Genomic DNA, 72,089 nt, shown 5'->3' with positions numbered 1-72,089 from the left:
CACATACTGCTTATTACGCTAGCACCTTGGATTTAGTTGGGTATAATTTTGAAGTGCTGATTATGTCAGGTTATGGGCATCACCTAATAGAACTGCACACTTAATTAAATGCTAAAATGATACTTTTGGATAAGCATATGTTTTAAATGCAGTTTCGTCTGTTTAACTGGCAGATCAATCTCTACCTAACAAATGTGTATTTTCCCCTATGCATTAGATTTGCAATATACTTTTACTGGAAGATATTAGGTAGAGAATATGATTAAAGAACAAATGAAAGAACCATATATTACCTTTCAGGAGCAAAGCCTGTAAAAATGACCATAATTTCATGTCATATTTGTTACTCATATTTGCAGATGTGTATCATCTTTGTTATATTAAAGACTAAAAATTACTTTAAATTTCCAGACTGAAATTTTCATCATATAAATCACATCTCATCTATTTCACTCTATTTTTGCTCCATGACCAGGCAAACAGCTTGAAAGAATATTATAGATATTAATTTGTGGTTTGATCAATCTTGATAGACTTTAGTCCATCTAAAGCCAACTCAAAATCTTTTGTTCAAATTCTTTACTTCTTTATTCTCCCACATTATGTGCAGCTTTTATTTCAATCAGGAAATAGTCAAATCCATATGTAGTCTAAAAGCAGTAGAAAAAGTGAGTAAAATGGCCCACAGGCCATCTGTGGTAGGGATGGAGGGTGGGTTTGAGAGAGCATCCAACATGGCGCTTGGAGAGAAGGGCAGAGCATTGTTTTAGCAGCACTGAGGACAGAGCCAAGCAGAAGGAGGCTATCTGAGTATGGGACAGGGAGAGCACTGCTTAGTAGGCCGAGCCTGCCTGCCTGTCCCTACAAAGCAGGCAGAGATCCTAAGACTGTTCATGTGGCCAGCCTGGCCCAAGGGAAGCCGAAACCAAGTCTAATTATATTAGAAAGTCTAAAAGTTCACAGTGCTGTACACAGTCCCTGTGAAGGACCAGCCCCCAAGGCATGATAATCACTGTCACACTGCCTTGGTGACAATGCAGATTTTGTTTTCCCTACTTCAGACCATAGGTAATGGTAGTACAATATGCTGAAGACTGGTCTGGTAGGGCCTCAAGATGACCACTAGGGTACACATGGTGTCCATGTAGCCTGTCAATGTTCGTGCCTTCTCATTGGACTCCACGTCCCACATGTGGATGAGGCTCTTCTAGGTGTCACAGACAATATAGTGGGTCATCACATGGAAAGAGTAAACACTGCCTCCAGATGTCTGTAGGATGTGGATGCAGTCAAGGTCTAGATGTCCCAGATCTTTATTGGTAGGAGCCACTGTGGATTCAGGTAGCTCTGGGTGGCCACCAGATCCTGCACAGAGTGGTTAATGTTCATGAGCTCCTTCTTCAACTTCAGCTTGGTGACCAAGATGTTCCAGAACCTTGATGGCCTTCAGAAAGCCAGTGAAGAGCATGCTGTATAAGGAAACCTGCATGCACACTGGGATGTAATGAGCTCAGACTGCATTCACCTACAGATTCTGAATGCCCACAAGAAGATGGTGCAGTCTGCTAAGCCAATGTAGAGCTTGCACCCCTGGAATCAGTACCAGCACAAAGTCATCATTACCTTCCATTCTCTTCTGGAACTTGTAGATGGTTCCTTTGTCCTACATATTGATGGGCTTGTCAAAGGAGCAGCTGAAAAGCAGGTGACCCATGGAACAGAAGCAGAGACACCAGATTGGGCCCTGGTGGCCAAGGAAGGTTCCTTGGTACTTGAACATCAGATGGTGGCCATAGGGTCTTAAGATGCTCATGTTCAGCCATGCATTGGTGTGGGGTTAGTTTGCCATTCAACATGAATGTGTACCTCTGAACCTCTATGAGGTCTTTGCTAAGCTGTTCTGATTCTCATCCAGGATATCAAACTAGAGCTCAAGACTCTTCACCACCTGGTCATTCTTCCCCCAGAGCTTGCTTAGCATGGAGCACAGCAAAGGGATCTCCACATACCTTCTGGGCCAGCACTTCATGCATCTAGTGGAAGCCAGTAGTCCATTTGCTGCTGTAACTCCTTCAGGTCCTGGAAGTGGCAAGTCTCAAATACATCTCACATGTGTCCTGGTTCCCAATGAATGTGCACTTATGCTTGGAGTGGGAACACTTGATGTGCTCACTCCTTGAATTGGGTCACCAGGTTCATCTTGAGTAGGAGCAGGCACTTAGAATTGTTGGGGCACTGTTGGGACACTGAAAACACCTAGTTACAGCTGCCCTTAAGGTGCCCTTCCAGGTGCTGAGCTTATTGGTGAAGGGGTGTCCCAAAGGGAGTCCACCTTTAAGACGGACTGTGCCTGCAGTGGATGAAGAGCTCATCAATCTGCTTGTTGTTCACCACCATCATCAGCTTCATATTGCCCATGGGACACTTCTCTGACTGCAAGGGACACCTTTGACAGAATGTGTACCCACATGGTGACCACAGTGTCATTGAACACTGCAGCAGAGCTTCACCAAGGGCAGCAAGAATGTCGAGTGCAGGGATACGTTGGACTCAGTGCAGAGAACTGACTGAGATGTCAGAATCTAAACATCAGGGGTGCTGATGGGGGTGTGCTCTCCTCCTCATCCTTTGGGGTATAGGGGAAGGTACTGTTTGTATGTGGCCCTGGTCCCATTGGCTTTTGTGATAGTTCTGACAGCTGAAAAGGTGGCCCAAAGGTCATTTCCATCCCGACCCTGGTGGCAATGTCTAGGGTAGGAAGGCTGAGGGCCCCACCACCACCACCTCCCTAGAGAAGCTGTTTCAGCAAGCTCTGTTGCTTGAGCTCATGCTCTAGGGACATATCTAAGGTCCTCAGGCATTGTCCTCCATCTGAAACTACCCCAGGACACCAGCCACACCCTATCCCTACATCCTGCCCCCTCAGCCACTGTTGATGAAAGGGCTTAAGTTAACTTCCAAATATACTTAAAGTCTTCTAACCAGTGTTTTCCTCCAAATTCTTATTACTGGTAGACTCCCAGTTCCCTTTGATAATTGCCTGTTACAGTCAGAGTCCAAAAAACTCTCTTGCTATTTGATTCTTGTTGCTAGAATTGCCCAATCTATGAGCATGAACTAATTGTTTCTTCTCTCTGTTCCAATAGCTTCAGGACTAACAATGCAGTCAGATATCTGTAATGAAAATCTATAAATCCATTGTATCCAGATAGTCCCTTCCTTTGTGGTCCAGAAAAAAATATGAGATTTGAGGGTGAAGGTGTTGATAAGAGTAGAGAAGGAAATCTTCAGGATAGTAATGGTTTAACAATCCTTGTTCTCTGATGTATAACAGCTAGCTTGCAGTTTGAGACATGATGGTTAACGAAGTGCAAATTTTCAATTCCAATTACCTTTCTAAGTTACTCAAGTGAATTGACTTTTGAAGATCACTGTCCCACTGAAGACTGGTTAAAGAAAAAAGTAATTTTCAGAATTCCTAGCAAAATTCTATAGCAAAGAAATTACTTGAAACATTCAAAAATAGATTTTGATCTACAAAAGTAAAACCACAGTTTCTATGATGTATCCCATCATACATGCTTTTTGGTGCATTTTGTTTACTTAAAGGACCATTGTGGAACTTTGAAGTTTTTGCCTTTACCATGAAAAATACCAGCAGAGACAGAGTTTGCTTGTTCTACGTTCAGATTCCAAGTTCCGTAGAAACTCATGGCTTCTGCAGTAGACATATAACCATTCCATTCAGATTCACTATGTCCAGGGGAACCAGGATCATGTAATATAATCATGTTTGCTGTAGTTTTGACCTTGTGAATGGCAGCACTTTTCAGTGAAGGGAGTCATTGAGAAATGTCTTGACAAGCCAAAAATACCTAATAAACATAACTATGCACTTTTCATAAAAGAGCATTAACATTATTATTTTCATTGTCAGCATATTGGAGTATCTTTGATTGATAAGTTTAAGGATATTTTATGATTAAAGAATACACAGTATGACTTCTGACAGCTCTGTTGACAAGTCAGAACATCAACTATGTTGATGGTTCATGTCAGTAAGGGACTTCAGGGAGTAGGACCTGAGTTCAGAAACAAAGAGGCTGGTGGTCCCAAGGACTAAAAAACAGAAGTGGTCAATTGTTTTGTGTGTACCCTTCCAATCAGAGTAATTCCTTCCAAGAAGATTGAATCTGTTGCTTATATTCATAACTGCTCTGCTTTTGAATGAAAATAACTTTTTTTCAATAATGCCTTATTACATATACGTCAATAGAGTACTCCTCTCTTGAAGATAATCAAATTTCACAGTTATTCTCATTGCATTCCAGGCATATCTTTGATTTATACATAATCCAACTAATCATGGAAGTACAAAGCAAGGAAACGTAATTTGCTGCAACTATTCTTTTTAATGATTTTATTATTTTTTTAATTCATCAGTTTCTCTGACAATTTAAAGATAATTCTATAATAATGAGTCTTCATATATTTTATTAAGGGTCCTGTAGTTTAGTATTCCTTTTAATTTTTTTTTTTAATCTAGATACATTATCCAAACTAGGAAAACAGAAATGACAGGTCCTTAGCAGGTCATATTTCAGTAAGTCAAGTTTTTTTTCAGACTTATTTTAGAATCTCTTTAGGAATAACAAATTACTTGTTAATAGTGACAAAAATATATAAATAGCTAATTATTTGGTCATTTCAACTTCTTTTTTTTTTAATGTATTTCTATCCCCTGTCACTAGAAAACTATTTGCCAAGAATTAATCTAAGGCATCAACATCAAGAAATGTTTAATAAATGTTGCCTTTGGTTTTGAAACGCAGACTATTAAAGGTATTCAGAGTCTACTATAGATAAATAGACCTATTTATCTATCTGACTGTATTCACAATCCTAATTATATGTAATTTATATATTCTTGAGGAAATTTTATATAGTCATTTAAAACTGAAATCATCACAAAATATTTTGATTTTGAAAAGCATCAAAGTAATTAAGTGCTAAGAATTATTGAGTGAATGTGAAAAATCCCATTTTGAAATACACATTTTAATGTACTAATGATGAATTGAAGTTGAAATCCTGAGTAGTTCCATCACCACTAAGTAAGAGATTTCTGGTAGTTTACAAGGGGCATAGTGGTCTCTCTCAAATCATGAAGATGATAATAATGGTTGATTACAATATTGATCCATTAAATATTTTTGAGGGTCCACTGTAAAGGTTGGGAACTACCTAGATGTAAAGATAGAGTGGAACTATTACAGGAGAATTATTCGTCTTTAAAACACATATCTAATAAGATTTACCGTATTTCATAGGATTTTAAATAGAAGAATCCATAAATGTGAGTTTTCCCCTTCAATTTAATGTAGTATTAATTTTAAATGTTTCATGCTATTTAATCAAATTAAGCATGTGCATTTTTTGCCCTCCACAAAAATATAGGCAAAGTAATGCAAAAGAGTATTGCTAATTTATTAATAACTTACTAATATTTAACCTTTATTATAAGAATTGCAGAAGATTAAAAATATGAAATGTGAAGCTCTAGTGTTAGACTCAGGCTACAAAATGACTAAACTCATATTTAAAACAGCATTAAACATTATTATAACAATTTTAAATTCTTTACAATTTCTTGTCATGAACTCAAATTGTGAAGAGCCATATAAAACAGTCTCTTTTTCAACAGTTAAATACACTGAATAGGAGGTAAAATATTATGATAATCTAAAACTATAAACAATTTAAGTAAAACTATTTACTTAAATAGCTACATATCCCTTTCCAAAAAACTATTAACTTCCTCAGTAAATATAATTAAAAATAACACAATCTTTATTTCCCATTCCCATTAAAAGTTCTCTATTTGCAAGTAATGCATAGACTATTAAGGTAAGTGTTGGCTAAAGTGTAAAAAAAATTTTTTTAATTAGTAATTGAGTGATTATTTTCATTTGGTATGTGTGAAATCTCAGTCCTTTGGATTTAAAACATTTGTCTATATTAGATCTATTCTGACATTAATACTTAGTTATGAACCAGAGAAATATTCAATTTTATAAGAAAATTATATTGCCTTTATATATATTTTAATGAAAAACATTACCTAGATATTCTATATATAAATATATATTTTGATATTAATGAAAATTTATATTTAAATATACTGACCTTATCCTTACAAGTATTTCTGTATATTTATTTAAATAGAAATTTTAGTTATCAGGGTGTTATCTTGCATAGATTCATAATACGTTCATCCAAAATAGAAATTACAGATAAGTTGATTGAACCTTGGCATTTAACAGATGAAGAAACTGACATGCAGAAAGGTTATGAGAAGTTTACAGATAGAAGCCAGATGTTTCAACTTGCTGTCAAATACATCTCCCATTACACATATTGCAACTTCATGAATCATCAATTTTCATCAAAATGAAATGTCAGAATGGCCCAATATTAAAAATACTTGACCGTTGTATTATATTTGATTGATGACTTAGGTGACACCTGGACATTTTGCAATATCTCTAGGTCATTACTATAAATATTAATATCTGTGTGTGTGTTCATAACTCTATAAATAAATGGTTATTTGGGATTCTGCTTTTGAATGCCAGTACAGAAATAGTACTTCATCAAAACAATCACAATATTTTTGTTTGTTCCCCCTTGTTTTACAATTTACCATGTATTACAGTACTTAAAATAGAACCCATGTTTATTCTTATACCTTTACCTTACTTTTGCATGTTTTTTAGGCCTCTCGAAGTAGCATTTTTCAGTTGCTTTCAAAGTTGTCAAAAAAGTGACTTTCATAGGCCTACTTAGCTTGAAAGATTCATCTACATATCAGTCCATAGTCCCCATCCTCTTATACAAATCACAGGACTGAAATAATAATTCTTGAGTCTATTGTGTAATATATATTCCTGATACAGAATGCCTTTGTTTTGAACAATGGTGATGGCAATACCTTTGTCAAGAGGTTAGTATGAGGATCACACAAAGATCCTCACAATAATGTACTCTTGAAAAGAGTAAAGTATTACTTGTCTTGAGAAGGTAACAGTATTTAATGTCACTGTGTCACTGATGTAATAGCAATAAACCAGAGTAGCATGAAGAAAGTGGTAAGATTCTGTTGGTCCAAAGAGTGGCGAGCAGTGAAGTTCTCAAACAGATCTCAAACATAATTTCATTTTCACTTTGGTCACAACACATACAGTTTTCTCATTTAGTAATTCAAACTTGCATCCCAAAATAAAATCTTCCACACTAGAAAACAGTTACCACCTGATGAATAGTAAGTTTGACAACTTCAGCATAAGGGAAAGTCATTCCTGGTGACTGTCAGCACTGTTTAAGGAATTCATTTGCTGGGCATCCATTAAATTTTCAGTGATGGAATATTTTGCATCTTACCACCTTCAGCATCCTGCATATCACCAAAGAAGGACTGTTCCCCATGAAAATCATAATTAAAGCAGATGTGTGTTCACATTTTGAATTTATGCATCAACACATTCTTATATATAAGAAAATATGAAAGAATACTTTAATTTTGAAAAAAATATTGCCCTTGTCCTTAAAAGAAATAACTTTTACTGAAACAAAATTATTGTACTTTAAATAGGGAGTCAGTTATTTTTCCTTAATTTCTATTTCCTTTATAAAGACTCACCAACACCTGCAAGGTGCTGGACACTTAAGGAAAGCTCAAAAAGCTTTCTTTTATGATTATTATTATAAATTATTGTGTTTTTGAAAGGAAATAAAAGTCATAGAAGACTATGAGCACCAATTTAAAGGGACTGCTAAAAGCCTCAACACTAAAATACTTAGTATGAAATTTAAATATTTATATGCCACAAGTTTCTTTTGAATAATAATTATTACAACCTTGAGTGCAGTGCTAATGTATCTCAAAGTGTTTTTATTGCCAGAACATACTGCAGGGAATGTGTGAGAAAAAAAAAGTTAGGCATCATCTCTAGAATCCCTAGGTAAATAATAAAGATAAATTGGTTTCTTTTCTAATTCCAAACACTCCACAAATAATAAATTATAAAAACAAATGTATATCAATTAAATATGTGTGTGTTTGTTTCATATTTGATATGTTATAGTAGAACTACATGTGCATATTTGTGTGTACACGTATTATGTGTGTGCTCATGTGAATTTGACAGTTTGTTACTATCCACAGATGAGGTGCTGTGATGATTAGGATTGCATTAATCTATAGATCGAATGGGAAAACTGACATCTTGACAATGTTGTGTTCCTATCCATGATATGGTACATCTCTCCATTTATTTAGTTCTCTGATTTCATTCATCAGAATTTTGTAGTTTTGCTCACACAGATTCTAATATGTATTTTGTTAGATTTACACCTAACTATTTAATTTGCGGGATGGTAATGTAAATGAGATTGTGTTTTTAATTTCAAATTACACTTGTTCATTACTTGTATAATAGGAAAGTGATTGACTTTTATATATTAACCTTTACCTTTACTAGCTTGCTTATTAGTTCCAGAAGTTTATTTATTGATATTTTTGGATTTTCTAAAAAATGATAACATCATCCATGTTATTTCTCTATATGTACACCTTTTCTTTCCACTTTGTTCTTGTTCTATTAGCTAGAACTTCAAATTCAGTGTTGAAAAGGAGTGCTGAGAGGAGAATTTCCTGCCGTTTACCCGATCTTAGTGGGAAAATTGAGTCTATCACCATTCAGTTTGATGTTACCTGTAGGATTTTTGTAGATATTCATTATCAAGCTGAAGAAGTGCCCCTTATTCCTAGTTCACAAAGAGTTTATCATCAGTGGATGTTGAGTTTTGTCAAATGCTTTTTCTATATCTACTGACACGATCATGTGATTTTTTAATTTTATAACCTGTTAATGTGATGAATTACATTAATCAACTTTCAAATGTTGAGCTAGTCTTTCATGCCTGTGATAAATCCCATTTGGTCATGGTGTATAATTCTTTTTAAATATTGTGGGATTCTGATTACTAATATTTTGTTGAGGATTTTGTATCTATATTTAGGGAAGATATTAGACTGTAGTTTTCTTTTCTTGTAATGCATTTTCTTGTTTTGGTATCAGGTAATGCTGGAAGTTAGGATATATTCACTCTGCTTTTATCCTCTGAAAAAGAATGTAAGGAATTGGAAAAATATTCCTTTAAGTGATATAATACTTTCTTTAAGTAGTATAATTCACCAGTGAACCCATCTGTACCTGGTGCCTTCTATTTTGGAAGGGTCTTAGTTATGGACTGTCTTTTGAAGGAGGTTTGTATAGTGAACAATTTTGAAAGACAGTCAGTAACTCCCTCCAAGGCAGAACACTAATTTCTTTGCTGTCCAGGATAATATATATATTATCTCCATCTGGGACAGTGTTTGGCAGGATGGCTAGCAGTTTCTTTGAATACTTAAAATTACTTAAATGTAGGGTTTCCTTAGCTGTGATGCAAACCACCTTCACGTGCAACATCCACCAGGGCTACCCTGCGTCACTCGGTGGGCCCTGGGGGGCAGTGCAACCATAGCACTCATACTGCTTCTGTGCTGAAAGCAATAAAATGCTATCCCTGACCATGGGATTCTTTGTATTCTCCCAGCATCCATAAAACAAGTTACTCAAGTGGAATGTTTTCCCATGCTTCTTGTAATATTAAGCTTCTTTAGAGCCTCTTCAGACCATGAGGTAATAACTAAGCAGTGAAATAATGTAAAATATCACATCCTTCCCATTTCTTCACAAGGAACCACCCCAGCAATATGCACATATATTAGCTAACAAAGATGAGTGAACAGAAATCCCAGAGATTATGCTAACACCACATCCACAGAAACAGATTTAATATAAGGTAATATAAAATGAATATCGCATCTTCAGGTATCTTTAGAACTTCTGTGTTCCAAGTCAGATTCTGTTGCTTAATGAGCTCTTCCCATATGGATGAGATCCATCACAGATTTTATTAATAATGATATATAACTGGACTTCAGATTTATTAATAATGTATATTATAATGCAGAAATACTCAGCATGGGGTGAAAGCTTCACATACTGAACTCTAGACACATTTTATCCTCATTACTGGCAGGGTATGAAACAGTAGACTCTCTACCACATGAAATTTAGATATTGCTTTTGCTATATTTTTACAAGTCTGTTGGCCAAGCTGGTAATCATACAGTATGTAAATTGTGGCAGTAGATTCTACCTATATTTCTCACTTCCTTATATTCCCCATTTTATTTTGAGGCATTTTTTTTTTCTTTTGAGAGTTGGGACAACCATGGATTTTTAAAATACAAACAAGTCTTACATTAGAATGGGTGTGTATGTGTGTGTATTTAAACAGTTAGTGGCTTTTCATTAAAATCAGATAAAACATGGGTAAAAGGAGACTATTTTAACTTGTGTCTGTTCTTGGTCAAAAGGTTAAGATCACACAGATGATTTTGAATTAAGACTTAATCATTCTGTTTTCCTAACATTTTTGAAACTACAAGGATCTTAGAGGAAAACTGAATCAAAACATGCACTCCTTGAAGAGTTCAGCTCTGAGTTTCACTCCCAAAGTAACCCCAGACAATATATTTATATTTACTGTATATAATGGGAAGAAATTGAGTTAAAACAAATCAAAGGTGATGGCTGGCAGTAGCATTCTATGATGAATCCAAGACCTTCATTACCAATTATAACATTATTTTCATGAAGAATCATGATGAATTTACAGCTGTTTTTAGAATGAATGCAATATTTTTAGAATACTGGCAATGTTTTTAGAATACTGGCAATATTACTTGCAATATTAAATTTAATATAGTTGGTAATATTTATGTATGGCTGGTGCATGACAGATTTAGAAATTAGAGATGAGACTTGAATGACCATACATATGCCTTGAGGACAAACAAGGAAAATAACATCTTAGACAGTATTTACATAGGCAGAAGGGTATGAAAGTCTCTCATGTCTGGGAACAGCAAATTGTTTGTAGAGTTACTCAAGCATAAAGTTTGAATTAGGAAAGAGCTGAGAAGGATTTTAACATGGGCAGAGGCCATGCCATGAATATTCAGTGAAAAAGAGTTTAATTGTTATTGTGTCAGCAGTTTGTAGTCACTGAAGATTTTGAGATTACAGACATAATTCTATTTCCCACTTTTAGTCCTTGCGACCAAAAGGTAATGTAGGACACAAAAGGCAGTAAGAGATGCAGGAAGGAGGAACAATACTCTAGAGTGGGGAATGGTTGCAGCTGAGTATACCCTGAAGATGAGCACAGATTACAATCTCCCCCATTAGTCAGCCTCTTAGACTCTTGCTATAACAGGAACTTGGACACCATCTCCTCACGTGGTCAGTCCAGGATGCTATTCTCTGCTAATTCTACATACCTCGTGTACAGAGACAACATACTACCTATTTTTCTCTTATTGTTTATGCTTTATAGGAATTATATTTTCAGATCAAACGTGGAAGAGCTCATATAAATGGATTGTTTAATGTGGTTTTGAGACTTCTAAAGAGACAAAAATGCTAACCAGGAATATTCTACCCAGAAATGAGGCTTCTCTTGTACCCTTTATTAGTAACCCTGAAACAGCCTATAAGCCATTGGCCACAAAACTGTGGTAGATAACATCTAAGACTGAGGCTTTCATTTCATATCAGAATATAGCTAATGACAATCCTTTGAATACCACATTAATATTTTTAAAAATATGTACCTCTTGATGTTGATATAGTGCCCATATGTAAGCATTCCTTGAAAGTTCTGTTTTACTCTTCATAACTCAGATACAGAGCATGTAGTACATAGAATCTCAACTACTTCAGGGAAAGGAATTAGTAAAACATCAATTGCTAATCTTGCATACTGTTTCTATTTGCATGTTGATTTGAAAACTTGAAGAGCATGTTAAATTATACTACATAAATCAGTGTTTCCCAAACATACCTCGTTTTAGGACACTAGAACAAAAGTACAGAATTCTAACTTGAAGCCAATGAATCAGTAACTCCTGGGGAGCAGTCTCAAAGCTGAAGTGTAATATGAATCCACATAGATATTAAGGACAGAAGTTTTTGGAAATAAATTGCAATATCTCATTCATTACTTGCCAACTGTACAGTGTGATATTGCAGCACTTTAAAGAAATTAATGAATAACAATATTTCCTTATATTCTTCACTTGTGATTTAAAAGAGGATAAATAATGGAAATAAGAATGGCCATAAAAGAAAAGAGAATGATAATGTCTGTGGTTTAAATGAGTCAAAGATGAACTGCTAAATGGCAAATTGAACAATTACCTGTCTTCAGATTCCTGAGTAAATAACTAGGACATTTTTTCCTAAAAGAAAGTATTAATTATTATAGGTTATGGAGGCAGTAATAAGTATCACTGAATTAAGAAGCCATCACTAAAGGTATCTTTTATTTCCCCTACTCAGTTGACATAATTCACTAAAAACTAACAACCAGTTGTTTAGTACCCTCAATAATTTTATCAAGGTCATGTATTTCCAAGGTGTTTTATGTTATGGTTTGCAGGACAGAATCAGAAGTCCTTCTGAACTTGAGATAGATTATGTGTATTGAACTTGTTTGATCACTTAGATCTGTCACTGTGTCTTAGGGAACACAGACTATTTTGGCAAGATTTCTTCTTTGAAATTCTGGCTGAATGTGGCCTACCAGCATGTTTCATGCAATTTGTGATGAACAATTGATTGCGTATTTGTAAATAGAAAGATGCTGATAAACTTAAGAGATTCATGCTTTCATGCTTGCCAGGTGATCTTTTGTTCATGCTGTACTTTTACTTCTTGATCATATAAATGGTGACTGAGTTCCTGTCTCTAGGGGTTTAAATAATAATGTTCAGGTTGTTGGTTGACTTGTAAGTAAATTTGTTCAACTCTTGAAACCATATTCTATTTTGTTAATTTGCAGAATAAATTAGTTGTTTTTGTATGGTTTTAAATTAAGAGTTGTCTTAGCAAGCATTGTAAAAACAGAAATATGACCGATCTTTCATTTAAATTGCATTTTGGTATGAGGAAGGGAAGGAAAAGCAAAACCTGCATTGGGAACATAGTGGCATGATAACAGGTTTATAAGGGGGAAGATTCCTCATTGCTGGAGAGAATTGGAAATTTTAATAATTTGATAATTGGTAGAAGTGTGGCAGTAGAGTGTTTCACATCTATCATCTATCCAGCAAATAGATGATAAATCAGAACAGATGGAGAACCAGGATCTGTGAAAAGTATCTGGAGTAGTTTGTAGGTGATAATTACTAAAAGTAATATTTAGAGAAAGAGAAGCCAAGACTTTAAATTGATAGTGACATTCATTATGAGCCATCAAAGTCCCTTTCTTTGAAAATTTGCTCTACAGATTATGAATTTTAGCTCTTTATAAAGAGCAAGTAAAATTGCTCTTCCATGTTTTGACTATTAGCAGTTAATTCATTTAATAAAAAACATCACTATTGCAACCCTGCTTGAATTAAGCCACCTTTATCACCAATCAGGTACCAGTCCCCAGAGGTGGAGGGAAGCATTTAAGAATTTTAAAGACTGATTAGTGGTATCTCTGAAACACAGGCATTACAAGAGATGCAAATATTATTATGCCTTTCCACTACTCTCAAGGTTATTTATATTTCTGTGTCAATGTGTTGTCCATTGATGTTGTAATTATCACCTTTTAGCTTAATAAAATTCTGACATTGTTTACAGCTAAATCCTATCTTTTTCTTCTTTTCTTCAAAATCAGGCACTCAGTTTGATCAGTTCCCTGGATATTAAGAAGAGTTAAGTTTAGCAAAAGTAAATCTCAGAAATACTTCCTAAGCATTCTGGGTCAGTCCCTACTTCATTATAGATATTCAAAATTATGAGGTAAGTAAGAGAAAAATTTTTAAGTGCTTTATTTTCTTTTTTTTTGGTGTGCAGGGGTGTTTCTGTAAAGTGGCAATGGTGGGGGAGAAGGCTAACTTCATTAGGGAATATGTAGACAACTGTCCTGTTCCACTATCTGTATGAGAAAGAGATCAAGTGCCCGTCTTTATTTCATTTAGAGGGAGGAGTGTGTAGCGGCTCACTATATTCCGCCACCAGCTATTATCCCTCTTCTGTGATGATTTGAAGTCTCTTATCCTTGCTGGATATGTGTATTTAACTCTGGGTTTTGTTTTTATTATCTTCACTTAAATTTTAAAGTTATTTGTTTACATATATAATGAAAAAGTTAAGAAAAATAATGGGCTTATTAGGAGTCATGGTCAACAGTAAGTATGTATTGGATCACAGTTGACAGGTGAGTATCCTTTGCTACTGAGGTTAGCTCAACAATGCCCTTCACCTGGCCCTCAAAGACCCCCCAGACAATGCTGCCTATTTTTTAGGTATAAGTGGAAGTTACCGTCACTTTCAGGAATTTGTGGCCCTGCCTAATGTGCTATTCTCTTGTCTCAGAGCTGAGGGTGTTTACTTTGTTTCTAATTTACTTGGTGATTGACACAATCTTGAGGAAGCCTAATAACTTGATTGTCCTTCATTATGACCAAATTCTGTAATACATGGGCCATGTCTTTTCACCTTTTCATTTTGAGTAATTGTGATTCTCTGCTGCAAGCAAGGTTTCCCTCCTTTATCCTTAGATTCTTATCCTCATATTTCCCAACCTGAATCTGTTATAGTTTCTACCCTTTAGTGCCTTTATTCCTTGAAAGCTTTAGAAAGTCAAAAAGGGATAAAAAACAGAACAACAAAACCACAATAACTGCTATCTCATTTTAGAAGTTGTGTTCTTTTAGGCTAATTATTTCTATGTACAGAATTGCAATGAAATATATACTATTATATTTCTCTTCTTTATACCATATAGCCATAGATTTTAATTCCTTCAATCTTTCTAATACTTTATTTTAATACTTGCACATAGTATTTCAACTCTTGCACATCCCTTCATTATTGGCTGTTTCCCCTCTTCAAATATTATACAAACTCTGCAATGAAAAGTCTCATGCATGTAACTTTTTATTTTGCTGAATAATTTCCTTAAGGGAAATTTTCAATTGTGTATCAATGTTTGTGGCATTTTTTATAATTTTTGATAGGCATTAAAATCCTATCCCGGCGGAGCCAACATGGCGGCATGAGTAGGACAGTGGGAATCTCCTCCCAAAAACATATATACTTTTGAAAATACAACAAACACAACTAGCCCTAAAAGAGAGACGAGAAGATGCAGGACAGTGGCCAGACTGCAGCTACACCAGCGAGAACCCAGCGACTGGTGAAAGGGGTGAGATACAAGCCCCGGCCCCGCGGGACCCGAGCGCCCCTCCCCTCAGCTCCCGGCGGGAGAAGAAAAGGCAGAGCGGGAGGGAGACGGAGCCCAGGACTGCCGAACACCCAGCCCCAGCCATCCGGGCCAGAGCGCAGACACAGTGCGTGGGCGGAGGGCCCTGGATACTGGGGGAACAGGGCAGTAAGACCTCTGAGCGGGTGCCGAAGCTGATGCCCCTGTGACAAAGAAAAGCGGGGGCTTTTTTAAAGTCTTAAAGGGACAGGGACTTAACAGCTTGACGGAAACAACCCAGGTCACAGTACAGCAGCTGGAAATTACAGGGAAAACCGGGTGCACTAACCCCCTGGACAACAGCTCTGAGACCCCTCACGGAGGCAAACAGTCAAGCAGCCCCCCCATCCATCACCCCACCGGGCGCTGCGAAAGCAGAGAAGCAGCCTGAGACAAATTCCGCCCACAGAAAGGGAAATTTCTCCCTTCCGGCCAGGCAAGACACAAAGACCCACTCTACACGCAATTACCCAACACAAGCCACTAGGGGTCGCAGTTGTCCCAGTAAAGAAAGGCCAGTAGCAAGTGAAAATTTTGGCCCTCCCAGATGACAGTCAATAGCACCTGTCAACATGAAAAGGCAAAAAAATATGATCCAGACAAGACTAACCCAGACAGCTTCGGCATCTGCTACATCTTCCCCTGAGAAAGAACCTGGGGAGATAGATTTAGCCAGTCTTCCTGAAAAAGAATTCAAAACAAAAGTCATAACCATGCTGATGGACGTGCAGAGAAATATGCAAGAACTAAGGAAGGAGAATACAGAAATAAAACAAGCTCTGGAAGGACTTCAAAACAGAATGGACGAGATGCAAGAGACCATTAATGGACTAGAAAACAGAACAGGAATGCAGAGAAGCTGATGCAGAGAGAGATAAAAGGATCTCCAGGAATGAAAGAATTTTAAGAGAGATGAGTGACCAATCGAAAGGAACAATATATGAATTATAGGTATACCAGAAAAAGCAGAGATAGAAAAAGGGATAGAAAATGTTTTTGAAGAAATATTTGCCAAAAACTTCCCCAAACTAGGGGAAGAAATGGCCTCTCAGACCACAGAGGTACACAGAACTCCCATGACAAGGGATCCAAGGAGGGCAACACCAAGACACATAATAATTAAAATGGCAAAGATCAAAGACAAGGAAAAAGTATTAAAGGCATCCAGAGAGAAAAAAAAGGTTACCTACAAAGGAAAACCCATCAGGATATCATCAGACTTCTCAACAGAAACCCTACAGGCCAGAAGAGAATGGCATGATATACTTAATGCAATGAAACAGAAGGGCCTCGAACCAAGACTACTGTATCCAGCACGAATATCATTTAAATATGAAGGAGGGATTAAACAATTCCCAGACAAGCAGAAGTTGAGGGAATTTGCCTCCCACAAACCACCTCTACAGGGCATCCTACAGGGACTGCTATAGATGGGAGCACTCCTAAAAAGAGCACAGAACAAAACACCCAACATATGAAGAAGGGAGGAGGAGAAATAAGAAGGGAGAGAAATAAAGAATCATCAGACCGTGTTTATAATAGCTCAACAAGCAAGTTAAGTTAGACAGAAAGATAGTAAAGAAGCTAACCCAAAACCTTCGGTAACCACAAACTTAAAGCCTGCAATGGCAATAAATTCATACCTTTCAATAATCACCCTAAATGTAAATGGACTGAATGCACCAATCAAAAGACACAGAGTAATAGAATGGATAAAAAAGCAAGATCCATCCATATGCTGCTTACAAGAGACTCACCTCAAACCCAAATAAACGCACAGACTTAAAGTCAAGTGATGGAAAAAGATATTTCAAGCAAACAACAGAGAGAAGAAAGCAGGTGTTACAATTCTGGTATCAGACAAAACAGACTTCAAAATAAAGAAAGTAACAAAAGACAAAGAAGGACATTACATAATGATAAAGGGCTCAGTCCATCAAGAGGATATAACCATTATAAATATATATGCACCCAACACAGGAGCACCAACATATCTGAAACAAATTTTAAGAGAACTAAAGGAGGAAGTAGAATGCAATGCATTCATTCTAGGAGACTTCAACACACCACTCACTCCAAAGGACAGATCCATCAGACAGAAAATAAGTAAGGACACAGAGGCACTGAACAACACACTAGAACAGATGGACCTAATAGACATCTACAGAACTCTACATCCAAAAGCAACAGGATACACATTATTCCCAAGTGCACATGGAACATTCTCCAGAATAGACCACATACTAGGCCACAGAAAGAGACTCAGTAAATTCCAAAAGATTGAAATCCTACCAACCAACTTTTCAGACCACAAAGGCATTAAACTAGAAATTAAAAAACTGTTCAAAGAAAGCAAAAAGGCTCACAAACAGATGGAGGCTAAACAACACGCTCCTAAATAATCAATGGATCAATGACGAAATCAAAATGGAGATCCAGCAATATACGGAAACAAACGACAACAACAACACTAAGCCCCAACTTCTGTGGGACACAGCAAAAGCAGTCTTAAGAGGAAAGTATATAGCAATCCAAGCATATTTAAAAAAGGAAGAGCAATCCCAAATGAACGGTCTAATGTCACAACTATCGAAATTGGAAAAAGAAGAACAAATGAGGCCTAAGGTCAGCAGAAGGAGGGACATAATAAAGATCAGAGAAGAAATAAATAAAATTGAGAAGAATAAAACAATAGCAAAAATCAACGAAACCAAGAGCTGGTTCTTCGAGAAAATAAACAAAATAGATAAGCCTCTAGCCAGACTTATTAAGAGGAAAAGAGAGTCAACACAAATCAACAGTATCAGAAACGAGAAAGGAAAAATCACGACGGACCCCGCAGAAATACAAAGAATTATTAGAGACTACTATGAAAACCTATATGCTAATAAGCTGGGAAACCTAGGAGAAATGGACAACTTCCTAGAAAAATACAACCTTCCAAGACTGACCCAAAAAGAAACAGAAAATCAAAACAGACCAATTATCAGCAACGAAATTGAAGCGGTAATCAAAAAACTACCAAAGAACAAAACCCCCGGGCCAGATGGATTTACCTCAGAATTTTATCAGACATACAGGGAAGACATAATACCCATTCTCCTTAAAGTTTTCCCAAAAATAGAAGAGGAGGGGATACTCCCAAACTCATTCTATGAAACTAACATCACCCTAATACCAAAACCAGGCAAAGACACCACCAAAAAAGAAAACTACAGACCAATATCCCTGATGAACGTAGACGCAAAAATACTCAACAAAATTTTAGCAAACCGAATTCAAAAATACATCAAAGGATCATACACCATGACCAAGTGGGATTCATCCCAGGGATGCAAGGATGGCACAACATTCGGAAGTCCATCAACATCATCCACCACATCAACAAAAAGAAAGACAAAAACCACATGATCATCTCCATAGATGCTGAAAAAGCATTTGACAAAATTCAACATCCATTCATGATAAAAACTCGCAGCAACATGGGAATAGAGGGCAAGTACCTCAACATAATAAAGGCCATCTATGAAAAACCCACAGCCAACATTATACTGAAGAGCGAGAAGCTGAAAGCATTTCCGCTGAGATCGGGAAGTAGACAGGGATGCCCACTCTCCCCACTGTTATTTAACATAGTACTGGAGGTCCTAGCCATGACAATCAGACAAAACAAAAAAATACAAGGAATCCAGATTGGTAAAGAAGAAGTTAAACTGTCACTATTTGCAGATGACATGATACTGTTCATAAAAAACCCTAAAGACTCCACCCCAAAACTACTAGAACTGATATCGGAATACAGCAAAGTTGCAGGATACAAAATCAACACACAGAAATCTGTGGCTTTCCTATACACTAACAATGAACCAACAGAAAGAGAAATCAGGAAAACAACTCCATTCACAATTGCATCAAAAAAAATAAAATACCTAGGAAGAAACCTAACCAAGGAAGTGAAAGACTTATACTCTGAAAACTATAAGTCACTCTTAAGAGAAATTAAAGGGGACACTAACAGATGGAAACTCATCCCATGCTCGTGACTAAGAAGAATTAATATCGTCAAAATGGCCATCCTGCCCAAAGCAATATACAGATTTGATGCAATCCCTATGAAACTACCAGCAACATTCTTCAATGAACTGGAACAAATAATTCAATAATTCATATGGAAATACCAAAGACCCCGAATAGCCAAAGCAATCCTGAGAAAGAAGAATAAAGTAGGGGGGATCTCACTCCCCAACTTCAAGCTCTACTATAAAGCCATAGTAATCAAGACAATTTGGTACTGGCACAAGAGCAGAGCCACAGACCAATGGAACAGACTAGAGAATCCAGACATTAACCCAGACATATATGGTCAATTAATATTTGATAAAGGAGCCATGGACATACAATGGCGAAATGACAGTCTCTTCAACAGATGGTGCTAGCAAAACTGGACAACTACATGTAGGAGAATGAAACTGGACCATTGCCTAACCCCATATACAAAAGTAAACTCAAAATGGATCAAAGACCTGAATGTAAGTCACGAAACCATTAAACTCTTGGAAGAAAACATAGGCAAAAACCTCTTAGACATAAACATGAGTGACCTCTTCTTGAACATATCTCCCCGGGCAAGGAAAACAACAGCAAAAATGAACAAGTGGGACTATATTAAGCTGAAAAGCTTCTGTACAGCAAAAGACACCATCAATAGAACAAAAAGGAACCCTACAGTATGGGAGAATATCTTTGAAAATGACACATCCGATAAAGGCTTGACGTCCAGAATATATAAAGAGCTCACACACCTCAACAAACAAAAAACAAGTAACCCAATTAAAAAATGGGCAGAGGAACTGAACAGACGGTTCTCCAAAAAAGAAATACAGATGGCCAACAGACACATGAAAAGATGCTCCACATTGCTAATTATCAGAGAAATGCAAATTAAAACTACAATGAGGTATCAGCTCACACCAGTAAGGATGGCTACCATCCAAAAGACAAACAACAACAAATGTTGGCGAGGCTATGGAGAAAGGGGAACCCTCCTGCACTGCTGGTGGGAATGTAAATTAGTTCAACCATTGTGGAAAGCAGTATGGAGGTACATCAAAATGCTCAAAACAGACCTACCATTTGACCCAGGAATTGCACTCCTAGGAATCTACCCTAAGAATGCAGCAATCAAGTATGAGAAAGACCAATGTACCCCTATGTTTATCGCAGCACTATTTACAATTGCCAAGAATTGGAAACAACCTAAATTTCCATCGATAGATGAATGGATAAAGAAGAAGTGGTACATATACACAATGGAATACTACTCAGCCATAAGAAAAGGGCAAATCCAACCATTTGCAGCAACATGGATGGAGCTGGAGGGTATTATGCTCAGTGAAACAAGCCAAGCAGATAAAGAGAAATACCAAATGATTTCACTCATCTGTGGAATATAAGAACAAAGGAAAAACTGAAGGAACAAAACAGCAACAGAATCACAGAACTCAAGAATGGACTAACAGGTACCAAAGGGAAAGGGACCAGGGAGGATGGGTGGGTAGGGAGGGATAAGGGGGGGGAGAAAAAGAGGGGTATTAAGGTTAGCATACATAGCGGGGTGGGAGAAAGGGGAGGGCTGTACAACACAGAGAAGTAGTGATTCTACAACAGTTTGCTACGCTGATGGACAGTGACTGTAAAGGTGTATATAGGGGGGACCTGGTATAGGGGAGAGCCTAGTAAACAAAGTATTCGTCATGTAAGTGTAGATTAAGGATAAAAAAAAAAAAAAAAGCAGTTCCTGTGTGGTGACCTTCAATGAGTTCTACACAATGATATAAAGGGCATATAAAAGTGTAGGCAAAGGGTCTGTTTGTGTTTATACAGAGGATCAAAGCCTAATTGGGCTACCCCGAGAATGAACTAAGATACGATATGAAAAAGAACTTCCAACATCAGCACTCTCAGGAAGACTCATGACAAAAGATGATCAGCAATAAAAACCCCAACAAAGATCCACGTGCTGCTACAGCTGTAGATGCACTCATCCCACCAATTCCTGGACTTGTCATTGGAATGAAGATGGAGATATCTAAGCTGGCCTGTGCATACAGTAAAACAACAAATTTGACTGGATCTATACTTTTGGAACTCAACCAAGAATTAGGAGAAGTCCAAATTGTAGCACTCCAGAATCTTACAACCACAGACTATTTACTGTTAAAAGAACATATGGGATGTGAACAGTCCCCAGGAATGGGTTGTTTTAATTTATCTGAATTCTCTCAGACTGTTCAAGTTCAGTTGGACAATATCCACCATATCATAGGTAAGTTTCCACAAATGCCCAAGGTGCCTAACTGGTTTTCTTGGTTTCACTGGAGATGGCTGGTAATTACAGGTATGCTTTGGTTACGTAACTGTACTCCTATTATGTTAATGTGTGCGCACAATTTAATTAGTAGTTTAAAACCTATCCATGCTGAAGTTACTCTACTAGAAGATATGTCAAAGAAATAATCAATCTTCCCAGGTTTTCTTCCGCCTGCTACTTCTATAGCTTTTCTTCTTCCTACCTAATTACCACCCTTAAATAGAATTCGTGCCTCATATCAAATTTACTGAGTATCATAATTCTTCCAAGTGGTAAAGACACCTCAAGACAAATGCTGGGCATAGAAGCCACAGGGCATAAATATGCAAAGAAGTAAAAAGCTAACCATTTCAAACAATAAGGCTTCTCTCTCACTTACCAACTTAACATTTCCCTGTATGGCCCCAGAAGATGACTGTTTAGCCAGAGACAGGTAAGATTCCTCAAGGGAGGAACAACCTAAGACAGGCACAGTCACAGGGGGCCACCAGGTGAGAAAATGGGGATCAGCAGAGGTGAGGCTTAGAACACCCCCCCTCATGTTCTGAGAGAAATCTTCTGCATACGTGGATGTTTTATTGCCCTTGTCTAGCTCGGATGAACACATAGTCTACAGGCACACACCTGATCATCTACATTTGCTCTCTTACAACACTAAACTATGTTTTCTACCTTTATGTTGTATCTACCTACCACTTCAGCATTTTATTAAAAATAATAATAATAAAGAGAGAAATGTGGTATCCACATATAAATCAAGTATAAAAATCAAATGAGTATTCATATTTGAACTGACTGTTTATAATTCATAATGCATGAACAAAACCAAAAGGTTCTGTGATGACTGCCCTTGTACTGTTCACCATGTAACTTATTCACTATGTAAGAATTTGTACTCCGTGTAAGAACTTGTTCGTTATGCATCAGAAGATTGGAGACTGACGAAAATTAGGCTTGGGGTGGATTAATGATTGTGCATTGAGTATTGACCCCCCTATACAGAATTTTATTGTTGTGAACAACCATTTGATCAATAAATATGAGAGATGCCCTCAAAAAAAAATATATATATATATACATAGATATATATATATAAACACACTTCCAATTTTAAAATAAATAAGTAACCGGGATGTAATGTATAGCATAAGGAATATAGTCAAAATATTGTAACAACTTGATATGGTGATAGCTGGTACCTAGAATTATCATGTATATAAATGTTGAGTCACTGTGTTGTACACCTGAAACTAATGTAATACTGTGTGTCAACTACCCTTCAATAAAAAATAATTATCGAGGAAAAAAAAAATCCTATCCCTTGTATTTAATAATGCATAAACACATTAAAAATATATAAAATATATAGTAAAAACAGTAAGTTTATTATAAAAAACAGCATTGCCATCTCTAGTCTCATTTCCAAGAAGTAATAACTTTTAAACATTGTGTTTTTAAGATACGGTAGTTTTTTCTGTTTAGATAAATACTGGTTTATAATGTCAATTTATACTAATTTTTAATTTGCTACTTACTATTTTATATAGATAATTAATTGCTTGTTATCAAAGATAATTTTTATTGATAAAAATCTCACTTATCATTCCAATATTAAGTTATTTATCTAATCTTATTAAGCTTTTAGTAATTAAATGAATATCATTTTATTTCATTTACTTTCAGCTATGCTTCACAGACTCTCACTATATAGAATAAATGTATGAAATGTGTGAATGAATGAATGAAATATACCCTACCCCTCTCTCTATCGTTTTTCTTTCTTTGTTCCCTTATTCAAATTCTGTCAAATTTAACCATCATTTTACATTATCAAACTGTCAATATCTTAAGTTTAGCTTAGTAATATTAATTGTAATATTAGTTATGTTCAAGTTTTCTCTATGTTTATTTTAATCATTGAAAAATAATTAGCAAATATCTACTAAAATATGTATGTGTGTCTTTTTGCTGTAAAGGCACATAATGTATTAGGATTACATGTTTTCTTCATGAATGAATATGACTCAATCCCTGTGTTATTCTAAAAGTTTCTCTTATGCTTCCTCTTGTTTCATGAAAAGCACATCTTGAAAAGCACAATATAGTATATTTGTTTATACAGAACATATATATACACACATACATATATATGCACATGAATATATTATTTGTAGATTGCTTACTTGATTGTATTCTAGAATGTGTGTTTGCACACTTTACTGTTGAGAGTAAAATCATACTACTGTTGTCCTAAGTACTTCCAGTTTTACTTATTCTATCTAATAATTTAGTTCATCCCACTTTTTAAATAATGCCTTTGTCAACACCATCTTTTGGCAGAGATTTTTCAGAGCCATCATCTGAAATCTAAGGCTACTTGTCAATGCAAAATAGTCTTTTGGGAGCATATAAAGAGCTTCTAATTTCTTCTTACTGGAGGATAGTAAAATATAAGGAGTAGGACCAAGACTTAATTGTAAGGGTAACAGGACTACTTAGAATGTCAAATTTTCAATCCTTACAAATCTGCTACTCCAAGATTACAGATTTGGAAGGATTGAGAAGCAGAGACTTGGTGAACAGACGCTCTTTTTTTCTTTTAAAAATTTTTTTAAAGACCTTTAAATTGAAGTATAGTTGACAAATATATTAGTTTCACGTATACAACATGGTAATTCAACATTATATATATGATGGACCTAGAGGGTATTACTCTAAGTGACAGAGAAAGACAAATACCACATGGTTTCACTTATATGTGGAATCTAAAAAGCAAAATAAATGAACAAACCGAAACAGACTCATAAATATAGTTAGAAAACTGCTGGTTGCCACAAGGGAGGAGAATGGAGGATTGGAAAAAGAAGTGAAGGGGATAAAAAGTACAGACTTTCAATTAACATCATAAAAAATAAGTCACAGGATTTTAAAATCCTGTACAGTATAAGGAATATTCAATAAAATTTAATAACTTTTCAATAAAATTTAATAACTTTGTATGGTGACAGATGGTAATTACACTTATTGTGGTGAGCATTTTGTAATGTATATAAATGTTGAATGATAGGCACTCTTGAGTCATATACAGAAAAATATTGAATTTGCAAATTTTCCTCAGTCTCTTAGGGCCTCACATGTACTTTATGCTTCCCTTTTAAAGTTCTGCGCTCTCTTTATTGAAAATGATTCAAAGACCTTTCAAGATAACATTGACTCCACGCAGTATCTACATTCACCTCTTTTTCTTCCACCAGATGTACCAACAGGGAACACGATAAACTCACAGCTGAGCTGGTCACTGGCCACTTTAATTTCATGTCATTCAACTAATAGCCAAGAAAACATAAGTTACTGTACTCATGGGACTGATTGCTTCTAATTATCAAGGAGAAATTTGGTTGCTACTACCGAATTGGGCCAGGAGGCATATGTCTAAGATTCAGGTGGGATCTTTAATAGTCCCATATACGTTATTACAACTTAAGGAAAAACTACAAAGCTCCAAGACAGACATGACTTCTAATAGCACAGATTCTTCAGGAATAAAATTTAGTATCACCATTAGCAAAGATCCATAACTAATTGAGATGCTTGGTGAAAGCAAGATAAATATAGATAGCAGTGGAGAAAAGCAATTGTATATACCAGTTGTGACTATGCAGGCAGTTGCTGAAAATAGTATTTAACATGATTTCTTCCTTGTTTTGATATGAATATGTATTTAAATATGTGAGTATGCATTCATGTACCTGTTTGTATGCTTGCTCCTCATTCTTTCTTTTTTTTCCTTCTTACATTTTTCTTCTATTCACCATAAGACATTAATAGTGGTCAAACAAACATCTCAGTTTTTAAGTAACATGAACCCAATGGGAGTCTATCTAAGGTAGAAAAACAATGACCATAACCCAATAATAGGTATCAAGTGATATTGCATACCCAATTTGGGAGGAGAAAAGTAGGATGGTTTTGATTATATGAGGGATTGTTGCATCATTTTTAGGTACAAGAATGATTTTTTGAACACCTTTTTATCTCGGTGAAAAGCATCTGAAAGATGTGTGTATGGAGACTGAAGGACAATATTTGGATTATGCTGGATTGTACCATATGAACTTTGTTAAATGGCAGACCACCTTTCAAAGAAGCCAATAGAATGGTCCAGATTAGCATTATCCCAAAGAGTACAAAAAATTTGGAAAGCAGTGAAAGAGCAGCCATTAGTCTTCACAGATCATCACTGTTACATATGGTTAAAGGCAAATGCCAGCTTGATCAATGATTGCAAGCATTTCTTTGCTCTTCTCCACACTTCCTCCCACTCTTCTTTTAATGAAGATAAATACCAGCCCGGACCCACAAACAGATGTTTGGCTGTATATCCAAAGTGGTTGTAATCTCACAAAAGCCACAATTTCCCATACCCCTCTCCACCCATCCTCTTTCAGAGTGCCACTGTGGCAACTGGATGTGTTCTTGTAAACTTGCAAAGGATTAAGAGATGGAAGAAGATTTGAAGTGGAAACAAGTGCTAGAAAACTGAATATTTACTAAAATATGCTGGGCTTCCTTAAAGGTGATGTAACAATCTTGGATTTCTTAGGACAGTCTCTGTTAACATCTGACCTGAATGTCAGATGGCAAATGTGAAATCTGCAGGGCAGGCCAGGATGAGAATATCATTCTCAGCAAGAATTGATATTGCAGTCTGGCACACTAGGCCTTGTGGAAGTGAAATTACTTCTGAGAATCTTGGTCTTTTCTCTTATAGCAGTCAACTGATCCGATGAGGCCCACGTACATTATGGGTGGTAACCTGGTTTTCTCAAAGTCTGCTGATATAAGGTTGATCATATCTAAAAAATACTTTGACAGCAACATCTATGTTAATATTTCACTAAACAGCTAGGTGCTATGGCCTAGCTAAGATAACACATATGGTTAAAGGCAAATGCCAACTTGATCAATGATTGCAAGTATCACATTAAGTAAAAGTCAGTGATGGAATGTTTTAGAAGTTATACTTACTCCATGTATGAACTGTAGTATGTAAATCTGACCTTATCAGCAATAATAAGTAGAATACAAGCTAACAATTTTTAGCATAAGCATTTTTATAGGTTATATTTTATCTTCACATACACTCAACAAAGTAGTTACTATGTTTGTGCTCATTTACAAGAAAAGAAATGTAAATCAGAGAGTTTGTGCAACTTGCTCAAGTTAACTTACCTAGTAAGTAGTGGAGCTGGACTTCAGCCCTGCATTGTCCATTCATGGATGTTGAACACATGATGTAGCTAGTCCAAATAGTAATAAGCAGAATGTTAACTTCAGTAGGATAGTCTATCTATCCTAATATATTTAAAATATTATTTCAGCATATAATTAATATAAAATGATTAATGAGATAGTTACTGTTTCTTTTCATGCTACATCTTCAAACCCCAAGGTAGACTCAACATGAAAAAAGCAGCAAAAGATCTCATTAATCATTTTATATTGATTATATTCTGTTTCTTTTTACTGTTTTTTAAAAGTGGTTAATAGGAAATTTTAAATTAATTATGTGTCTTTTTGTTATATTTCTATTCTTAGCACTTAGCCTTCCTGAGAAGGGATTTCCTTCTGACACCGATGTCTTCTCATTTGTAAGGTGTGGCTCATTAATCACTCCAATACAATTAGCATGTAATCGTTTATTAGATTAACCTATTATCACCTAACATAAGTCAAAGGCTATTATGTTTGCACCTGAGAGTGGAGTAAAGGTGTTCTTTACACTATCTAAATATAAACAGAAATTGAGACACATACTTGTTTTGGTTGTATCTGGTAAAGCTGCTACCTGGTACAAAGACTTCATTTGATTCATCATGACATGTTCACTCATCAGGTAATTAATTGCTTCTGAACTTTCATTTTCTTCATGTTTATAAATAGAGATATATTACTAAAATTGTTGGTGGATAATACCTACCTGCAAAAGTAAATACTGATTAATTATGTACATGGATCATCGGTTGCTTTGAAAATTAAGTAGTTTTAAACAAATCACAGATCCAGAAACTTTTATTTTAATAAAAACAATTGCTAACCCAGAAGGTTGGGCATTTTGAATTATGAATTTTCCAAGGGAAATATGAGCACCAGAGATATCATATAATCTCTGAATATTTTAATGTATTCAACTCAGCTCCTAAAATTCTAAATCGGATTTTTGGCACTTTAAGAAAACTATAAATTTCATGTTAAGTTTCTGATAATACCTATTTGATAAGTAATGTGTGCAGCCTACTGAGCTTAAAAAAGAAAAACTAATAATTAAGAATAAGCAGTGAAGCTGTAAGATTTTACTAGGTAAAACACCAAATTATTTGTGCACCTAACTGAAACAACAGACTCTATAAGGAGAACTAAATGGGAAAGTTATGAGTTTCTATACAGTAAATCATAGACTTCATTTTAGGATTTTGTTAAACTATATTTTTATTCACATTTTCAAAGAATAACTGACCACAAATTAATTAACAGTGGTCTTTCTGAAATACAATCTATTTTCTTTTTTACTTGAATCTTAAATAGATTAATATATGCTTACAATAGTATATTAAATATATTTTCCTTAACTTCACACATACTTAACTTTTGAACAAAATTTAAACTCTTTAGTTCCAGTAGTCCCCCCTTTTCCATGATTTTTGTCTTCTGCAGTTTCAGTTACCCATGGTTAACCATGGTTTGGAAGCAGATGATCCTCTTAACATATCATCAAAAGGTCAGCAGTAGCCTAACTATGTCACAATGCCTGCTTCATTCACCCTCATCTCATCATGTAGGCATTTTATCATCTCATATCATCACAAGAAGAAGGGTGAATACAGTAGAATAAGGTATTTTGAGAAATAAAGACCACATTCACATAACTTTTATGACAGTATATTGTTATAATTTTTCTATTTTATTATTATTGCTAATCTCTTACTGTTCCTAATTATAAATTACACCTTATCACAGATACAATATATAGTACATATAGGGTTCAGTACAATGCAGTTTCAGATCCACTGGGGTGTCTTAGCATGTATCCCCCACAGATAAGGAGGGACTGCTGTATAACATTTTTCCAAACTTAATTGTCTTTTATATATTTAGTTTATTCTTCAAGTAGCTTCTCCTATGGTAAGTCCAGTAAAGTATGGCACTTAGGCCAAATCAGGCCTATTTTTTTTAAATAATGATTTATTAGAACACTGTCACACCTTTTTTAAAACATATTGTCTAGGCTGCTTTAATGTTACAACATCAGTATTGAATAGTTCTGAAAGATATTTTCTGGCCTGTAAAGCCTGAAACATTTCCTATCTGATTATTATCAGAAAATGCTTAAAGATTTGTGTCCTAAAGGAAGATTTTTCTTGTCCACCTAAGGCTACTATTTATTTTCCCTTTATTCTTGCCATTGCTACCCATGCATTTCTTTATCAAAGAAGACATCATACTCTCTCCAAACTCTCTTTGGTATTTTTTGGTGAACCTTAGCTTAAAACCTGACACATAATGCCTGTTTGGAAAATGAAAAGTTGTTGTATGAATAGTTTCAATTTATAGAACAGGAAGAACCATTACAAAGGTATATATGTACATGTTCTCCCTGTCAAAGGAGTTTATTGCTCAATTACTACCTAATTGACTTCATTAATCCCATTATTTTGTATTATTTAATATATCTTATTTTAAACAGAAAAAATAAATAACTTATTCCATTATTTAGGCTGTATTGGTCAGTTATATGGACCAAGCAGTTATATGGCCCAAGTTTTTCCCCTATAAATTGAACAGTTTATTGAATAGATAACATTAACTGCTTTCTATCTTTATACTGACCTTCAGTGTATGTAGTCTACTCTGATTTCCTCCTGAATGACTTTCTAAAATATTAATGACAGCTATTATATACTAATCTATAAATTATATGATTGTATATTGAGTACATATAACGCATTGGTATTTTGGTAGGTGTTTTACATGTGTCACCCCATTAAATCCATACATCAGTATGAACTGAAATTGATTCTGGGAGGGGTTGCACAGATCCAAACTTATGGAGCCTTTATTTAAATCAAAATTGTCTGACTTCCCATCTTCTGCACCTAAACACTACTTACATTGTTCCTGAATCACAGCTATTTTGGAGTATCTAGCAAGATCACCAGAAAATTTAACAAACAAATCTATTAAGATAATTGTCTAAATGGGTTGAATCAATCAATCAACTCTTAGTTATTTAAAGGTTGCTTATTTGGCTCTTTATTCTCTCCCTTTCTCCCTGGCTCCCTGCCTTTGGCCATTTTATTGCTCTTTAGCACTTTCATTAGAGATTTGGCAGAAAGGAGAAAAAAGATGAAAACTAAATGAGGCTATTTAATTTCCCAATAGGCTTAGCAGTTTTTAAATATTTCTTCAGGGGAGTAAGATGCAGTTCGGGTTATCTCACCTATTCATCCACAAGGTCATCTATTATATGTAGTATTATCCTCTTTTGCCCATCAGAAAATAGGCATGTGTAAAGTCAAATGAACTTGAAAACACAAAATCTGCCTTTTCAAAGTGTTTACAAGTTTCAATAATACACTAGGTTTCCTGATTATCCAATTAATTTTGATTAGCATATTTAATGTTATTCTGTTTTTATTTCACCTATGTTTATTAAACAGTTTTATTAAGAAGTATTTCACATACCATAATATCCACCACTTATTTCAGGTGATTTTTAGTAACTGTTCTGAATGGTGCAACTATTAACATAAAACAATTTTAAAACAATGTTATTCCTCCATTATGGTCCCATATGCCACTTATTATAAATCTCCAATCCCACTCCAAGCCCTAGGCACCCACCAATCTGCTTTGTCTCTATAATTTCCTTTCCTGACTTGTGATATAAAAGGAATCATACAATACGCTGTCTCTCACATGGCTTCTTTAACATAATGTTGACATCCATCCAGGCTGTACTATGTATCAGCAGTTTGTTCCTTTTCAGTGCTAGATTGTATGCCATTTTGTTAATATACTACATTGTGGACATCTGCTCACCAGTTGATGAATATTTGGATTGTTTATAATTTTTGGCTATTAAGAATAATCCTGCTGTAAACATTCACATGCATTTCTTTTTGGTGAGATATGTTTTCATTTTTTTGTATACATGTTACAAGTGGAATTATGTGACATATATTAGTTTTATTTTTATCTGAGAAACTACCAAGCTGTTTTCTAAAGTAGCCTATTAATTTATGTTTACACACTAACATAATTTAAAATATTTATCTGCTTGAGTTAAGTGTTATTTTAAATATATTTTTTGCAATGTTTCCTGAGAAAATTAAATATAATATTTTGCTAATTGAGAAAATTTCAAATCCAATTTTATAGAAATAAGAGATGCGGTTTTCAAATATTGTGTATTATATATAGAGAACTTGATCAGAAAATGTCTGCTACTTGATAAGACTGTAATAATTAACTCTATTGGAAAAGAATATAAGACTAAAAATAGAACATTTAGATATGCATTCAACATACACCTGAAATATCTTTAAGCGGTTCTCTGTATTCTAAAGGTGGGCCTTCAGAAAAAGTAAGTAATCCTCCGAGTGGAATATATAAATATTCAGACAGAAATCTAAAAAGGTTTTGATGTGCTAATGGCAAAGTAACTTGTATCTGACTTAACATATATAAAAATGATCAACTTTATAAAAGTTACAAGTTCTGCTAGGAGAAATATTTTTTGAAGACATTGAATAGCACCCCCAAAACATCCAGCAACTGGAGGATGTATAACATTTGAAAGAAGCCCTTGGTAAGACTCATGTTTACATGAGGACACTCTCTTGACTACTCTGAAAGAAGCAGCTATAATCTTTTTATAACAAATGTACTGTAAATACAAATACAGGCTGAAAGTTAGAAAATGACTTAACATGATAACTCTAAATACAAGAAAACTGATGTGACTATTAAAAATAGATAATGCAGATCTTAGGATATAGATTATTAACAGAAAAACAAGTTATTATAAAAGGAAATTTTTATCAAGAGCACAATAAACATACATTTTATACATAAAATAATAGTTTCAAAGCATAAAAAAATTGGCAGAACTAAACTAATTTTAAATATTCACAAAAGAAATCCATAATCATAGGTGGGGAAATGGATATCCCTCTCTCAGAGAATGATAAACAACAACAATTTAAAAAGTAGAAACAAAAACACAAAAGTCAGTGAAGATATAAAATACTTGAACAATTCTATCAATCAACTTGATCTCACTGATATTTCTAGAACAGTATATCAAATATCTGTAGAATACATGTTATTCACAAGAGCATATAGAATATCAATAAAAAGATAATATACTGGGCCACAAACTAAAACTTAACATTTAAAAATAAAGGAATTATGCTGAATATATTCTTTTGACAACAGTTAATGAATTAAGTTGGAAGATAATCAAAATTAATTAATTCAGAAATACTCCTAAGTAATGAAAAGTTATGAAACATACCTTTAAATAAATCATGCATTTAAACAAAAATTGCAAGGGAAATTAGGAAGCATACCCATAGAACAATAACAAACCATGATATATAATAATCATGAAAACATTATTAGAGGGCAACTTACAGTTTTAGTTGCTTATATGCCTTTTTAAATACAGCATCAAGATGAGATCCATGAAATAAATGCAAGCTGGGCTTCATTAAAACATAAGATTTCTGTGAAAGACATTGTCAAGAGAATGAAAAGACAAAAGTATAAATTGGGAGAAAGTATTTACAAAGGACACCTCTAGGAAAGGACTGTTATCCAAAAATACACAAAGAACACTTAATCCTCTAACAAAGGAATTTAAATGGGGTAATTTAAAAATGGGGTAAGGACCTTAATTGAAACCTCACCAAAGAAGATATACAGATGGCAAATTAAGCATATGAAAAGATGATCTACATCATATAGCATCAGATAAATGCAAATTAAAATAACAGTGAGATACCATTACACACCAACTAGAATGGCTAAAATTGGACCATTGACAACACTAAATGCTTTTGAAAATATGGAGCAACAGGAACTGTCATTCATTGATGGTGGAAATGCAAAATGCTACACTTTGGAAGACGGTTTGTTGATTTTTTTTTACAAAACTTAAAATACTCTTTATCAAACAATCCAGCAATTGCATTCCTTTGTATTTTCCCAAAGGAGTTGAAAACATGTCTACAGATACACCTGCACACAGATGTTTATAGCAGCCAACTTATAACTTCCAAAACTCAGGAACAACCAAGATGTGCTTCAGTAGGTGAATTTGTAAATACACTGTGGTATTTCCAGACAATGTAATGTTACTCAGTGCTAAAATGAAATGAGCTACCAAGCCATGAAGACACGCAAAACTTTAAATGAATATTGCTAAGTGATAGAAGCCAGTATAAAAAGGCTACATCCTCTATTATTTCAACTATATGACATTTTGGAAAAGACATAGAGGCAATAAAAGATCATTGGTTGCCAGAGGTGTCAGCAAGAGAGATGAATTGACAGAGCACAGAGGATTCTTAGGACAGTGAAAATGCTCTGCATCATCTTATAATGATGGATATATGTCATTATACTTTTGTCCAACCCATGGAATATACAATACCAAGAGTGAACCTAAAGGTAAACTATGGCTTGGGGTGATTAGGGCACATTCATCCTTGGGAAAAAGAAATGCACCATTCTGGTGAGCAATGTTGATAATGCAAAAGTCTGTTCATTAGTGAGGACAGAGTGTATATGGGAAGTCTCTGTATCTCTCTCTTAATTTTGATGTGAATCTAAAGCTGCTCTAAAAAATAAAGTCTTCATAAAAGAAAAATGAAGTAGCTCTGTACATATATTAGGAAATCAAGAATGCATTTTTATTTCCTTTTTTCAAAAATATGGTCTGAACACATTTTTTTTTAGGAAGAAGGTTAATTTTTTTTCCCCTGACACAAGAAATATTTATAGTCATGTTCCTTCTTGAGCTCATATGCCAGCTTTCCTTCATTCATGTTCACTCTCTGCCTCTATGTCCTCAAACACTTCAGTGGTTAAAATCTGGAGTATTTTTATCAGCTGATTCCCTAATATCAAAATCCTAGAAACGATAGGTTATAGCACCGTGTAAAATATCTACACACCTGCTTTATTGAAAGTACTTTTCTTTTTGGACAAATAATACCTATCTGGAAGAAAAACTTATGTGACAAAACTTAGAAATGCAGCTATCTGTTGTAACACTGTCTGAACAATACTGGTTTCCATGGGTCAATTATTTAGTTTTTGGCTGAAGTTTCCAAAGTTATGGCTGTTTCAGCTGGTGATAATCCCCAAAATATGCCATTTTTAAGATGCTCATAAATATCAGTGATATCAAGATAATTTATTTGACCTACAATAATTCTAATTTCTCATTTTTCTGACACTTTTATGTACACTGACTTGCATATACTCCAGTGAATAACATAAGCATATGGGCTACTCTTAGAGCACTAAGCAGTAATTCTGCACTGGTGGGAGAAAATGCTCTTCTTACTTGTACCCATTTCTCCTCCATCAGAATTACCACTGAGTTAAATGAAGAATATACAGACATTGCATCTTGTCTAAAAAGATATTTACATTCTCTTCCCAAAGGAAATGTGTCTGTTTTAAGATTACAGAACTGGGCATTAATCCCCTGTCCAAAAAGGAATGTGTAAAAATAGATGAAATTGATGTACTGTATTAATTGAGTTTTCAAATTTTTTCAGAGATAAATAATGTATCTTCAATGTTATTCACACTTTAATATAATTTTTTAGCATGAAAGGTAGAGGTCATAAATAACTGCCACTTTCTTGCACAATATAGTCATATTATTTATCTTGTAGTTGGAGCTGTATAGCATTGTTGTTCCTCCCCACCACCACCACCACAGTCTCTTTGGAAATGATATGGCCTCTGCTTCCTGAGTGTTATATGTAACAGTTTATTTCAATTCTATAGACTTGAAAGGAAATTTTAGTTTTTAGATAGATTCGTTGAAATATATCATTCATGCAACCAATATTTGTTGTCCAGTGTGATAGATAAGTCTGAGTATCAGAAATAATCTAAATATAAATACCTGCTTTTCATTTGCATGTTATGTGACCTTGATCAAGTTAAAACAAGTTTCTGAACTTCAGTTCTTTGTCTAAAAATGAAGATAATTTCAACAATTTTGTGGGAATTGTGTGAGATATATGTGAATTAGCATTTGGAACAAAACAAAGAGTTGCTAAGTGATTATTATTATTTTTCATGGACTAGACACTTGGCAGGTATTGGAAATGCACAGTCAGCATCAGTGCCACCAAGGAATACACAGATGGAGGTGGGAGGATATGTGTACAAATAATGGTGATATACTGTGTTTTATTATTCCAAAATAAGGTTGCACTAGCGAGTTGCCTGAATTTACAAGCTCATCTTTGATTTCTTGTATTTGTATTGTTAGAAATGAATAAAAGGGGACAAAAATTAAATGAAAACATACACATTCTTCATACACATAATTACATTTCCTCCTGTCTCTTTACAAAAAGAATGAAAATGCCTTCTAAACACCATTTTCAGACCAACTATGTTTTTCTCTTCCCTTGTGGCAACCATTATCATGAAAATGGTAAAGATCCTTCCAAATCATTTATGTATAGGGACACAATTTTTGCTCCTCTTTTACCCTTACTAAGACATACTATATGCTATAGAATTGATAATAACAACTTTTTAAAAAATTCAACATTGTGTGAGATATAAGCTTGGTATAAGTTTATTTATGTCCAGAAAAATCTATCTATTATCTATTTTTCTATCTACCTAGATTTGTGACACTACAGAGTAGTAGTCAGAGCGCTCATATCATATTCTCTTTAACCCATTGATGAACATTGTAGTGTTTCCTATTTATTGATATTATAAAAAAGCTGTGCTGAATTGAATGTGCTCATAAGTTGTTTTTCTATAAACATACATTATTATTGATTCCTGGATTGTCTGAAATATTAATTTCAGTAGATATTGACAAACCTCATCTCAACGTAACTATCATACTTAACAACCAGCAGCATATAAACATTTCTAATTCTTCCCCTCCAGGAATGAATAGAGATTTTAATATATTTTTTCACTTACTAAATTAAATATAGGAAGTTCTCACTTGTTCTCATTGATCTCTTGGTCTTCCTTCACAATTGTTCATTTTTCAAATTTGTTTTTCTGTTCCTATTTGATATGTAGAACTTTTCAAAATATATTCTGAATACTAATCCATTGCCTGATATATGAGTCATGAATATTTCTCCCAGACTACTGTTTATATATTGCTTTCATTACAGTGTTTTAACATAACTTCTGTTAACTTTGGATAAACAGGTCAATATTTTTCTTTATGCATTATGATAAAATTATTTAAGTTATAATTTAATAAGATAATTCTACCAAAAGGAAATTCAAATATGTTAAAATATTTAGTTGTTTTATAGTTAGTTCATTTTTTGGTTTGCTCTAATTATGCCATAACTTATTTTTGAATAAGCAATTCATTTATATGTGTGAAAATGTAGAGGATTAGAAATTTTCATACCCACTTTTTTTCTTTAGTCATCCAGTTTTCATCCTTTGAGGAAGCCAATGAATTATATAAGATTTCATGTCTGTCCTGAGGAGAGATTTTGTGAATGCACAACACTGTCAAATATTCTTATGTTCCTTTGTAAAGACAAATTTTAGAATACCAAAAACATTATATATTGAGGGTTGTTCCCTATCAGATTGCTCTATCAATTCAGAAAGAACTTATTTATTATTTCAATGGTTGACCTCTGTTCTCTGTAAATATTTACCATGCTTTATTTAACAAGTTTTCTATTTAGGAAGTTTTAAGTTTTGTGTGTTTTTTTTACTTTATTAATTTGTACTTATTGTTCATTATTATAGCCCATGCAGTAAATGTAGAAGTATATTTTATATGTAGAAGTTCTTAGGAACAGAACTGTAGAGTTAAAAATTTACAATTTTGGCTGTGGCTAATTGTCCTGCAAGGAGATTACATCAAATACACAGTTTAACCAGCAATGCATTACAGTGACAATTTCCTAAGCCTTCAGTTAACCCAGAGTGTTATCAAACTTTACAATATTTAAAAAATAGATGGGTGAAAAATATTACAAAATATTTCTTTATATTTCTCTTCCCAGGGTCAAAACTGAATATATTTTTATATATTAGAGCCAATTGTATGTCCTTTCTCTTACATATTAATAGCATATGTTTGATTTTATGAGATAGTCACTTTCTTATGTAATATCAGAAATTCTTTATAAATGAAGTTTGAGCTTTATCTGTGCTATTAGTTGCAAAATAGTTCTCATTTTTGCAATGTAATTTTTTCTATACTATTTTAAAACATTTTGTTGAGGTATAACTGTTGTACAATAAATCGCACATGTATACAATCTAATAAGCTTTACATATGTACACCCATGAATTTATAACCGAAATCAATACAATGAGTGCACCAATCACTCTGGACAGTACCTTCATGCCCGTTTGAGGTCTTGCATCATCAAAAATACAGAGATATTTTGGTGTTGTTTCATTTATCATTGTTTTTCATTATTGAGAAGTATATGGGCATACCACAATTTCTCCATTTTATATTATGATGAGCATTCAGTTTTGTTTATTTAACTTAATTAATTTATGCAATTTTAAACAGTATTATTTTTAAAAATTATAATTGGTAATTTTTTGCTATTTTTTTTGAGTTGGCAGAAGCTATTTCCCAGTGCTCTTAATTAATTTAGCCAACCAATTCTGTGTTCAAAAAACTACCTTACCTCTACTTAGCGAACAAAGGTTAAAGACAAACTAAGTTCTCCCCTTGAAGATATTTGGAGTGACATATATTCTTGTTTCTTAATAAGTTGACCATATGCCAATATCCGTTATTAAACTTAGAAAATTTCAGACTTACTGTGATCTATTGTATTTTCAGGGTAGGATCATTTTTCATATATTTATTTTGATCTGATTTTAGTCTTTAGCAATCTATGGAATTGCTTTTATCAATATGGATGAGAAGACAGAATACAAATCATACTTGAGGTGAATTTAGTATCAAATGTTTCAGGGAAACCAGGAGTGTGAATCTGGGGATAAACTTAGTAGGCAGACACTAACCACAAACATAAAACCAATCCAAAATTTAATGCTAGGAGTTAATTAATTTAGCAAATTAGGTAGAATACATAATGTGCAAATACATCAGTTATGTCACTGTGTTGTTACCTTTGGTAAATCCCTCTCCTCCAACACCAAATCAATGGTGCATTTTTTTATATATATGTATAACAGTAACAATATTATACACAGCAGTCATAGTAGTATAATTTCCTTTGGGTTCTTAGAACTGATTCCAATGTGTGTATGTGGGAGGGGGTCTTTCCACACATACTTAAACCAAACAATTCTTGAACACCAGCAGGGTGTCCAAGAACTCAACTCAATTATGATGCAGATAGCATCAGATTCCCAGGTTTAGGGCCCCTGTCCTACAAGACTGCCCTCTACCCCCTGCTCCAGGTGCTGGTCACAAGCCTCAGGCAGTTTACCTGTGCTTCTGACTTACCGGCTACAGATTGGAGGTTGCCACCACCCTTCCCTTAGGTTTTATTAATTTGCTAGGGTGGCTCACAGAAATTAGGAAAACATGTTTACCAGTTTAATAAAGGATACCATAGAGTATACAAGTTGGCAGCCAGATAAAGAGAGACATAGGGCAAGTTCCGAAATAAAGGAGATTCTGTCCTTGTGGAGCTTGAGGCCTGGCTGAATGGCACGTCGTGGTGTTCTGGTCCCCCAAGCATAGAAGCTCTTCCTGACTGAGGAGCAGGATCCAATGAGCAGAGCAGAGCAGAGAGGGCAGAAAGCAATAAGCTGTTCTCTGGGGTTTTTGTGAGGGCTTCATTGCTTAGTCATGACTGACTAAATTATTGACCATTGGCTGATTCAATCCCGAACTCCTGCCCTTGGGTGGGGGTCCAAAAGTCTCTTATTAACATGACAAAACACCCATTTCAACTTTTACACTGCAGTGTTTTCAGGGACTGTGGATGAAGACCAAATATACCTGAGAAATACACATTTGGTCATGTGAATGACCAAATGTGTATTTCTTATAACTCATCATATCACACTTTTAAAATATAATCTTTCTGAAATATGTCTTCTCATAATGGATATGAGATACCTTTAACAAATCTGTGACAACTGAACTTCTGGGTGTGATTTTATGCAGTCATGGCCATGGACTTTGAGGTCTACTCTTTCATTGAAATTTAAAGGGCAAGCTTTAGGATTAGCAGTAAACTCAACTTTCATATTCACAATATCTTTTTATGCTTTAAAAAAATTTTAAGCACCAGGCTGCTATAATTGCTCTGAACCAAAGCCAACTTGCAAAAAACAACCAGGAGAGATGAAGATTCTTAGAAGTTGAGACAACTTGGCTGCATGTTTCATGCCTTATTACCTACATAGACATGATCAAATGCTGCGGGGAAAAACATAGCTCCTGAAATTGCCCAAATGTCTTTATTCAATTTAAGATTTTAAAATAAATTTAAATTATTACCAGTATGGCCTCATTCCTTGTCTGAAGCACAAGACACCTCATCAGAATTATACCAAAACTGAGTTGGGATCTTCACTTTCATTATCATTTACTCTTATTCATTATTAAAAAATTATCAGTAATTTTTTTCTGGTTAAATATGATTATCATATAGAGATAGTCAGTCATGCTGTTCAGGGAAACAAGAACAGTGCATGCACAATTCAACCTTAGGGGGGCTCTGCCTACTGGCAAATTCTAATTGCCTTTTGTTATATTTCCATTTCTGATCACAAAAAAATAAAACTTGTTACAGTTCTGCAACTGTGTGTGTGTGTGTGTCCAGGTATTGTTTTGGCAGAACTTTTTTTCCTAAGAGTATTATATTGAGATGATTTATATATATGAAATAACCCTGGTAAGACTTCTTACCAACTATGGATTTTCTTTCTGAGTGTATACCCCAATCAAGGCTAATTTCTCTACTATCTAATGGTGAGCAGGAACTAAGAAAGCAAACTTGGCTAAACACACAAACGTTAGCAAAGGAACATTTAAATACTGAAATTAGTATGTTTAATTTTATCAGTTAATCAACTAATAAGTGATATTGTGCCAAAAAAATTAACTCTGATTTTTTTTTCTCTTCTTTAACAAGACCATCAGGTGCAGAATGTTTTGGAGTTTAGGATTTCTTATAATTTTAATTGCTACCATCAATTCCTTCTTTTTTAATGTTTTTATTAAAATATCACTGATATGCAATCTTATGATGATTTCACTTAAACAACATTGTGGTTTCAACATACACCCATATTGCCAAGCCTTCACTCCCTCTATTGTGTTCACTGTCTATCAGCATAGTAAGATGCTATAGAGTCATTACTTATCTTCTCCATGCTATACTGCCTTCCCTGTGACTTACCTATATTGTGATTGCTAATTATAGTGCCCCTTAATTCCCTTCTCCATCCCCACCCACAATCCCCAGCCTTTCCCCTTTGGTAACCACTAGTCACTTCTTAGTGTCTGTGAGTCTGCTACTATTTCATTCCTTTAGTTTTGCTTTGTTTTTATACTCCACAAATGGGGGAAGTCATTTGATTTATGTCTTTCTCCACCTGGCTTATTTTTCTGAGCATAATACCCTCTAGATCCATCCATGTTGTTGCAAATGGTAGGATTTGTTTTTTTCTTATAGCTGAATAATATTCCATTGTATGTATGTGCCACATCTTCTTTATTCATTCATGTATTGATGGACACTTAAGTTGCTTCCATATCTTGACCATTTTAAATAGTGCAGCAATAAACATAGGGGTGCATATGTCTTTTTGAGTCAGGGATCTTTTATTTGGGTAAATTCCTAGGAGTGGAATAACTGGGTGAAATGGTATTTCTATTTTTAGTGTTTTGAGGAACCTGAATATTGCTTTCCACAAGGGTTGAACCAGTTTCTCCTACCAACATTGTAGGAGGGCATCAATTGTTTCTTAAGACTAAGGAGGAAAAAAGAAAGAAACTATAAATTCTACATTATTCCAAATCATAGATAATCTTTAAAATATGCAGCTATATACATGAGAATAAAATTAAGTAATTCATTGTTTTAATTACACTCCTATAATTTTTTAAATTTAATATCTACATTTAATTCTTTTTAACTATTGTATTTCCTATTTGGAATGAATTCCCATTTAATTAAGCAAATGGTGTCACAGTTTCATTCACCAGTAATTTATTAACTGGGAAAATATATTACTAATTTCTAAAAGGTAACAAGTGATTCATTTCACATATTTGTAACGTATTTTCATTTTGGATATATAATTTTTATAGGGGAAAGAAGTATAATTATTGTGATTTTTTTAAAACTCTAACAATGATTATCACTGAGGTCTGTCTATAAACAAGTTATTATAATAAGTAAAAATGAAAACTTGCTCATTGTTATAATATTGGATTCATTATGAAACATATATTTTTTACTTTTTAAGCCTTAAAAATCAAACATTTTGATTGTAAGCCATTCTGCCTCTTGTTTTGGTATCATTACTAAATTTACTTTTCCTCATTCATTCTCAAACTTACGTTAACAACCAAAACAATATTCTAAGAGACACTGATCTTTCAGTGAACAGAAGAAGCCATTAAGGAAGAAGAGAATTGACTAATATTACATAGGGCAGCAGAGATAGAGAATCTAGTTGAATGAATTAGAGACAATACTTCTATTTGTTGCAATAGCTCATTTATAAACTGTGACTATATAGTATGACCCACAGAATTTAAAAAATCTTATTTTTTGTATTATTGAATCTCTAAATATATACATACACACACACATATAAATCACACTAAGTGCAAGGCAAGCTGGAATATATATTAACACAACCACCAGCCCAAATTAAACTAGTAATAGTTTAATAAAGAAGAGAAAGAAAAATTGAAATGCATCAAGCAAATTTTTGAAGAAAAGTACTTGTTAAAGTAATTAAGTGGGAGATATCAAAAGAGGGACACAGATAAATAAAACTTGATTAATCCAATGTAAAGCAACTAAAAGAAAGAAAGAGAAAATAAAGGAAATAAAAATTAAGATGATGGATTTAATCCAGTTATAGTAACCATTGAATAATAAAAGTGGACTATATTTCTTTCAAGGCAGAGATTTACAGATTGGCTAAACTAAAAAATAGCCTTGTGTTATGTATAAGATGCTTATCAAAACATATAAATGCAGTAAGTCAACAATAAATGGGTATTAGGGAAACTGGGGATCATATATAAAACAAATACTAACATTAAAACCCAAAATAACAATTGCTTTATGAGACAAAATTTGATTAGGATGCACAATATTTGAAAATCAAAATGCACAGTCTTGAGTTAAATTTTATATGACACTGCACACAAGGACACTGCACACTAGGACATGCATTACCTGCAAACACAAATAAACATTTACAAAAATTATGTATTAAATTATTAAACAAGGGTAAACATTATAAAATAATTAATAGGACAAAGGCCATGTTTTGTCCTTAGGAAACCAGACAATATAACTAGAAACAAGTAACAGATATTTTTAAAACCTCCAACATATGAAAATAATGAAATAACTGATTTTAAATTGTTCACCTAAAGACAAAGTTATCAGAATGGATATCACAAACTTTTTAAGTTATACTAATGACAACCCATATACTAAATATCAGAACTTGTCAGATAGAAAAAATAGTACATAAATATTAATGTTTAGTTTTAAATGCATCCATGTTTCAAAGAAATATTGAAAAGTAATGGCCTAGATAGATATTCAGTCAAGCTGCTAATGAGCAAAACTTCAGAGTAAATTCAAAACAAATCAAAAGTAAATAATATACACTAAGTAAGAAATTTATGTAGTGGAAGCAAAGAAACAGTGGATTCATTCATTCAGAAAAAATAAGCCTGACAAAACAAAAATGCTCTGGAAAAATTGATCAAGGAAAAGGAGAGGTAATTTTGTAGAGCTTGAGATAATTGTTTAACAACACATGCAGAGTAACAAATTTAAAATTCAATAGAGACTACTGTAGGAATCTTTATATGCAATATACTTGAAAACAGACAAATGGACAGTTTTCTAGGAAATCATAAATGACAAGCATTTTAAAAAATTTAGAAAACTGATTATACCTAACAGCACTAAAAAATATAAAGCACTTTTTAAAACCATTTACACACACACACATACACTTACCTATGAAGTTATGCTAACTACTTTAACAAGAGAAAATTCTTGTATTACCTTATATTAACTTCCCTAAGAAAGCAGAGAAATAAATTTTAAATTTTGGTCACAAAACTGATCTAGAGTATGTTATTCCCATTTATAAACATTAATGCAGAAATCTGAAATGAATGTTAAAGAATATGTAATTCTGACCTTGTTAAAATGGTAAGAAGACTTTACCAGCATTATTGAGAAAAGAAGTCAAGACAGTTGGAATAGTGGAGAGAGAGAGAATGTCCAACTCTAACGACAACAAGAACAAGTGGGGATTTACAGCCAAGGAATATGTTTGTGGGAGAGGTGGGACTGTGGGCCAGGGAGTAGAAAACTAAGAGAAGGTTGTGCACGTACCAAGGGAATGAGAATTCTTACCTGACTGACCAAACATGACTCTTGCCAAGGGCAGACTAGAGTGATCAATATCAAGAGTGGGGAGTGAGGAATTTGATTAGATAGCAGAGTGATCATACATCTGTCTAAACTGACTTGGTGGCTTCTTTCTAAAACTGAATTCTTCTGAGAGGGACACTGAAGGCCAATATCTGGGCCTGGTTGAGAAGAGTACTCAGCCTAACCAAGTTTGGTCAAAGAGAGAGTCTTTGTCTAGAAAGATAAATAGTTTTGGAGACAGAATTTGAATAAAAATCAACTAACATTCTTATCAAGTTTGAAAGTTACTTAACCCTATTATGAACACAACAAAAAGTGAAATGACATTTTCTTTAATATTCATTTCAGATTTCTGCATTTATGTTTGTAAATGGGAATAACATACTCTAGATCAGTTTCGTTACTAAAATTTTAAAATTTATTTCTCTCCTTTCTTAGGAAAGTTAATATATGCCCTCTTTATTTAAAGCTAAAATATCATCAAGGACCTTTTCTAACACTCTTTCTACTGGATATTCTACTGACACTGTAACCAGTTGAGTAAGTGTAGATGGAGCAAATAAGAGAAGACTTTAAATGGAAATAAGCAGTCTTCTCTAATTCACAAGGATGTAATTGCCTGAAGAAAAAATTCCTTTTAAAAATATGCAAGTTACCTGATAATGTTGTTTTAGCAATTCTCAAATACTCGATTAATGTATCACAAATATGGAAAGAAAGTTGTTTATCTTCTTAACTTCATTGTTTAATATAACCTAGATGAGCTGTACATCAACTGGTAACATTTTTAAAGTAATTATATTCTTAAATACAAAGATAAAATTTAAAAGAAAGAGTAGAAAAATCCTATCTATACTTTCTATTATATTTCCCCTAAAATAATTGAAAATAAATCTATTTCTGAGAACTATAGTCTTTTTAATGTTTGGGAAATAATTTTGTTTTATGAAATGTCTATTAGTGAATTTATAAATAAGGACACTTGTTTCCTGTAAATTGAAGTAAATATGAATGTTGATTAAAGTTAAGCTCAATACCAATACATTGTTATATTGCCTTTAACATAACCATTAATAATGATCAAAACCACCATGCCCTAAATATACATTCCAACCACAAGTTCCCAAAATTAAATAATTTGAGCTTAGTTTTTCTAATATGCCCTAAGTCTAAGTGCGAATAAGTCATTAACAGGTTAAGATCAAACATCAAATTATAGGCTTAACATTGAATCTCTGCTGGCAAGAACAAAATTTAGAGCTTAAGCATGTGTGGAATTGAAAAGATAAGAGTTTTCCCCTGCAGATACATCTTTTAGGATGGATAAAAATATTTGAATAATCTGCCAGAAATAAATTGTTATAAGCTTTAAGCTAGTACCAAGCTACCTAATTTAGATATGCCTAAAAGGTAACAAAAATTTGTCAGGTAACAAAAATTATCATTTAAAGTGATCAATATAAAATACATGTTCTCTGTCTACTTGTGATGTGCATATATGAATGCCCACTAACATGCACATCATTTATGTAAATACACATATGTATACATACATTGTGTGTGTGTGTGTGTATAAACATAACTTTTGCAGAAGGACTTAACATAAGTATACATTGACTACTTCCTATTTCCTTTCCCTTCCCAAAGAAGGTTAAAGTTTTTCATAGAGGGAAATGATATATGTACATCAACATATTTTACCCATTATATTAAGACTCATCCTAATGCCACTCTGCTTAAAATAGTTGAACTTGGTATCTGATTGGCCCCTATTAGGACATACATAACCTGTTTTGGCAAAATGATGTGATCAAGCAGCAAATGCTTAAAAAGAAAATAAAGTAAAATAGCTCAAGATGGACTTGAAGGAAGAGAAATATCCCTCATGAAATAACTGGCAGATCATAGTCAAAAAATGAATAGAGAAAAGCCACAAGCAATATTTTGATTATTTGATAGTCCCTTTTTGAATGTTTAACTTCCCTGTAGAAAGGAAACTAAACTCCTATAAGACCCCAGTTTCCAAGAATCAAGCACCTGAATACATTCTTCATAGCATTAGAAGACACAAGGGATTCTGTTGAAACTAGATTAATTGATACTTACAGCCATGCATCTAAAAATACATGTGTACACCACAATGATCAGGCCCTGCGCTAGGCAGTAGAGGTATAAGAGTAAAGAATCAAAGTGCGGATTAAAGATGGCAGCGTGAGAGAAGACACAGAGGCTTCCTCCTAAAACTGGATACAATTAGAAAAATTAATTGGCACAAATAATCCTGAGAGAGCAACAGGAAAGAGGACGTGTCAGACTGCACACACCTGGAGAAAAGAGCACACCTCAGCAAATGGGGTAACATACCAGAGCTATGGCGCTGGGGGACCTGAGCCCCTCCCAAAAACCAGCTCACCAGCGGGAGGAAGAGAAACGGAGCAGGGAGGGAGTGGAAGGCTTGGGACTGCTGCATACCTAGCTCCGGAGATCTGCGCTGGGAGCACAAACCTACATTTCACAGTGCGTTCATGAGACTCGCATGACTACCCGGTTGGAAAGTTAATACAGGCAGAGTTCCTGGGGAGACTGGGATTCCGGCTGCTTGTGGAAAGCAGGGATCCATATCTGGCTGCTCTGGGACAAAAACTTATACCTATGTGCCAGGCCCACTGGCTCAGGCAGTGGAGACAGGCACAAGAGCCAGGAGTCAGGGAACAGCTCTTTCCTACCCCCAGTACCACTCCCCTGTGACCCCTGACATAGATCTCCAGAATAGAGCTTCTGGACACTAGAGGGAGCCATATACAAACATGAAACGCCAAAGGAACCTGGTCCAGATTAAAATTGTTAATACAATTCCCCAGAAAGATTTAAATGATATGGACCTCGTGACTCTTCCTGAAAGGGAGTACAAAATAAAAATAATCAATATCCTAATGGAAGTATGGAAAGACATCCAAGAACTCAGGAATGAATTCAGGTCAGAGATCCAATCGTTGAAGAGCACGATGGACGGTATTAAAAGCAGGTTGGATACGGTGGAGGAGACGATAAATGAAATAGAAACTAGAGAAGAGGAATACACAGAAGATGAGGCACAGAGAGAAAAAAGGATCTCTAAAAATGAGAGAATATTGAGAGAACTGTGTGACCAATCCAAGCAGAACAATATTTCCATTATAGGGATACCAGAAGGAGAGAGAGAGAAGGGGATAGAAAGTGTCTTTGAGGAGGTAGTTGCTGAAAACTTCCCCAATCTGGGGAAAGAGATAGTCTCTCAGGCCATGGAGATCCACAGATCCCCCTACATAAGGGATCCAAGGAAGACAACACCAAGAAACATAGTAATTAAAATGGGAAAGATCAAGGATATGGATAGACTGTTAAAAGCAGCCAGAGGCAGAAATAAGATCACATACAAAGGAAAGCCCATCAGACTAACAATAGACTTCTCAGCAGAAACCTTACAGGCCAGAAGGGAGTGGCATGATGTATTTAATGCCATGAAGCAGAAGGGCCTGGAACAAGATTACTTTTTCTGGCAAGATTATCATTTAAATTTGAAGGAGGTATTAAACATTTTCCAGATAAGCAAAAGCTGAGAGAGTTTACCAACCACAAACCATCTCTGCAGTCTATTTTGGAGGGACTGCTATAGATGGAAGTGTTCCTAGGGTTGGATAGCTGTCACCAGAGGTAGTAAAATCATGGTAGGGAGGGGGGTGCAGCTGATTGCAAGGCAAATGCAAAATTAAATTGACTATCCCAAAAGCCAATCAAGGGATAGAGAAAAAGTATAGAGTCTGATACCTAATATATAAGGAATGAAAGAGGAAGAAAAAGGAGAAGAAATAGAAAAGAAACTTTAGATTGTGTTTGTAACAGCATACTAAGTGAGTTAAGTTAGACTCTTAGATACAAAGGAAAGTAACCTGGAAGATTTGGTAACCACAAATCTAAAGCCTGAAGTGGAAATAAGTACATACCTATCGACAATCACCCTAAATGTAAATGGGCTGAATGCACCAATCAAAAGACATAGAGTCACTGAATGGATAAAAAATACAAGACCCATCTATATGCTGCTTATAAGAGACTCACCTCAAACACAAAGACATGCACAGACTAAAAGTCAAAAGATGGAAAAAGATATTTCATGCAAACAATAAAGGAGAAAAAGCAGGAGTTGCAGTACTAGTATCAGACAAAATAGACTTCAAAACAAAGAAAGTAACAAGAGATAAAGGACATTAATAATGATAAAGGGCTCAGTCCAACAAGAGGATATAACCATTCTAAATATATATGCACCCAACACAAGAGCACAAGCATATGTGAAACAAATACCAACAGAACTAAAGGAGGAAATAGACTGCAATGCATTCATTCTAGGAGACTTCAACACACCACTCACTCCAAAGGACAGATCCACCAGACAGAAAATAAGTAAGAACACAGAGGAACTAAACAACATACTGGACAGATGGACCTAATAGACATCTATAGAACTCTACACCCAAAAGCAACAGGATACACATTCTTCTCAAGTGCACATGTAACATTCTCCAGAATAGACCACATACTAGGCCACAAAAAGAGCCTCAGTAAATTCCAAAAGATTGAAAAACTACCAACCAACTTTTCATACCACAGAGATATAAAACTAGAAGTAAATTGTACAAAGAAAGCAAAAAGGCTCACAAACACATGGAGACTTAACAACACGCTTCTAAATAGTCAATGGATCAACGACCAAATTAAAATGGAGATCCAGCAATATATGGAAATAAATGATAACAACAACACAAAACCCCAAATTCTGTGGGACACAGAGAAAGCAGTCTTAAGAGGAAAGTATATAGAAATCCAGGCATATTTAAAGAAGGAAGAACAAACACAAATGAATAGTCTAACTTCAGAACTATCAAACTTGGTAAAAGAAGAACAAATGAGGCCTAAAGTCAGCAGAAGGAGGGACATAATAAAGACCAGAGAAGAAATTTAAAAAATTAAGAAGACTAAAACAATAGCAAAAATCAATGAAACCAAGAGCTGGTTCTTTGAGAAAATAAACAAAATATATAAGCCTCTAGCCAGACTTATTAAGAGAAAAAGAGAATCAACACACATCAACAGAATCAGAAATGAGAAAAGAAACATCATGACGGACCCAACATAAATAGAAATAATTATTAGGGACTACTATGAAAACCTATATGCTAAGAAGCTGGAAAACCTAGAAGAAATGGACAATTTCCTAGAAAAATACAAATTTCCAAGACTGACCAAGGAAGAAACACAAAATCTAAACAAACCAATTACCAGCAAAGAAATTGAAGCAGTAATCAAAAAACTACCCAAAAATAAAACCCTTGGGCCAGATGGATTTACCTCAGAATTTTATCAGACATACAGAGAAGCTATAATACCCATTCTCCTTAAAGTTTTCCCAAAAATAGAAGAGGAGGGATTAATCCCAAACTCATTCTATGAAGCCAACATCACCCTAATACCAAAAACAGGCAAATACCCCACCAAAAAAGAAAATTACAAAACAATATCCCTGATGAACGTAGATGCAAAAATACTCAATAAAATATTAGCAAACCGAATTCAAAAATATATCAAAAGGATCATACACCACAACCAAGTGGGATTCATCCCAGGGATGCAAGGATGGTACAACATTCGAAAATCCATCAACACCATCCACCACATCAACAAAAAGAAACACAAAAACCACATGATCATCTCCATAGATGCTGAAAAAGCATTCGACAAAATTCAACATCCATTCATGATAAAAACTCTCAGCAAAATTGGTATAGAGGGCAAGTACCTCAACATAATAAAGGCCATCTATGATAAACCCACAGCCAACATCATACTTAACAGTGAGAAGCTGGAAGCTTTTCCTCTGAGATCGGGAACAAGACAGGGATGCCCACTCTCCCCACTGCTATTTAACATAGTACTGGAGGTCCTAGCCACTGCAATTAGACAAAACAAAGAAATACAAGGAATCCAGATTGGTAAAGAAGAAGTGAAACTGTCACTATTTGCAGATGACATGATATTGTACATAGAAAACCCTAAAAACTCCACTCCAAAACTACTAGATCTGATAACGGAATGCAGCAATGTTGCAGGATACAAAATTAAGACACAGAAATCTATGGCTTTCCTAGACACTAACAATGAGCCAATAGAAAGAGAAATCAGGAAAATAATTCCATTCACAATTACATCAAAAATAATAAAATACCTAGGAATAAACCTAACCGAAGAAGTGAAAGACCTATACCCTGAAAACTATAAGACACTCTTAAGAGAAGTTGCAGAGGACACTAACAAATGGAAACTCATCCCATGCTCTTGGCTAGGAAGAATTAATATCGTCAAAATGGCCATCCTGCCGAAAGCAATATACAGATTTGATGCAATCCCTATCAAATTACCAACAACATTCTTCAACGAACTGGACAAATAGTTCAAAAATTCATATGGAAACACCAAAGACCCCGAATAGCCAAAGCAATCCTGAGAAAGAAGAATAAAGTGGCGGGGATCCCACTCCCCAACTTCAAGCTCTGCTACAAAGCCATAGTAATCAAGACAATTTGGTACTGGCACAAGAACAGAGCCACTGAACAGTGGAACAGAATAGAGACTCCAGACATTAACCCAAACATATATGGCCAATTAATATATGATAAAGGAGCCATGGACATACAATGGGGAAATGACAGTCTCTTCAACAGATGGTGCTGGCAGAACTGGACAGCTATATGTAAGAGAATGAAACTGGATCACTGTCTAACCCCATACACAAAAGTAAACTCCAAATGATCAAAGACCTGAATGTAAGTCATGAAACTGTAAAACTCTTAGAAAAAAACATAAGCAAAAATCTCTTGTATGTGAACATTAGCGACTTCTTCATGAACATATCTCCCCGGGCAAGGAACACAAAAGCAAATATGAACAAATGGGACTATATCAAGCTGAAAAGCTTCTGTACAGCAAGGACACCATCAATAGAACAAAAAGGTACCCTACAGTATGGGAGAATATTTTCGTAAATGACAGCTCCGATAAAGCCTTGACATCCAAAATATATAAAGAGCTCATGCACCTCAACAAACAAAAAGCAAATAATCCAATTAAAAAATGGGCAGAGGAGCTGAACAGACAGTTCTTCAAAGAAGAAATTCAGATGGCCACAGACACATGAAAAGATGCTCCACATTGCTAGTTATCAGAGAAATGTAAATTAAAACCACAGTGAGATATCACCTCATACCAGTAAGGATGGCCACCATCCAAAAGACAAACAACAACAAATGTTGGCAAGGTTGCGGAGAAAGGCGAACCCTCCTACACTGCTGGTTGGAATGTAAATTAGTTCAACCATTGTGGAAAACAGTATGGAGGTTCCTCAAAATGCTCAAAATACACTTACCATTTGACCCAGGAATTCCACTTCTGGGAGTTTACTGTAAGGATGCAGCACTCCAGTTTGAAAAAGACAGATGCACCCCTATGTTTATCGCAGCACTATTTACAATAGCCAAGAAATGGAAGCAACCTAAGTGTCCATCATTAGATGAGTAGATAAAGAAGATGTGGTACATATACACAATCGAATGTTATTCATCCATAAGAAGAAAACAAATCCTACCCTTTGCAACATCATGGATGGAGGGTATTATGCTCAGTGAAATAAGCCAAGCAGAGAAAAACAAATACCAAATGATTTCACTCATCTGTGGAGTATAAGAACAAAAGAAAAACTGAAGGAACAAAACAGCAGCAGAATCACAGAACCCAAGAATGGACTAACAGTTACCAAAGGGAAAGAGACCTGGGAGAATGGGAGGGTAGAGAGGGTTAAGGGTGGGGAAGAAGAAAATGGGTATTATGATTAGCATGTATAATGTGGTGGGTGGGGGAAAGGGGAGGGCTTTGCAACACAGAGAAGACAAGTAGTGATTCTACAACATCTTACTATGCTGATGGACAGTGACTGTAATGGGGTTTGTGGGGGGGACTTGGGGTAGGGGAGAGCCAGTAAACATAATGTTCTTCAAAAAAAGAAAAATAATTAAAAAAAAAAAAAAGAAAGTGAACTCCAGAATCCCATGATACTTATATACAGATTTTTTAAATGTCATGATAGAAGGATAAAAGCTCCAAAACATATTTGAACTCTGAAAGGAAGGCCACCATGACTAGGTCAACTGATACTTCAGCTGATTTGTGTCACATTACTATGAATGCATTTAAATTTCACCAAACAACCTTTCCTTTTTGTAGTAAATAAGGTGGGCAGTATGTGAAGAGTGAGATAAAGATTGCAAGAAAGGTAAAAAATGTAACACAGCCATGATCATGTATTATAAACAGAAATACCGAGTATTAATTGCTTACACTATTTGACTGTTTCCTTAACTGTTTTATGTATCTCAACTCAATCTAAAATATACTATTATATGGTAATATGTGCAAGGATAAAATACCAACATTTTACATAGGATTTTGCTTGTAAGAACACCGAGAAGTATAAGAAAAGGTGCATAACAAATTTATGAGTTACAACGGCATAATTATTGGAGGCGTGGAACAGGGAATTTTGTTCCTTCATGCAATCTCTTTATTTTTGTCTTGTTAAGCAAATAATAACTTGAGATTGACAATAATTTTAATAAATCTATTTGTTTCAAATCACAATTACATGCATTTCTAAGGACTGAATATTTGTGTCCCAAATCCACATGTTGAGGCCCTAATCCCAAAGGTGGTGGTGTTTGGTGGTTTAGCCTTTAGGAAGCACTTGGATTTGGATGAGGTCTTGTGGGCGGATCCCCCATGAGGGATTGCTGCCCATAAAAATGGACAAAGAGACCAGACTTCTCTCTAGGCCATGTGAGGATATAGTGAGAAGGTGCCTATCTACCATGCAGGAAGCAGGCTCTCACCAGATCTCCACCATATTGGTACTCTGATCTCAGATTTCTAGCTAGTTTGTAGTATTTTTCTAAAGTACCAAGCCTATGAAGACATATACCAAAAACACAATTTGAAATATATGCTCCTGGTCTTGTGATATGAATAGAAGAAAATAAGGTAGAAAACAGAACATGTAGTTTAAATTACCTAGATTTCTTTTAATTGAAGTCAAAATATTAGAAAAATAATTTTGAGAATAGAAAACAAATATTTGTTTTTTATTAGAAACTAATATAGTGCAAAACGCACTGCTCCAAAGTTTGTTGGAAAGTGCCTTGTCATTGAATTTATCTGGAATTTTATGTCAGTGTCTAAGAGGTGTCTACTGAGTGTGAATTTTAAATTACAGATCCATATGAATATGTCAGTTTAATACTGCAGTCCATTACTTAACTACTCCGTTACTCTGACATCTCTGGTAAAATTAAACCTTGTCTTCAGAGCAAGGACATCATCTTCTCATCTTTTCTCACTTAGACTCCCATAATAAATCCATCTTCCTGATTTCCTTTCTTAACCCATCCTTTTCTAAGCTATTTTCCACACTGTGGTAAATGATCATTCTTAAATGCTCATCTGATCAAAATGCTTCCCTGCACAAAACTCAAATGACTTACCATTAGCTTGAAGGTAAAATCTGCTCTATAATAATCTGGAGAAAAAGCCAAGGAAAAAAGGTTGCCTATTTATCTTTCATCTTTTCTGTTTCACTCTTGAAAATATATAAATATAAACAATATATGTAATATATATATATATACAGATATTTATGCATGTGCATGCATATATATACTATTCCTAAATTGTAGCCAAGTGAAATTATTATATCCTCGTCATTTTCACAGGTTTTCCTGTTTTTTTTTTCCAGTATTCCTATCTGCTCTAATTTGACTGATGTATTGCTTAAATATTAGTCCTGCATAAAATTTATTTCATTTCTCTTGCCCCTTTGGACAACTGTACAAGGTCACTTATAAGACGCCATTATAATAATTGATTTGATTGAAACTCCAACATACTATGAAATTCTGAAAGAAAACATTTTAATTATGTTTGAAATATTGACCTTAACATTGAGTTTAATAGCTCTAGATAGATTTCAGGTTTTTAATACTAATTAAATGAATGAAAATTTAAAGACTTAAGTCAAGGAAATTATCTCATCTGATTTAAACCAAGTAAAAACAAAGTACCTCAAATAATCTTTTTAAACATAAATCTGTAGTACAAGGCTCTTTTTTGTTTAATTGTAATTGATACCAAGGATTTTCTAGACATTGAATGAAGAAATACACATTTAATACAAGCCAAGTTAGCCATACATAAGATGATTTTTAAATTGCTTTCAAAATTAAATGAAGTTGCAACTCATTTCCCCCTTTAGTATTGAAAAAAAAAGTATGATGTTTTTTCCATAACGCTGAATTGCTATGTGTTTCACCTGCTAAATTTTCTATTCATTTAAATGAAAGCTAAATGGTGCCATGCAAGTAATAACATCCTACATTTCTTGCAGAATATGAATTATTTCTAGTAAATTAGATTTTATTACAAAATTTATATATAAAGGAGTCAGTTATTCCATAGAATGGAGTGTCATCATGCCTTGAGAGGTTTGGGTATATTTTAAGAATGTTTCAGTACTATTTTAGAGTACAGAAAAAAAGGCTTAATGTTAATAGATCTATATATGTAATATTTAAATAGAAGTATATGAACTGCCAAAGGAAAAAAAATGCCATTTGATCTAATATGTGTATATATATATTTTAAAAATCATTTAAAATTTAAATCATTTAAAAATTAAGTGATAACATTAAAAAAATCAAAATAGCGAACCCTAAATAAACTAATGGTTGCAACTTAATGGTTAACAAGGTAGAGACTTCAAGATTGGATGTGAGTTGAATTAACATGATCACCAGGTGACATAAACTAGCATGGTATGGTTGCCATTAGCTCAGTGATTGAATCTTAGTCTCTTGCCTTACCAATATTAGGAACTAAAGATTACGTAAGAGTAAAAATAAATACTTTTACTTCAGAAAATCTGTCAAGATTTGAAAAGATGATTTGGGTGGACTTCAGATACTAATATGATGGGTTGAATAGTTGTTAGGTCACTCACATACTCAAGAGAAGCAAGATTGTGTTTAAACAGGATTTTTTGTTTTTTAATCTCTACCTGCACATCAGAGAGTTGACATTTGAGGTTGAAAGAAAGAAAGCAACTTTACAAAGTTGGGTTTTGGGATGTGGCAGAGTCTTCCAGGCAACACCAATGAGAAAACATTAGTTTTACCTCTAAATGCATGGAGGCCTTTGAAATATTTTGCTCCACAACTACAGAAATAACATCTTTTTCTTCATAAACAAAGGGTATTTGATTTTTCTCCTTCAAAGAAAACCAACAGAGGCTTGACTCTAAGAAGTTCTACTTTACACAGATTTTTTTAATAGCTTTATGAACATGTGCAAGAAATAACAGTGCAAGTACAATATGTGGGTTAGGGGGAATGGTGGTGATTTGCTCTGTACTTTAAGTATGTGACTTTTAGTAATTTCTATTAGGGAAGACAATAACTTGCTCTGCTCAGCATATAAGCTTGATTATTCCAAGGACTAATCAAACTGGCTGAAAGTAAATGAAGCCTAAAGTCAGACAACAAAGGAGAACATGTGTAAACAAAGTAGCAAAGGAAGATGAGAACTGGTCTTCAAGAGTAGGCATAACAAGGCCCTGATGGTTGGCCATTAAAACCTTACTAATACTGATTTAGGATGGAAAAGGAGTCTGCTGCAGGACTGTATTTTAGTCATATAAAATATATTTTTATTTTTCTGTAAGCATGTGTAAAATTTGTGTAATAAAATTGTTTGCAAATAGGAGAGATATGAGTGTTGAATTCCTTTTTTGTTCTCAAGTCACAATTGATTAAAAAAAATCAAGAGAGATACTGGAACAAAGTCGATTTTCTTGTCCAGAGACAATAGTTTAGAGATTCATTATGCTTTCTTGAATAGTTCCAGAACAGTGATTATCCATATTTTCTTTTGCTTTTATTTATAAAAGGCATTGCACCACCTTTTCTACAAAATACAAAGACTAAGTGGAACCAGGGTTATCCCCCAATGTCCATACAGTTCTGTAGGAGATATAAAACAGGCAACTAAAAAGTAGTGTAGAATTTAATCAGTACATGAAAAAATTACAAATGTTTGAAGTCAAACTGTCCTGGGGAAGGTAACCAGAAACTACAGGATGAAAAGGCATATGGATTAAGCTTTGAATTAAGTCTAGGGTTTTAAAAGTTAATACTACAATCAGCAGGTGCCTTGTATTTCACACTCATACTTGGCCTATGTTCCATAGGTGATTAGAGTTAGTGATAGTACAGATCAATTAATTTATATGTTCAGAACAAGGAAGAAAACATTTGAGCAGTGGCCTGAAGGACCTATGACTAGTGCATAAAGGAAAAGAGTTGTTGGAATGAAACTGGTTAAGAGTTGAAATGGGGCAGTTGAAGAGGAAATGAAGTAGAGACAGAAGCAGGTAATAAAGAAGGGGGAAGAACTTATAGTACTTGACCACTTACTGAATATGAACAAAAGAAAGGGACTTGAATATAAAGACAGGACAAAGATCATGGATTTTGAGTCTAGTTGCCTGGGCACTAAGATGGTGAGGCAAGATGTCTTCCAGGTGTAGAGTGATGAATTTTATGGTTAGGAAATACTCATTCTTATTTGTGGCTGTGTGCTTAACATGTACTGTAATATACCTGTAAATAAATGTAGTATAAATAATATCTAGTGGCAGAATAGTATAACATTAAAGGTGTTGGTGTAGCTATTTTCATTTAGTGATTTTTAATATTTTGCTTTAATTTTAGTTATGAACTCTCATTATACATAATAAATAATACATAGCAGTTTGAATTGGCATATTAAGATCTTCACCTCTCTTCCTGTACAGCATCCTTCAGAGCAAAGTGAAAGTTAACCCAGAAATGATGAAACAACAGCTTTCCCTAAGTAAATGAATAAAATAACATTGTTCTCCGGAGTGCATTAGATAAGCAAGCAAAGCTGGATGCTTTGCTTACAAGATTCTAGCAGATTAGTATTTGTACACAGAAAGCTCACAGTAAATGTTCAGCTCTTATCTGGCCTACAAGACAAAGTGTGGTTTTGCAGATAATCAAATCTATCTTAATTTGTATAAAATTTGCTTTCTGGAATGTTTCAATAAAATTTCTATTCAATGCCTATACATATGTAAGTGTTTAAAATATTTCATTTTACTAATATAGTATGGTTTCAATTAATAACCAACAGAGTTACATAGAGCAAATAAATTTTATCTTTAAATAAAAAGCAGGCTATTATATAGAGCAAGAATTTTATGGATTTAGATGTTCTGTTAATATTCTGGATTACATCATTAATACCAGAGTTAATGCTCTTTTTCCATAAATATGTATAATATGAAAAAGGAACTAATATCACAATGGTATTAGAATTTTTTGTTGTTACTCTTTGCTGTCATTTAAAAAAATAAAGTTATTGGATCTTCTAGAGAAATAAATTAGAAAATATCTAGACCATCCACTTCAAGTATTCAGATGCAAATTGATAACACTTTTTAGTTGGCAATTATACAATGAATTATCAAAACAAAAAAGCAGTGTGATTATTCTGCATAAATATATTAGACAAATCTGAAAGATATTCTTGAATCTTTTTATATTTATTATTTACTCTATAGTATGGTTATTATGTTATATACAAAGTATATAGGTGGGGTACAGTAGAAAACCTTATCAAGGCAAACAAAATTTTTATATATTGGGTAGTTAATGTGTGTTAACCTAATATTAAATTTAAAATAGAAGAAGTTATAATGAAAAAAATTAGCAGAAAGATATCTATGCTCTCCTTAATAACAATGAGAAAGCATGATTATTTATATAGAAATATAATGTATCTGTAAATTTTATCTATTGCTTGAAAAAGTAATAACCTCTAAGATATAATTCTAAACAACAGTTAATGGAAAAATAGAAAAGTTGGAAACTAATCTTAAGTGAGAGTTTTGTTTAAAAGAGTATTTCAAATAAGTTAAGATTGGAGCTATTTTGAACATGTATATTTATATAGGAAAAGTATTATAAGTGCAAGAACCAGATGAGGGAGTTCAGAAAAGGTTTCAGGAAATTATCTTGTCCAGAACAGCTATTTCCAAAAGTTAGATTATCAAAATCACTTTGGATAATATTTACAATTACAGATTCTCAGGCACCAAACCAGATCTATAGTTGAACAACCCCCAGTGTTGGAAAGAAGGGAATTGATAGTGGATGAATGGGCTGGCTGACTTTGAACAATGACTGGAATTTTGTTTTTTTATTTATTTCATGAATAAACTACAGAATGCTTGGGTAAGAAAATTGTAAAGTGAAAGTTCTATTTCCTAAGGATAATTCTGATCAAAATGTGTACAATTTATGAAGAAGTGAATGGAATACAATTGACCAGTTATAAGGCCATGGTAATTGCACAGTTGAGTGAGAGTGAATAACTGACCTTGTACACTGCACTTAGCTACTGAAATCATAACTGAAATAAGGAAATGGCAAATATTTTGATGTTAAAATAGCAATAAATGATACCCAATTAGTTCAGAAGGAAGAGAAAAAATTTAAGTGTAACTCCTAGGAAAAATGTTAATTCCATTCTTTTGGGAAAGGCAGTCCCTTGAGCCCTGTCTTTTGACCCTGGTTTGGCCACATAAGAATGGGCCTTGAGCCTGGAATGCATCCTTACCCACAAATAAAAAGCCCAAACAAGGTTTATTGTCTTTGTGGAAATTGCTTTCCCTTTCCAGACTCAGTAGTGTTCTTTTGTCTCTGTTTAAAGTGTGTGCATCGTAAGGCACCTTGCCATCCCCACTGCTGGTTCCTTCCATTACCACACAAGGGGGAGCACAAGGCAAATTGCCCTGCCTTCAGCAGCCAGGGAGGCCATGGAGGACCAATGCAGACTATTGAAGCTGATCTTGCTGTGTCTTTCTTTATGTAAGTAAAGTATTGCTCCATTCAGTGCTTGACTGCTGTGTGCTTTTCTTGACAAGTCCAATATCAAGATGCAATGGGCAGAAGTGTTCCCTCCTCTGGGATTGGCAACTGGTTGCACAGTACTGTATTCTCTTGGGATTGATAACTGGTACATAGTACTCTGCTTGACATGTTCTATGACAAGGGCAATGGGAAGAATTTTTATTTCAAGTTTGTAGTGCATCATAAGTAATGATCTGAACATGCTCATTGCAAAATGCCTGCCCACAGCATGCACGTAGAAATTCCACTTGGTCTTTGAAGAGAGTTATCAGAAGTTCAGGGAGAGGGCAGGGCTAAGAACAAAGAGTTTGGGACAGCTTACCTAAACTATGCAGAAAGTGAAGGGGTCTGTAAAATAAAGATGGAAACTTCATAAAGAAAATAAAATGAGGATTATCTCTTTTCTAGTTTAAAAATATGTTGCATAGGAAATGGGCCCATTAAATGTATGTTCTAAGGATGGAAATAAGCAACAAACCATTTAAAAATAAATAATTTAAATAGACATAACAATAAATGCTATGTAGGAAGTACATAGTATGAAGAAATAATACTTTTAGTTAGAGTTATCAGGGGAAGATTTTCTTCAGAGCAGGTATTTCTACTGAAATATGGAGGTTGTGAAAAGCTGGGGAAACAGCTTTCAGTATTAAAACAACAAACAAAAAAAACAATAGTAAGTACAAATGCCTAAAGAAAAGAAAAGGTGAGTGTATCTGAAGAAGAGAATCCAGCCTTCCAGTAATGAGCAATGGGCAGTACATAACTGTATTCACAGCAAAATAAAGGAAATTGCCAGCAATTGAAAACAGACAAAACTAAGAACCTGAGTGTAAATCAGGCCTTAAAATGAATAGTTCTCTGAGCATTTGGCATTTAATGAGATGCCACTGTTGTCTTGAGATAATAGAGTTATCAGACTTTCGAATATAAAGTGCTGTTCTCAAAAACATGTGACATACAACTATAGATGTCCTGTAGAGAATCGATTAGGTTTATTTGGCTCTCCAGGAAGATGTGTGTGTATGTTTATCCAGGTGCCAGTTAAAGTTCTGGGTTCACATGTTACCTTGTTAACACTCAAAGAGAAAATGTAGATAAAGCAGGGAACAGAACAGAGCTTAACATTACTTCAGAATTATAGCAGCTGGTAAGAAAAAGAGACCAACTATAAGGCAAATTAAGAGCCATTTGAGAAATAAACTGGGAGACAGTGGTGTCAGGGAGGCCAAGAAAAAAATATTTTAAGAAAGGAACTTTCAAACAGCCTACCGAAAAGTCCATTCCCATTAAGAATTTTGAAAAGTTTGCTTTAATTAAAGAAAACAGATTGAAAAGACTGAAAACATAATCAGAAAAGTGAGAGAATGGAAGATAAAATTATAGAAAAGAGTTTTGGTCAAAGTAAAAAGAAAGAGAAAAATTAGGAGGTAGCTGCAAGTCGGGGGATGGGACCAGGAGCAGGGTTTTTATAAACGGCGGGTGAGAGAGTTTGTACATTGATGTGAATCACAGGAGTTTAGATGAGTTGTTTAACATAAGCTATAGAAGTGATATTTAAGAATTAATCCTTGAAAAGGTGAAATGGGACCAGATTCCAAGAGCACAAAAAGAAGACTATAAAAGCAAGACTTATTCATCCATTTAGAAGACTGAAAAAAATGCAGTCACATACAGGAATTTATAAATTAAATTACGTATATTAAATTGGAAATTGAAAAGCTGTTCCCTTTAATATCTACTATATTTCTAAATATCTATGAGTTGAAGAGTGGTGTCATATGCACAATATTAAGCTCAGTGTGGAGCTATACAAAAGTAAATTCTGGCCTGGTGCCCTGATTTGCAAGGGAAATAATGTGGAATTACTGTGAAATGTTAAATGCACATTTGAGGCTTAAGGTCATACTTATGCTAAAGTAAATTAATCCTGAGTGATTTTTTCCAGCAGTATTGAGCTATTTAGGTGAAAACATGAATTAATTTTGTTTTGTTTGATTGTAGTTATTTTTTTATGGTGAACTGTAATGTCTGGGACTTTTTTTCCCCTCAGGTGCATATGATAGAATACTGTAAAGTGTGTTTTTTACAGTGATTATAGGGTTGTATTATTGCCAAGCTATGTAATGTGCTTTGGAGAAAAGGAAGGCTTCTGTAAAGTAGAAAAAATTTAAGTGTGGTGGAATCAATGAACTGGAAAATACTACATGGTTAAAAATTTTAGACAAGTGAGCAGAAAAGATAGGAAGTAGAGAAAAAAGTGTGGGATGGTTGAAATCAGCATATCATACGTAAGTCAGTAACCAGTAATAAAATGTTCAGGATATGACCACTGAAGTGGCATAATGAAGGGGAAAGGAGGGAAAAGATCTTGTGATTTGGGTCAATAATTTGACGGCAATATCTGTTGAATGGTTAATCTGACATGTTAGTAACAGACACCACGGTAAAAGACATTACAAGAAAACATAAAAGACATTAATCCAGATGGAAGGAGTTCATTAAGTTAAGGGATGGGATTGAAAGTCAGTGACTGAAAACAGGGAGGAATGGCAATAGTTAGCATAGCCAACTGGTGTCCTCATTTATGGAAGTCGAGCTTATGAACTAAGAAGATGCCCAGTGTATGGGATGCAGCAAAGGACTGCATGATGATCTCACTTCTTAAACCTGTGGTGTGGGAAATAAGCAAGAGAAAATACTGTCTGCTTGAGACAGTTATAATATATGATTCAGTGTTTTCATGGACATCCTCATTAAAGATAACACAGATGTAGAAGGATCATTAGACAAATGGTTTAAGACATGATTAATAAGTAGGTGTCACATATCAAATTGAGAGGGTTGGGGGGATTTGGTTAGATTAGGAACTACACAGTAACATAGATGTGTAAATCTTGATCATAAGAGGTGGTTTGAGAGTATTTTTTTATTTGCTTTTGTTTTTAAGTGTGCAATATTGCATTATACACTTAATGTACAAGGTTATACAGCAGATCTCTAGAATTTGTTTATCTTGCATAACTGAAACTTTTTTGTGTTTGTCTATATGTAATGTGTGTATAATTTTCTGCATGCTTGGACAGATTACCAACCTCTTGGCTCTAATAATATGATAGAACTAGAAAAACATGAAGATCAAGTTCTACCAATTTAATTTTCTAAATTAAAGTTTAAAAGGAATATCAACTAGCAGCCCATCTCTTACCTTATATGAACTGAGCAAGAAAAGATAATAAAAAATCCTATCTGAAAGGAAGGAAAATTAATCATTAAGAGCTGTAATTGAAAAATGACTTAAATGTTAATGAATTTGATAAAATATTTATGAATCAGATTTAAAAGGCATACAGATTAAGATTAGAGGTCACACAAGCCAATTAATTAATTAATTAAGAAATATCACTGCAGAATAAATTATATAATGTGTCAAATGTTTTTATATCTAAAAGATCCTATATAGAATATAATCTATGTTATGAATATTAATTATTAATTCTATGTCTTATCAAAAATTGAAAGTAAGAAAGTTGGTTTACCTTTTTAATAGGAACAAATATTCAATTTGAAAGAAATTCAGAGATTTTTTTTTAAAAAGAAACAAAAATTAGAATACATTTAGGAAAGGATAGATGTACTTTCTACGTCAAATATGTCCAGAAAAATAATTTAAAAAATCAAGTTAATTGAGGCAGAAATATGTGTTCATTTTTTTATATTTCCTCCATGTTCCTTATTAGAATATGAGTTTGGGTTCTTGGTTTATTTATTTTGCTTTATATTCTAAGATTTTACCCTATGCCCATAGTACATTCAAGAATTGCCAGTCCCACAACTTGTTGCACTGATGGACAGTGACTGCATTGGGGTACGGGTGGGGGGACTTGATAATATGGGTAAATGTAGTAACCACATTGTTTTTTCATGTGAAACCTTCATAAGAGTGTATATCAGTCATACCTTAATAAAAATTTTTAAAAAATAAAGAATTGTCAGTCCCAATTAAAATTTTAAAAATGATGTGTAAAATTAAATTTGTTTCTTCATTTTGTTATTTTTCATGACTCCACAAAAAGGATGAATTAGCTATTGAGGATATAAAACATAAACATAAATGGATAAATACAATAGTGAACACATTTTGGCATATTTTAGAAAATTTGCTACTTATCTGCAACTATTTGTTCATCAATACCCTTTTTCCTTCAATAATTCTTATAATTTTGCAAGATGAAGTCTTTCCAAATAAGGAGATTCAAATTATTTGTTTCCCCAATTCTGCTTCATACATTTGGACAATTTCTCAAGGAACTAAGTTTTGATTTGTCATCTAGTAGTCTGTAATATTTTATAGAGAATTTATCATTGACAAAGTTTCAAAAATATTTCAAGTTTCTGTTTCTGCACTTTTTGCAAATTAGTCTGTATGTTTTGTCTGCTAATTCAGTTACACATTGCTCATTTGTAGTTACTTCCCTTTTTTATTTCTCATCATTAGGTATGTATGCCTGGATACAAATCAAGGCTTTGCAGATAATCACAATTTTTGTCAATTGTTCAACTGCAGATATTTAACCACATCTGCAGACTCATTCAGCCACATATAGTTATATCAGGATTATAAAGATTAAAAATTGCTTAAAGCGAGCAAAAAAGTAGCTTACCCAATAAAATGATCTTTATCTCAAATAACAAATTGTATGGTTATGGAATCAGTTTAATTTGAGATAATTTAGAAGCACATCAACAACTCTGGAACTCATTTATTCATTCGTTTGCTGTGCAATCCCCAGCTTGTTAATAGATCCTGTTTTTAGTATTTTACCGTGTCTGTTCTGGGCATAAACAAATGAAAAGATGAAAATATCCAAGAAAGAGAAAGGAGATTCCTGGTTTGTAGAACTTTTAACAGCAAGGAAATAATTTCCTAGAAATGTCCCAGAAGAATTTGTTTCAGCTCTCATTAACCGGAATTGGGTCACTTCTGCTGGGACAGAAAAAAAAAACAGCAAGGGAGTAAAATAATCACTGTTGTCCTGAACAAAATATTTTGTACCCTTCAGGCTAAGGAGGGTCTCATTCTCTGAACAGTTAGCCATTAATGATGAACTTTCATATAAAACTGGAGCTAAGTCATCAAAGGACAGAGTGGAAGGATAGAATAAGAAAACAACTAATTTGGGTCATTAAAAAGTTAATTCTGCAGTTTTAAAAAAGGATCCTATTTTGACGTGTGTGATCTAACTCAGGCTGTTAACCCAATTGTTTCACAATCTACAGTCCAGGAGACATTGTCCAATCACAGCTCATGGAGGTTCATGAACCGGATATTTGTTATCTATTTTTTCACACCCTTATACCTTATGAGTTCTAAACTGGACTAAATGGTATAGCCATCTGTGTCTTTATAAAACCCAAGGTTGGAATTATAATTATATTTACTTCCTAGCCATTCATATCAGAAAAGCTTAGAAATGGAAGGGTCTTCCTCAGAAAAGGAGAGAGACTGTTGAAGTTACCTCACTACATGATGGCAGAAAATGAAAATCACTTTACTTTCATCATCAACAAGCACCATAAATGATCAAGCAGGTAAGAGATATTATTGGTGTTAAGAGAAATTCATCAGAAGTTGCCATTGTCTTAAAGAAAAACACATTCATTGTAGGAATGTGGACAGGTTGGTATCATATTTTCATCAGTCAGACCTGTCACTTCTCTTTTGAGAAGAATCAGTGAGTAAGCACGTAAGTGTGTGATACCAAAACATGTTATTAGGGTATTTCTCCCTCCTAGGTAGTGAAGTAGAAGGTCTTTATGTAAACTTGAGAACAAAATAGTATGATTCATCATTAGAAATGGCCTTAGTTTTGAATTCTATTGTCAGCCAGCTACTTGAAATTAATTTCACCTTGCTTCCAATGTCCTCCCCTTATTCATTCTGCTACTTTTCTATTTGACTTATGATTAATCTTTATAAACAGTTCTTTTGAACTATAATTTAAAATGTACAATTTTATAAGTTTTGATGTATATACAAAACTATTAAATTATTGCCACAATCAAGGTAATGTATATATCCATTATTTCCCAAATGTCTGATTTTCTCTAATTTTCTTGTCTCTAGAACATCATTTGTTTTCCATTCTAATTTTAGTACCTCAATTCATTAGTTAAATATTTCTTCAGTTTTACTGAGTCTCAGAAATGTTTGAAAGGGTTGCCAACTCAGTGTGCAATAGTTATTCATTTACTAAATATGCATTAAACAAAGGCAGTTGATTCTTGTTATTTGCAGTAGTTATGTTCTCTAAAATCCACCAGTTACTGGGATGGATCAAGCAATTCACTTACTTCTGAACCTCATTTCTCCTTTTAAAATAAAACAAAAATAGACTCTATGAGGATGAGTTGTTTTTATGATTATAATCTACATGAGATATGCATTTATACATATATATGTATACAAATTTCCCAGGAGCAATAGTTCAGTGTTCACTAATTCAGTGTTTGTGGTGAATTTAGAGAACATAACTACTAAAGTAACAAGAATGAACTGCCTTTGTTTACTGCATACTTAGTGAATGGATGACTGCTGCACACTGAGCTGGTATGCCTTTCAAACATATCTGAGACTCAATAAAATTTAAAGAAATATTTAACATTAATGAGTTGAGGTACTATAGTTAGAATGGAGAACAAATGACATTGTGAAGACAAGGGTATTAGAGAAAATTGAACATTTGGGGAATAATCTTTATCTTATAAAGGACAAATGAGGTTCAGAATAAGTGACTTGCTTGAGCCATCCCAGTAACAGGTGCCAGAGTTGGTTTTCAAAGCCTGTCCAACCGGATCCAGAGCCAAACCTTCTTGCACTACACTGTACTGGCCCGGATCACGTCCACTGTTGGGCATCGTTATGTGAGAGCTGAAACAAGAAGGCAGAGCTTGACCTTATCTAACCTCAGCTAGGGACATGTGCATCACTGATTCAAATTTTTCATACTTTGTGCATGTCTGAAAATGACTGGCAAGGCACAATGAATATTGATTTTGTTGGGTTATAAATAAATATTATACTACCAAATATGGAATTCACAAATGAGGAGAGACTGTATTTACTGAGGTGTCTAAGACATGGTCACTAATGAAAAAGTCATGTTTCAAAGGAAATGGCCACAATGCATTGCTAAGCAACTGTTTAACCTAGTTGCTGCTTCTGTCCTTTATCATAACTACAGATGAAGTCCATGAATTATGCAAAATGATGATCAAGATAATAATGCTCCTATGGCTGCTAACATTATTTTATGAAAAAAACACAATTAACATCATATTCAATGATGAAAGGCTGAAAGTTTTTCCACAAAGGTTAGGAAAAAGACAGAATGCTATTTAACCATTGATACTCAAAGTTGTACTAGATGTTCCAAAATTCTTAGAGAAAGAAGAAGTAAATCTTCATGACCTTGCATTAGGCAATAAAGTTTTATATATGATGCCCAAAACACAAGCAACAAAAGAAAAGTAGAAAAAGCTTCATTAAAATGAAAGACAACCTACAGAATGAAAGAAAATACTGCAAATCACGTATTGGAAAAGAGTCTAGTATCTATAACATATAACAAATTCTGATAATTCAACAACAAAAAGGCTGAACAACCCAACTTAAAATACGGGCAAAGGAATTGAATCAATATATCTCCAAAGATATACAAATGTCGCACAAATACATGAAAAGATGCTCAATCTTATTAGCCATTAAGCAAACACCATAATGAGACATCACTTCACAACCACTAAAGGTATAATTTTTTTAAAGAAAGGAAATAATAAATGCTGTTGAAGACATGCATAAATTGGAATCCTCCTACATTACTGGTGGTAGAATGCATAAAAACATTGTGATATGTAATGTCATTATCTATCAGTCACTGTGGAAAACATTTTATCATTTCTCAAAAAGTTAAACATAGAATTATGACTCAATGATGTTACCTTTAGGAATATACTCAGACAAATACATTTGCATGTATTATGTAAGTTTATAAGTTTCATAACAGTGCCATTGACAATGTTAGAGCTGGTAATCATCTTGTCCAGAATATATTTCTCAGTTTAGGGAACAGAGTCTCAGAGACAGAAACTGACTTATTCAAACCCATTCAGTTAGTGAAAAATGCAAAAAAATGTGCTGATTTAGTCTCTACTTTGTTGCCAAACACATAGCAAGTAAATTGCAGTTATAGTATAGTACTGAAAATAATAAGATACCAAGCACTCTCCATATTCTTATTATGGCAACCAGCAGCCCTTCAGTAAGTCTGCTAAGATACCTTTAGTAGAGACTTTGAAAATGGAGCTCAAGGAGTCTTCATAAGAAAACTACTGAGTCCCCATCCGTTTCAGCAGGGCAAGGGGAAGAAGCATTATCATCAACACTTTAGGGGCATGATGTTTGCTGGAAGCTTACACTCTCCCCCTATGTAGTGGAAATGACCGTGTTTCATTGCCTTCCTGTAAACAGAAGGGATCCTCCAGGAAAATTAAAGGTGCTTTACTGTAAGAACCAACAGCAGGCATTTCCTTCCCTATTTTCTATCAGTGTGGGCATAAGATTTTTAAATCTGTTATTGTTCTTTTCAGAGCTTGGAAAAAGAAAATCACAGAGAGAGGGATCACCCCAAAGAGGAGTTGACCCTAGAGTTGACTCACAATATATTGTGAGAGAAAGTACATGATTTTCTCATGGATCAAAGAACACTGGAAAGTAGTTGTAGTTGAGAAGCATTGTAAGACCATTATAACAAAAGATCTTCTCAACAGGTTAGAGTTTGTAGCAGAAAGAGACTAGTAATAAGGGCCATGGTGGTTGGAGCTGAGGTTGGAAAGGTGGAGAGGCAGGAGAGGCTGGATCGACACCACATCTCCTTCGTCAGCAAATGGGCCCTGGGGTAGCTTTGCAGGCACCCACCATGAACCCCTTTCTGTATCCCAGAAGGACTGCGTGGGATGTTTGTCACTCAGAAAATATCTACAGCCAGTCAATATAAGCCAGAAAAGCAATAAACACCAGAAGAAGGAAATTACATCCTTACAAATATTACAATCAAAAAGATGCATATCCAGAGAAACTAGTGATCAAAGTAGGAGGAATTTCAAGTTCCTTTAACTAAAGCTTAACCTGCATTGCAATAAAAGCAAAACTTTAAATATGCTACATATTTGGAGATTTATACTATATTAGTATTAGTTTTAATAGCCATAAGTGACTGGTAAATAACATAAAGTGCTTATTATACTATATGAACCATATTATGTCATATTATATGTGTATTGTATATTAAATTCATAATTTTATTAAAAATCATAGTTTAAATAGAGTATATTAGTTACCTATTGATGCAAAATGAGCTCTCAATTTAGCTGTATAAAGCAAAAAAGATTTTATTATCTCATTTGCCATGGGTCAGGAATTGAGGAGCTGCTTATCTGAGGATTTCTGGCAGAGTGTGACCCATAAGGCTGCAGTAAAGATTTCAGTTAGGTTTTCTTTCATTTGAAACTGTGGGTCTAGAAGATAGGCTAAGATTATAGATAGGACTTAACTACTACTGCTTGAAATAGAGAAAGTTCTTAGGCATATAGAGAAATGAGGTTGATTAAATATTTATATTGTATTATAAAATTATGTTAATTATGAACAAAGAGAGTGGGAATAAGAAAGAAAATTCTTTCAGTTCTCTCAGTATTATCTTTTGCAGTTTCTGTTTCTTAAATTACCTTTCCAGCTATCAAAGCTATTCAAATTAGCATATTAATATATGGAAATTCCTTTATTTTATTTCACAAGTTATTAGGGAAAATGCACATTAAATGGTCAGATAAATGTTTCATTGGATCCTTCTAAAAGAATTCTGAATGAAATATACAAAATACAAGATGAAATATTTTATTAGCCATGTCCCATTATTCTCAAGCTATTAAAAATAACAGCTATAATTCTGATAATGCTTAGCTTAATGTCCCACAAATCTTTTCTTTGATATTTTCACAAATATTCTAGATACAAATCATTTGCATAAGTTCTTAATAATTACATTCTTCTTTTCCAAATTCTAAACACTAAATGGATAAAAATTATGTGTCACCTTAACTTTGCTTAGTCAAACGAAGTGTTTTGCTTCTTAGTGTTACACAAATGTATTATTAAATATTAAGAACCACTCTTTATTCTATTTTCCTTAAAAGCCAGCATTTTACCAAAAAGTTTTTAAAATCCTTATTTACATCTGGTAAAATATCTTAGATATTGGCATTGACCCATCCAAGTTACATGGAAAAATACAAATCTTTAAAATATACCTTTTTAAATAATACCTTTTTTTATTGCAGTAAAACACTTACCATGATATCTATACTCTTCTTAACAAATATTTCAGTGCACAATGCAGTGTTAACTACAGGCACACTGTCATGCAGCAAATTTCTAGAACTTGCTCATCTTGCATTACTGAAACTGAAAATTAAATATCAACTCACTTTTCCCCCCAACCTCTTCCAACCATCAATCTATTCTTTGTCTATGTGTTTTACTTTTTTTAATTCCACATGAAAGTGAGATCATACAGTGGTTGTCTTCCTGTCTGACATATTTCACTTAGCATAAACCTCATAAGGTCCATCCTTAGACAAATGTTGTCACAAATGGCAGGATTTCCTTCCTTTTTATGGCCAAATAATATTCCTGTGTGTATGTGTGGTGTGTGTGTGTGTGTGTGTGTGTGTGTGTGTGTGTGTGTGTGTGTGTGTACACCACACACATCTTTATGTATTCATTCATCAGTGGACACTTAGGTTATTTCCATGTCTTGGCTATTGTGAGTAATGCTCCAGTGAACTTGGGAGTACAGATATCTCTTCAAGAACCCAGTTCCATTGGATATATACTCAGATATGAAATTGTTGGATCATATGGTAGTTTCTTTTTTAATTTTGCAGGGAACGTTCTTACTATTTTCCATAGCAGATGCACCAATCTGCATTCCCACCAACAATACACAGAAGTTCCCTCTTCTCCACATCTTTGCCAATTCTTGTTATCTTTGGGTTTCTTTTTTGTTTGTTTTGTTTTTGTTTTATTGTAGTTTTCTTAAGAGCCATGAGGTGTTATCTCGTGATGGTTTTGATTTACAGTTCCCTGATGATTAGTGATATAGAGCATCTTTTCATAAACCTTTTGGCTATTTCTATGTCTTTTTTGGAGAAATGTTCTTTGTTTACAGAAAATAATAATGAAATTGGTGGTAATGCAAACACTGTTTCAATTTTTTTTTAAACTGGGTGTATTAAAAATAACAAACTGTAAATTGAACAACCAGGAAGAAAATAGTGGAGAGTACTACAGAGACATATTGAAGGGTCCTTTGTAAGCTGTTGTTATGTCCTCCTCTTATGAACAGCATTTCATTGCTTACATACTGAAAGAAAAAATAGATAAAAACCCTGATAACTAATAAACTCTGTTTATGCAGAGAGAGAGAGAGACTCTGCTGTGAGGACAGGTACATGCAACAGGATGGTTCTCTATCAGAATAGAAGTTAGCATGACAATTCCTATTATAACTTATTTTAATAGCATAGAGAACATAAGTGTTTTAAAGTTTACTTCCTATGTTTTGCTGGAGACTTATGACAGCAATTGAAATAAAATGTGAGAGATATAAAGATTATGTATAACATCCAGCTCAGTGCTTTTGCACAACAGGCAAGTGTATTTAATCTGCAAATATTTCCCTTTTAAAAATACAAATGTAAAATAAATCCTTGATTATTTTCAGATCAATTCCATGAAAAAACTAAATAAACAAATAAAATACAGCTTAGTGTGTAATAGGCAATTCTGCTTACCTTTTTTTCTGCAAAATGCATGTCTTTTGTTTTCTGAATCCTTTTCAGTGTATAAAAATATCTACTATTTCAGTGATGAGCTTTGTGTTTTATCATTCTCTTTTCTTCACTTCCTTTTACTTTAGCTTGTTAGAAGAGCAACTTCTGGGGGGATTTTTTCCAAAAAAAAACTAATGGAAAATGTTAACTTTGGAAATGATTTAAACATGGAGAATTGTGAATAAGACTTCTTTAATAATATTATTTTGTTCAAAAACATATGGCAGCCCAAATAAATTATAATTCACATTTTATGGTATAAGTGCCTTGTAAAACCATAGTACTATAATTAGCATTTATATTGCCAGAAAGAGAAGTGAGAATGAGATAGAATATCTGAGGAGATAATAGCTAATAATACTACAGCACTCATAAAGACATACATCCACATATTTTAAAGAGCCTTATAAGCCCTGAGCAATACAATTCAAAATAAAAACTCACTTACTTAGACCCATCATAGTAAAATTACTAGAAAGCAAATTCTATGTAGTGTTTTATTCTTTGTGATGTAATGTAAGTGGGATTGTTTTCTTGACTTTTGGATAGTTTGTTGTTACTGTATAGAAATACAACTGATTTTTGTATTTTTGTATCCTGCAACTTTACTGAATTTGTTGATTAGCTCTAAAAGATGTGTATATGTCTGTGGATTTTTTTAGGATGTTTTTACACATAAGATTGATCATGTCTCCTTCAAACAGATATAATTTTACTTCTTCCTTTCTAATTTGGATGTTTTTGTTTCTTTTTTCTTACCAACTTGCACTGTCTAGGATTCAGTACTCTATTGAACAGAAGTGTTGAGAACAGTTATCTTTGTCTTGTTCTGGATTTCAGAGGGAAGGCTTTCAGTTTTATACCATTGGGTATCATGTTAGCTGTAGGCTTTTCATATATAGCCTTTACTGTGTTGAGGTAAGTTCCTTCTGTATCTATTTTGTTGAGAGTTTTTACCATGAAAGAGTGCTGAATTTTGCAAGCTGCATTTTCTGCATCTATTGAAATGATCATATTTATTACTCCTTCTGATAATGTGGTCAATTACATTGGCAAGTAGATTTACATCAAACTAAAATGCTTCTGAACAGCAAAGGAAACAACAAAATGAAAACACAACCTACAGAGTGACAGAAAATATTTGCAAACCATATATTTGATAAAAGGTTCATTTCCAAAAAAAGTTTGTGAGAAATTCCTACAACTCAATAGCAAAACAAACAAACGACCTAAAAACAAATAATCCAGTTAAACATGGGCAAAGAAACTGAATGGACAATTCTCCAAAGAAGATACACA

Source organism: Manis pentadactyla, chromosome 17 (assembly GCF_030020395.1).
Source record: "Manis pentadactyla isolate mManPen7 chromosome 17, mManPen7.hap1, whole genome shotgun sequence".
NCBI lineage: Eukaryota > Metazoa > Chordata > Mammalia > Pholidota > Manidae > Manis > Manis pentadactyla.
This window is presented reverse-complemented; position numbering follows the sequence as displayed.